The sequence below is a fragment of the Camellia sinensis genome, chromosome 4 (genome assembly GCF_055761805.1).
Source record: "Camellia sinensis isolate YWXY chromosome 4, ASM5576180v1, whole genome shotgun sequence".
Lineage (NCBI taxonomy): Eukaryota > Viridiplantae > Streptophyta > Magnoliopsida > Ericales > Theaceae > Camellia > Camellia sinensis.
Window position 1 is genome coordinate 212,651,944 of NC_138964.1, and position 72,089 is coordinate 212,724,032.

The 72,089-nt window shown below is 37.5% G+C and overlaps 4 protein-coding genes across 9 annotated transcripts; 1 reads left to right on the forward strand and 3 right to left on the reverse strand.

Moving 5' to 3' along the window:
- Positions 1–5,050: 5,050 nt before the first annotated feature.
- LOC114298419 (EID1-like F-box protein 2) lies at positions 5,051–10,968 on the reverse strand. 2 transcript variants are annotated; one of them, XM_082867466.1, is made up of 3 exons: positions 10,830–10,968; positions 10,710–10,745; positions 5,051–5,993 (listed from the first exon to the last, which is right to left on the reverse strand). In XM_082867466.1, the coding sequence occupies exon 3, from the start codon at positions 5,982–5,984 to the stop codon at positions 5,241–5,243; it is 744 nt and encodes a 247-aa protein (XP_082723592.1). In that variant the 5' UTR covers positions 5,985–5,993; positions 10,710–10,745; positions 10,830–10,968; the 3' UTR covers positions 5,051–5,240. The 2 variants fall into 2 exon arrangements, with proteins under 2 accessions (XP_082723592.1, XP_082723593.1); XM_082867467.1 differs by having other exon boundaries at positions 10,822–10,967.
- Positions 10,969–16,021: 5,053 nt separating this feature from the next.
- Positions 16,022–33,878, forward strand: LOC114283951 (uncharacterized). Its single transcript, XM_082924084.1, has 12 exons — positions 16,022–16,079; positions 19,898–19,927; positions 20,016–20,266; positions 20,347–20,553; positions 20,633–20,722; positions 20,818–20,904; positions 21,005–21,358; positions 21,456–21,542; positions 23,744–23,768; positions 23,822–23,889; positions 33,204–33,515; positions 33,609–33,878. The coding sequence occupies exons 1-12, from the start codon at positions 16,022–16,024 to the stop codon at positions 33,876–33,878; spliced, it is 1,839 nt and encodes a 612-aa protein (XP_082780210.1).
- Positions 33,879–38,939: 5,061 nt separating this feature from the next.
- LOC114308209 (uncharacterized) lies at positions 38,940–43,724 on the reverse strand. 5 transcript variants are annotated; one of them, XM_082867468.1, is made up of 3 exons: positions 43,457–43,682; positions 43,153–43,260; positions 38,940–41,658 (listed from the first exon to the last, which is right to left on the reverse strand). In XM_082867468.1, exons 2-3 carry the CDS (start codon positions 43,179–43,181, stop codon positions 39,279–39,281), a joined length of 2,409 nt encoding a protein of 802 aa, XP_082723594.1. In that variant the 5' UTR covers positions 43,182–43,260; positions 43,457–43,682; the 3' UTR covers positions 38,940–39,278. The 5 variants fall into 5 exon arrangements, with proteins under 5 accessions (XP_082723594.1, XP_082723597.1, XP_082723596.1 ...); XM_082867471.1 differs by having other exon boundaries at positions 43,184–43,260; positions 43,457–43,678; XM_082867470.1 differs by lacking the exon at positions 43,153–43,260 and having other exon boundaries at positions 43,457–43,724.
- A 5,946-nt stretch (positions 43,725–49,670) lies between these two features.
- LOC114308172 (uncharacterized) lies at positions 49,671–51,019 on the reverse strand. The gene has a single exon (XM_028253712.2). The coding sequence runs from the start codon at positions 50,885–50,887 to the stop codon at positions 50,081–50,083; it is 807 nt and encodes a 268-aa protein (XP_028109513.1). The 5' UTR covers positions 50,888–51,019; the 3' UTR covers positions 49,671–50,080.
- Between the last annotated feature and the right edge of the window lie 21,070 nt (positions 51,020–72,089).

Consider the following 72,089-nt stretch of genomic DNA (forward strand, 5'->3'; position numbering starts at 1 on the left):
GTTGGCTTCGATTCCGCGGTGGTTGACAATGTAGCCAAGGAATTTGCTGGATCCGATCTCAAATGCACATTTGGTAGCATTCAGCTTCATTTTGTACTTGCATAAAATGTCGAATGTCTTTTCCAGATCGGCTAGATGAGTTCGCTCTTCTTTGGACTTGACCACCATATCGTCAATGCATACTTCCATAATACGGCCGAGTTGCTCCTTGAACATGGCAGTGACTAGTTTTTGGTAAGTTGCCCCCGCATTCTTCAGCCCAAAAGGCATAACCTTATAGTAGTAGGTTCCTCTTGGGGTGAGGAATGCAGTTTTGTCTTGGTCCTCCGGATGCATGGTGATTTGATGATAGCTTCTGTAGGCATCGAAGAAGCTCATACGTTGATGACGTGTCATGGCATCTACGAGTTGGTCTATTCTGGAGCGGGGAAAACAATCCTTGGGACAAGCTTTATTTAAGTCCGTGAAATCCACACAAACACGCCAAGTCCCATTTTTCTTCTTTACAACCACAGTATTCGATAGCCATGTAGGATAGGTCACTTCCCGGATTGCCCCGGCATCAAGCAACCGGTTAACTTCTTCAACAACGACAGCAGTGTGTTTTGCAACTGACCGCCAACTTTTTTGAATAATCGGCTTACATTTGGGGTCAACATTTAAACGGTGTTGAGAAGCAGATGGATCCACCCCCGGCATCTCATACGGTGACCATACAAATACATCAAGGTTGCCGAGTAAGAAGGTAGCTGCTGCCTGTCGACTCTATTTAAGGAGGCGCCGACCATGAAGAACCTGTCAGGATTCCTGTCAATTTCAACTCGAACCAGGGCTTTCGTGGCCTTTTCACTTGGGAGTCGCCCAACATCGTCGAGACTCTTTCGATCCGGCACCTAAATAGAATTCATTTCCAGCTCTCTTAGTGTCTTTGTGGTAAGAAGATAACATGCTTGTGCCGATTTTTGGGAACCATGGATTTGTTTAATGCCGCGTTCAGTCAAGAAGCGGAGCAGTTGATAATAGGTGCTTGGCACAACCTACATGGTATGCAGCCAAGTTCGTCCCATGAGACATCATACGGCGAAGGAAGCTTGACAACCAAAAATTTCACATCCACTAATCGGGAGCCCGCTCGAACTGGAAGTGTGATTTTGCCCAACAGGTATTCTGGATTAGTGTTGAAGCGGAATAACGGATAATGGGTCGGAGACAGGTCCGACTTAGTGAAGCCGAGTTTGATGAAGGTCTTGTAGTACATAATTTCCGAAGTACTCCCTTGGTCAATGAGAAAACATTTAACGGTGAATCGGTTTACGCGTAGTTCGATGACCAAGGGATCAATGTGCGGGAGCGTTACACCGACCAAATCAGAATCATCAAAAGTAATACTCAGAACTTCATGGGGCCGTTTCGTTGGTGTGATTTGCTTCTGGGGGTCAGGATGCGACTGAATTGTATGTACCGCGGATGCCGTTGGCAAGTTGTAAATCATATGGATTACGCCGAGTGGGGGTGAATCTTGTAAAACAACTGTTTTGGTTGAATTGTTTTTTCAGACGTGTTGTTTAAGCCGACCGTCTTGTACCAACTCCTCGAGATGATCTTTCAAGGCATAACAGTTGTCGGTATTATGTCTGTGGTCTTTGTGATATTCGCACCGCCTATCCCGTCTCCTCGTGTCGGGAGGTTCCACCATCTTAGGTGGCCATTTGAAGAACGGAAGATGTTGAATTTTCGACATAACCGTGCTGATGGGCTCGAAAAACTCCGTATATTTCTTGTTCGCGCGCCTGATGCGCCTGCTATCCACTTGAAGTTGTTCACTAGCCCATTGTGGACATTAGTCAATTGATCGGCGTGAATCTCGTCTTCTGTCTCGCTTAGCCCGATTCTGTGGTTCAGGGCTCCGCGAGGGTACAAAATTTATCGACTGAACGATCTCAGATAGGGCCGTCTTGTTGGCCTTGTGCCCGACTTTAACCCGTACTTTGCAGTATTCCTCGACTTTCCTCATTAGCGACCAGACTGTTTTGGGGGGCCTTCTGGTCAAGGAGCTACGGAGAGCACTATTAGGGTGCAACCCCATTTTAAAGGCGGTAATGGCCATGGAGTCATTGCAGGCATCATCTACAAGATTAAAGCATTCCCAATATCGCGCCAAATAAGCACGTAGTGTTTTCCCTGGTTGAATTTGCATTGCCCAGAGAGAATCGGCGTGTTTCGGCTGGACCTCATTGGTGATGAACCTTGCCCTAAAGGATTTTTGGAGTTGATGGAAGTTCTTAATTGATGTCGATTCCAATTTATAATACCATATGACGACCAATGGTCCCAAACTGCTGGGAAATATTCGACACATGAGGGCCTCGTCGTCTGCATGCAGTGTCATGGCTTGCTTGTAATGACGGATATGATTGGTGGGATCTGATTTTCCATCATATAGGGTGAACGATAGAGCTTTGAATTTTTTGGGTAGTACTGCCCTTGTGATCCGTCACACAAAGGGGTCATGTCGATCCTCTTTGTCTAAATCATTTCTTCTTCGTTTAGTCCTTGCAGGCGAACTCCATTCGGAAGAACTGGAGACTGCGACCCGTCCCTTCTTTTTGGATTCTGGGGATGACGAGTCAGAATCGCTACTATTGTCTTGTCTTCGAGTTTGAGGTCGTTGACCATCCTTTCTCAGAGGTCGTCCCGAATCTTGGCGCGTGGCCTGTAGAGATTTTGCCATCTCCAAGGCCAAATCATGTCGAAGGCGTTCGTTCTCTGCCATCATGTGTTTCCAACCTCTGTTCGTTTTGCTTCGCCTGATCCATAATTGCTTGCATTGTCTCATGTGTTGATGTCGAGGGTGAGGTCTGGGCAGCTGAGTCGAAGTTCAAGGCTCTTCGTACGTTAATGTTTTCTGGTCCAAGCAGATTGCTTGGAGTGGTATCAACTCGTGGTGTAAGGTCGTCAGCGACTACCAAAAGATCTTCCGTCACGCCTGCCATGGATGTGCTGGAGTATTCTCACAGATGGCGCCAATTGTGGAGAAGTAGTTTAAAAATACTTTTTGAATCCAATGGGACGCTCGAGATCCTCAGTGAGTCACCTGAAAGAGAATGAACACTCTAGTCGGGGGTGCTAGAATTAGCACTCCGCCGGATTAGTCAGTATATACTCTCTTGGTTGCTTATATCTTAAGTTAAACTTACTTATTTTCACATATCTTTCTTTGGCTGATGCTCCTCTATTTATATTCTTTTTCTTGGGCCTTAGGGTCGGGCCCACCCTTGATCCATTGCACGTCTATCTATTCGGCTCTTGTTCTGCTGGATGGAATGCCGATTATCCTATTCGGCACTGTGGTCGACTACAACCAATGCCGAATAGGAATTCCGTCCTTGACTGATCTCATACCTGTGTTCAGCCTTATTGCCCTCCCGGAATATTCGGCTCCCACAGTAATTATATACAGGCCTAGATGATGGGTGCAGGTACAGACTCACTTCTCTTGCATGGACATCGTCCACTCCCCCATCAGCATATTCTAGTGTTGTGGTACCACGTGTTAACTGTTAGCCTCGTGACGTTGCACGTGGTTCAATGGCATATCTCTAAATATATCTACATCTCTTTCTTAATGTCCAAAATGCCTAAGGCTGGACAAATCCCATGCAAGTAATTGTCAAAAGCCAATCTCCAATTGTTATTGCTACGACTTCTCCAAGATTGTTAACAAGTGAGACCAATTGTATTTTGTGGTTTGATATAGTGATCTCCCGCCAAAGATCCTTCATTTTCGTAACACTCTGAATAAGTGACTAGTTGGAAGCATGGCCTAGGATCTCTGCATGAGGTCATGGGAAGATTGTGACTTGGAGGATAGAGTCAATGGATCATCAAGGTTGCTTGAGTCTTTATCAACCTTAGAGAGAGGGGGTGATGGGAAGATTGTGACTTAGTTTTTAGTCAATGGATCATCAAGGTTGCTTGACTCACCCCTTCAGGGTGGTACCCCCCTTACCAACCTTAGAGAGAGGTGTTAACCAAGACATCTAATATCTCTGACACATTGAGGTAAGAAATCTTGACACTTTGTCGGGAGAAAAGAGGTCCCCATGTCAGGAGATCACAGGATATAGATCTTAGGGCAAGCGATCCCAAGTTGTCGCACCAAGGGGATTAGGCCACATGTCACCCCTAAGTTGACCTCAATAGCAATTTCCCTATAAAAGGATATTCTCCCCATGCATGGGACATAACTGTTCATCATTCCCTCAGAAAAGGGTTGCCCTTGGCCCTCTCCTTCTCTGCCTCTGATGATCCCTTGCCAGTTGAGCATTGCCACATTCCCAGATCATCTTGTTCCGGCCATCCCAGATACCATCCACAATGTGTAGCACACAAACAACATTTGATTAATGAACTGAACTCATCAAATTAATGCTTCGACTTCAATTTTTTTACCTTAAACCACTTGACTTGGAAGTAATGAAAATGACGACTAGGCCACCGAGTTCAGATATTAACTACAACTGTTAATGTGGATAGCATAAAAGTACTTGCCAAACAGTCTGCAGGCTTTTACAACTCATCGTTTTGTTCAAACATGTAAATGTGGTGTTAAGCCAAGCTTCAAGTCAATGATAATTTGACAGGTGACAGGTTCAGTTCTCTCAGCTCGGCTCGTTTACAATAACACTCCCTGATATTTTGACAGGTGACAGGTCAGTACACTGAGCTTGGCTCATTTACAATAAGACTAGCTGAAAAATCTCATAGGCCAAATTTAACAGTCAGACATCACTTTTTTGAGGGGGAAAAAAGGAAGAGGTTGGTTGGGTAGGTAAAACAGTAACGGGACCTCGTATTCGGAATACTTACACTGAATAAGAGAACAATGTAACTTACCAATTAAAAAGATAAAGCAGAGCCACTTCAGTAGTAACCCACGACAGCAAACAGGAAGATCCACTCTCATGGAGAGGGGGTTGTATGATACAAACAAAAAGGAACCTTTAAAATGCATTTTCATTTATGAAAGATATTGTTTATAGCTACTAGATAAATCCTTCAATCAATAGAAGTCATTTGCAACCTTCAGCAGTACATCTCTCATTTTCAAAATGTTGTCAAGTCTAGTCTATTAACCTTATTGATAGTTAAAAAACACATAAAATAAATAAATAAGAGAATAAGAACAAGAAATGAAAGAAAATCTTTGTGTTAGATGTTCCTGGATTCAGTTCCAAGTATTACTCCTCAGATACCTCTTCTGAATCAGACAAGGGCAAAAGAGTACAAATCCCGAGCACATGCCCATTAAGGCAAACGTAATACTCAATGCAATCTTCGTAAGCACCTAACCTGCAGCTAGCACTCTGTGGTATCATTTTCGCTTGCAGCATGTTCCAAAGCTTTGCCTTACAATAGGGACACACCTCAGTTGGATGAAACTGGGCCCCTCTTTTGATCAGCTTCTTCCGAACCTTTGACGTTGCAAATGACCTGAAAACTCCCCGGAAAAATCCCACATCTCCCTCTTCCCCTTGGTCAAGATGTTCACAAGGGTCACACACATACAGAACATCTGTTCTGCATTGCGGTAAAAGAAAGCTCTTCCCTGAAGTCCTAGAGAACCGTGTCCTATGAACAAAGTGGCCAGGAATATGAATAGTATTGAACAAGCCACCCTTCGTACTTCCAGAACAGTAAATAAGCAGCTTCCCAAGTGCCCTCCAGTTCCCATCAACACTGTGACTCCCATTAGATTGCAGATCAAGCATCATCTTTGGAGCTCTCGCCTGGCAAAACTCCTTCCAGAGTACTCTTTTAGCAACATCATCAAACCATTTGCAAGCACAAGAAAAGGCGGCTATCAAGTTAGGATTCCAGTTCAAGTGCTGAAAAATTAGGAAGATCACATTCTCATTTAGATGCCCTTTCGAGCATGAACAGCTTGTTGAGTGTATGCAACGATATTGCTTCGCTACAATCATTGTCTCCACCTAGAAAATATCAGACGAGTTCATAATAAATTCCTTTGTTGCATGATCAGACAAAGGTCACAAGTCAGTGAACATATTAACTGCACAAACATTACATACCCAAATTTCTAACTACACGCACTGTGAATGCTAAAAACTAGGATAAAAAAAAAAGATGATTTTACAATTGAAATATGCAATCAACATTCAGAAGCCATGACAACAGGCTCGGCTGACCTTACTCTTGATGCTTAAAACACCAAAACCTCAACATACATCAACAGAACAATTTTTCCATTATTTTCATTGGACTAACTCAATCAAGTAGTTTTACCAGCTTACATGAGCACCTCATCCAAAGCAGTGGAATTGTGGAAGACTATCAATATGAACCACCAAAGTCAAGCATCATAACTTCATATCATAAAATATAACACAATCTTTTATGTATATATACACACACCTTAGAGCATCTCCAACCCTCCATCGGTTCTTTCATCAAATTCAAATTTCATGAAAAAAATGGCTAAAAGTGGCTCCAATCTGTATCAAATCAAGGGAGAGGCAATTTTTTCACCAAATCAAAGATGCACCAAATTCCCAACAGTTATATTTTCACTCAAGTTTGATGAAATTTAAAAAGAGTAAGGATTAAAGATATATATATATATATATATAAATAAATAAAAAATGGTTACGACATATTTTTAGGATAAGTTGGGAATTTTCCAAAAAGATTTGATGGGGGGATGTTAAGATTAAAATGTATTATTGATGTTGTGTATATATTACAAGATTGATGTGTGTATATTGATTACAACTCCTATATATAGAAGAGAAGGTAGCAGATTGTGGTGGTGCTGGTAGGGGGTGAAGTGGAGGTGGTAGGTAGAGTGGGTTAGGTTTAGTGGAGTTGAGTGGGTGTAGTGGGTTAGGTTAGTGGGTTAGGTTTAGTGTACATTAACAGCCCCCCTCAAACTCAAGGAGGTTAGACACAAACCAACTTGAGTTTGGAGAGAGTTACAAAACAGAAAAATAAACTGATAAATAAAATAAAACAGGATAGGAGACACGGTATGGTCGTGTCAGACCGATGTAGCAGACAGTTTACGGGGTCATGTCGGACCGTTGTAGCAGACAGTTTACGGGGTCATGTCGGACCGTTGTAGCAGACACTGTGTGGTCGTGTCAGACCGTTGTAGAAGACAGTTTATGGGGTCATGTCGGACCGATGTAGCAGGACAGTTTACGGGGTCATGTCGGACCGTTGTAGCAGACACTGTGTGGTCGTGTCAGACCGTTGTAGAAGACAGTTTATGGGGTCATGTCGGACCGATGTAGCAGGACAGTTTACGGGGTCATGTCGGACCGTTGTAGCAGACACTGTGTGGTCGTGTCAGACCGTTGTAGAAGACAGTTTATGGGGTCATGTCGGACCGTTGTAGCAGACAGTTTACGGGGTCATGTCGGACCGTTGTAGCAGACAGTTTACGGGGTCATGTCGGACCGTTGGAGAAGACAGTTTATGGGGTCATGTCGGACCGATGTAGCAGGTTGTGATGATGTACCAAGGGGGCGACTTAGGGAGTGCGCCATGAGTGACTTATACATGATACTGTGTATAACCCCCCCTCAAACTCAAATAGGTTGGAAGAGAGAAACCTATTTGAGGTTGAAACAAAGGGATTGAGAAAGCTGCCCAAAAGAGATACATGGATATATACATCAAACTCTCAAAAGTCGTGCCTCAAAAAGGTGTGTCATCAAAAGGCGTGTCATCAAAAGACGTGCCCGAGTCATGAAAAGGTGTGCCATGAAAAGGCGTGCCAGGTTGTCGGTGTCAAAAGGCGCGCGATGCGCGTGGCTGTCTCTGTGTCATGGTCGTTATAAACCGAAGCGGAGGAGGCAGAAACGGAGACAGAAAAACTGAGAGAAACCTCTGAAAACTTCTTCATTTTGCTGAGAAAGAGAGGTCGTTTTGCTGAGAGAGATAGGCTGTAACACTCTGTTGCTGTTGCCCAGAAAATGGCTTCGTCGTCCCGTGGGCTGCTCACTCTCTTTCCCGATCTCAACGAGTCCACAGGAGAGAGAACTGGTGCGGTGTCCCGTGAACCTCAACCAAACACCGCTGGGTTTGCTCCGCTGAACTTTCCGATGCAGTCGGTGGAGCAAAAAATGGCAGTGCAAACGGATGTGGAGGCGAATCAGTATACTTTGAAGGCATGTGTGGAGTCCATGACGGCGGTCACAAACTTGTCGCACCGGCTGCAGAGTAGGACAAATGAGGTGCAGCAATTAAACTCCCAGTTGGCTCTGCTCCAACGCATGTATAAGGATGCGCGAGCAGAGATGAGCGTGCTAAGGGCAGAAAACAAGGAGCTGAAGCGGAAGGCCACCGTGATGTTCCGATTTGGAGGGCCGCCATATGCTGCAGTGGAGGAGCAGGGAGTAGTGATCGGGCCCAGTGGAGTGGGAAACACGGAGACAACACCGGCAAGGGCCGCCCAGGACAGAGGCAAGAAGAAAAGACCGGCGGCAGAGTAGAGAAGGGAAAATCCCGCCTGTGGATGTGGTGGTTGTGGGTTTGTTTGTTTGTTTGTTTGTTTTTTTGTTTTTTTGTTTTTTTTTTTTTTGTTGTTGTTTGGTGTAAAATGGTGATTGGGGTTGAGCCCGGCATGAAGAAATGACAAGTTTGTGGAATGAAAACGAGTTGGTTGTGAATGGATATTTTTTTTTTTTTTTTTGTGTGTGTATTGGAATAAAAATAAAATAAAATAAAGATTTGTTGAAAAATTATTATATATATATATATTGATGAATCAGTAAATATATAAATGATAATAAAAGATATATAAATGATGAGTGGGTAATATATTATAATAATAAAAGATATATAAATGATGAGTGGAGGATAATACTGTGGGTAGTATATTATAATAATAAGAAGACAGTGGAGACAAGGTTGGCGGCTTGTTGTATCACAATGGTGCTGCCTCTCTCCAAACTTGGCTTGTTGCATCTCGAGCTCGTTGAGCTGTTGCTCGCAGTCCATCTCGATGATGAGAGGAACGATGAGAATGAGGAAGGTGGTTCCGGTGCTCTTCAGGAGGCGCTTCGTCACGTAGGACATGTCCGAAGCCACCTGTTTGCCCCTGTAGACGATCGGAGACAGTGTTGAAAGATTTGGAGCCGTGGATGCAGAACTCCAAGGTTTAGATGGAGATGGAGGCAAAGGTGGCGGCGGAGAAGGCCGGTGAGGAGTCTCCGACGGAGCTCAACACGATCAACACCTACGGCGGTTTCTCGAAGTGTTTCCAGACAAGCTCTGTGGCGGTGATGCGGCGGATCTGACCTCGGCGGATTCATCGAGGCTTTGGCCTACTCATTTGCAACTCAGTAACTCGTCATCACAGCTCGAAGCTTCATCGAAGCAGAACGAGAGAGGGATAGAGAGTCAATCGAAGATTCAGAACGACCATCGAGCGCTTCCTCAGATCGGGGTGTGGAGGAAGATGACGGTGTCGCCAGGGGCGATGGCTAAGGCGCTCTTCGTCGCTGAGTCGACGGCGGAGGAGTCATAGAAGGAGGTCTCGGTGGTGGTCTCGGTGTCGGAGGAGAGAGAAGGGAAGTCGAGGGAGGCGAGGTTGAAGTCGTCGTCGTCAAGGAGAATGTCGTCGGGGAACCGGAGGAAGGTCGCTGACTGGGCTCGGCGGTGGTGTCCGCCATCTGATCGATGTCGGTGAGGCCGGAGTGTACGGCGGCGATGGACTTTCCGGCGAACTTCGTGTCCATCTTTTGTGGTGAGCGAGTGTGTGCGCACTGCAATAATTAATCTGTGGAAGTAAGAGAGATACTAAACAGGTGGATGGAGCCCGGCCTATTCCTCCGGAGGAGATTGCAGATCCAACTACAGTGGTAAAGAGAGGTCCGGCGGGCGGCCAAGGCGAGGCTGCCGCCCGCCGGTGAAGCAGAATGACTAGGTTGTTAACCTAGCTCTGATACCATGTTAAGATTAAAATGTATTATTGATGTTGTGTATATATTACAAGATTGATGTGTGTATATTGATTACAACTCCTATATATAGAAGAGAAGGTAGCAGATTGTGGTGGTGCTGGTAGGGGGTGAAGTGGAGGTGGTAGGTAGAGTGGGTTAGGTTTAGTGGAGTTGAGTGGGTGTAGTGGGTTAGGTTAGTGGGTTAGGTTTAGTGTACATTAACAGGGGAAAAGAAAAAAAAGAAAGAAAGAAAAGAAGGGATTGGTGTCCTATCAGATTAAGCTTTCAACCAAACTTTCACTCAAATTTGATGAAAAAAAGAGAGTAAGGATTGGAGATGCTCTTGGAAGAGACAATACATTTACACATATATATATATATATATATATATAATTCCCTCTCATGCATGCCAGTAACCTCCACAATTCAAGATCCACAAAACCCTTTACTTCAAATTTAAAGTGTTTCCACAAATTTTAATTAAACTTGCGAAAATCAAAACATTACTCTATATAGCTTTCAAAGAACACCAATTTTTTATTATCCAAGCATTGAGTCCCATAAATAATCAGCAGTTCACAAAACCTTAATCAGAACCAAAATCCACAAAAAAATACACTTTCACACAATCAGATTCGCACAAACTCTAAATCAAATCAAAACTATTCATCGCAGCTTGATTTCAAGTTCTCAAGGTGGCATATATCGTAATTAACTTCAAATCCAAGCCCTAATTCTCACATCAGCTCAAGAAGTTCACTCAGCCAAACAAGCCTCCTGCTTCAACAAACACAGACAGCAGATTAGGGTTTTGGAGCGGCAAAATTACAAGGCAAGAAAGTGAGAAAATTACCGAAATACCTGCAAGAGATGGTCGTAAATTTCACTGTTCCATAGGGGTATTTTCGTACATACAACAAAATACTGTGTAGCGAATTTTGCAGAATGAGAGTTGAAGATGGTGAAGAAGTGAAGAGAGTTTGTTAATCACCTTGTTTGATTTGAATTTTCTGAAAAAAAAAAAAAAGTTTAAAAAAATTTATTTTCTTACTTTGTGTAGTTTTTTTTTTTATTGAAATTTTTTAATATTTTAAATAATTTTTAAAATTTTTAAACACACTTAATATAAATATACTTAAAAAATATAATTTTTGTGAAAAAAAATATTTAAAAAATTCATTAAATATTAAAAATAGAAAATAAAAATATAAATTTGATATATTTTTCATATTTTTATATATTTATTAATTTTTTAAAATATTTTTTTATAAATATTTTACTTTTTGAATACATCATAAAGTGTATCTAAAAAAATAAAAAAATATTAAAAATATTTACTAAATATAAAAAGAAATATGAAAAATAAAAAATTCAGTTTTCAAAAAATTAAATTTAAAAAACTGAAATTAAACATACTAAGGCCTTGTTTGGAATGTTCTAAAAAAATCAAAAAGTCAAAAATTACTATCATATTTAAGTCACATCATTTTATTTAAATCATATCACCTCTCTACTCCATCACTTCAAACCCAACTCATATTTTATAAAAAGTCAAAAGTGTACTTATTTAGAACATCCCAAACAATATTTTGCAGAAAGTGTTGAGTTAGTTGGCCGTTACGCATGTAGAGGACTGACCAGTTAGTTTATGGCACTTGGATTTTGGAATGACGTGGCGTTCGGTGGGCAGTGAGACCCATTTTGCTTGTTTTGTCATCCAATCAAGTGGTTATCGTCGGTGCAAAGAGAACCATCACGTCATCGGGCAACATTGAATTGTTATTCTTTGATTTTTAATTTTTTTTTTTAAATTTGTTTTATGCAGTTTTCTGTTTTATTAAAAAATAAAAAAAAATTAAAACACAACCAAACTAGCCTGAAGTTTTTTTTTAGGATAAATTGTGTTAACTTCTCTTGAAATTTAAAAAATAATTATACTAATCTCTTTTTAGTAAGATTAGAGAAATCTAAATAATATGAATAGAATAAAACATAAAGACAAATAAAGTATAATATTATATTTTAGTATCCAAGAAAGGGAAAATTATTTATAAGTCCTATTAGGGAGACTTATGCTACATATGGTCTTACTAAAAAACTTATGTTCCCATAAGTCCTGTGAGAAGTTTGTTGACACATTTACTCTCAATATTAATTGTTAATATCATAAATAATAGTAAAACCATATATAGGAAATTAAATGTTATCATAGATTCACTACAAGAAAACCTGGCTAATAACACGGAGGTTTTTGCGACGGGGTGATTACCATCGCAAAAAACCCTTTTTTGCGACGGGAAATAGTTACCGTCTCCAAAAAAAGAATTTTTTGCGACGATATATATTTTCCGTCGCCAAAAGACGACTTTGCGACGGCGTGTATCTACCGTCGAGAAACATGGACTTTTGTGACGATGAGTATTCCGTCGCTAAAGGTTGAAAAAAGAAATTTGCAGAAATATTGGCGACGCACGGTATACCGTCGCAAAAAACGTCTTATTAGCGACGGTTAAATTTTACTGTCGCAAAAGGGGGACCATTTGCGACGGCAGAAGACCATCGCAAAAAAACTCTGGTAAAACGACGTCGTTTCATATATTAATTACGCTTATTTGCGACGGTTAAAATATACCGTCGCAAATAAATAAAATTTGGTTCCCGCTGCTCTATCCCATTTCGCGGTCCAATTCCTAAATTCCTCATATCTCCAAAATCCCTAAAATCGAAATCCCTCAATTCCATCTCCTAAATTCCTAAATTTCATCTCCTAAATTCCTAAATTCCATCTCATGTGACCGACGACGGTGACCGACGACGGTGAGTGACGGCCTTCGACGGTGAGCGACTGTGAACGACGACCTACGACCGACTGTGAGCGACTGTGAGTGAGGCCATTTTTGAGGCTGTTCCTTCTCTCATAAAGCTTGAATCCTTGTTTTTTTTGACCTGTGCTTTTGATTGGTGGGATGTAGGATTTGGAGGGCGGCGGATCTGTGGCGGAGGACGGTGGTTTGGAGGACGGTGAATGACAAAGTTCCCTTTGGAATCTAAACCATTGGTGAATGACGAAGTTCATGAACGATCTTTACCCAGGTCCTTTTTATTCAATAATTTGTGGTAGCTGCCTAATTTTAGCAAGATTATGATTTTAAAATTAAAATCTTCATTTACTTTGCGGAATGATGAAACTCTCTCTACTTGTGCACAACTATCCCAGGTGTTCTGATTTAAATCTTGCAGATCACTGTTGATTCTGTGCGTGATCCAAATGTGGGTGTAGTTTTTGAACCCAAATCATTAATACAAGCCCTCGGTGACTTGCTAAGTGGATACACAAGCACAAATGCTATACGGGTTTAGTGAATCTTTGACCAAACAAATGACAAGCAAGGTGTAGCGAACGAATATACATCTGATTGAAATATTGGCTTTAACAGGTCATCTTTTTCTGAGGTACAAGTTTTAACATCAATCTTCAATTGCACTGGTATAGATCTTATTCTGTTTTATACTAAAATTTGAATATATTATTTGATACTAAGGTAGATTTGTCTCCCTCCGTTTTGAGGATGAAACCAATTCATAACCTTTTTTTTTTTTGCCCGAACTACATTTTCTCGAGGAAGTATTGGAGGGGGTGATTTCTCTTGCATTGTTGTATGCTGTGAGAAATTTATCATAGGTATTTATTTGTTCATTGAGATGTTTATACCTTCAAACCAGGTGTTGTTGCCATTCTTGAGGATGCAGAATGGGAAAAACATGATTTGTATAGGAAGTTCATAGTCATGTAAACCTTGTATGCTATGTATTTTGACTACACTGTTTATAAGCTTGTGCTTGGAAATTTCTCTTCTTTTAAAGTATTTTGAAAAATGGGTAAAATCTCAAGAATGATTTAGCTCCTCATGTATCTGGTTCTCTTTAACCCTTACTAGTTCTCACTTAGCCCAATTCTATAACTGTTCTTTGACTGCATGAGGTGCCAGAGGGCATGCATTTTAGGGCAACTGGATATTTGTTTGATGACTGCACTTTCTTGAGCCTCCTCATTTTTTTCCGATACGTCTTCATAGCCTCTGATCCTTTGCAATAAGACTGGTGTCTTGTCTTCGAATATGTAAAGCCAACCTCACAGCGAGTGGTGAAAATTGTGTCGTGATAGTCGTATTTGTGTCGTGTCATTTCAGATAATCAAACCTTCAACGTGTTTGTTTTTTTTTTTGTATTCTTGTCGTGTCGTGTCATTTTTTAGGCTGTTCCTTCTCGCCAAAAGATAGAATTCACCTCACATTTCTATGATCAGTTTCTGTATTCCTAGAAATATAATCTAAAGAACATTATTATATAAATGGAGACATATATATATATATATATATATATACCTTTCCAATGGCTTCAAAGAGAGTGATATTGAAAGAAGCCGCAGTGAGAATAACCTGAGGAAAGCTAGTAGCTCCAGGGACTAATTCAGAGAACCTTGTCCCACCATGCCAGCCTGGTGCTACACCATGTAAACCCTCAGACCACCACTTGTACTCTGGAATTCCAAGCCTACTCACACTCCCTCCAATGTCCCTCAAGGACCCAATTTTCTCCTGCAATGTCAGCCTCTTCACCAAGTCCTCAACCCTCTTCTTCACCCCCAACGACCGATCACAGAATCTACTCTCTACTGTCTATGTATTCTATCACTATAATTGATTGTTATGCAAGTCCGTGAAAAAGATTTGATTTTGCATTTGGTGAGATTTTTGTTAAAAGTAAAAAAGATGTTTTATAGAGGATATCACAGCATCCGTGCATCTTGATATCGGAATAATCGATGGACGACTAAATTAGTTTGGTGAATTGATTATTATTATCGGTCCATATCTTCTTTTTAATATTTCCAAATTGAATTAATAACTAGTAGTTTGTTTTTAATTAAGTGGTATGCTTTTGGCCTTTAGTTTGCTTCCTCTGTTGTAAATGGTATCACATCATATATATATTTGAATAAAAATTATGCCAGGGAATAGGGGAGGCGTGCCATGTGTCCTATGCATTTTTTGCTCTGTTAGACACCTAGACAGAAATGGACAGAGTGTCGACATATATATAGTTTATAAAGTGCAGGGTTTTAGTTGAGAAAAATTAAAAATTAAAAGTTTAATTTGTGATTAGACAAAGCCATGGGTTATTTGTGTAATTTCCCCATCAAATATTTATTTTGTGTTTTGTTTGGTTCTTGGATTTGTAAAAGGGAAGAAAAAGAACATGGAGAAGATACGAAAATTAAAATGAAGTGAGCAATCTAAACATATCTGAAGACGAAGTGCCAGTCATATTTGTTTCCATCATATTTGTTATGTATTAATCTTTGTCTGGCCAGTAAATGTGCCATGAGAATGATGCACTTCTTTAGTAGTGTTTACGAGATTGCTAAATCCACAACCGTTATGGTTGCATCCAGATTCCACAGCCTCCTTTCTCATGTCGGGTCCACCTATGTGAGAGGGAACAATGCGGGTAAAGCCTAAAAGTTATGATTTTAGCAGTGGCATTGTTTTGTATTTTATCTGTTTGCATCTTGTCTTATCTTGATATTATGTCTTGTAATTATATTTTTACCCTTTCATCTCACTATGACTCTTACATTTGTTGTAATTATATTTTTTTCTAGGGCATATTTGTTTTGTATGTGAGATGTATATCTCCCAGTAAGTTTGCCTGAAGCAAATTAATAGTGGGAAACACATATAAGAGAAGTACAGATGATGGATAAGAGTTGGATTGATTTGCCAAATAGGATGTCGACGGAATACATTAATGGGATTGATCAATTCCTTGTGTTTGCCTACACCAATAGGGTTGAAGGTTTGATGATTAGTTGTACGTGTAGAAAATGTGAGAATCGATACCATTTTGTGCGAGAGGGTGTACGCAAGCATCTGATTTTGAATGGTTTTTTTAAAAAGTACAAACATTGGATTAATCATGGGGAATCTTACGTATCTCTGCATGCTAATTGAGGGAATGAAACATTGGCTAATTTAGACATTGGCGACGATATGGTTGGAATGATACAAGGGGCTGTGGGAAATCCAGATGTTGGTACAAGTGTTGACGGTAATGAAGCACAGAGCACTGATCCCCATGCATCTGAACCCCAGCTCGGTCCAAATGCAGAGACTGCAAACTATTTCAAACTTCTTCAAGATGCACAAAGTGAATTGTATCCGGGTTGTCAGAAGTTCACATCTTTGTCATTCATTGTTCGGCTTCTACATTTGAAGGTGCTTAATCAGTGGACAGACAAGGCTGTTGACATGTTGCTTGAGTTATTGAATGAGGCATTTCCGTTGGGTGTGAAACTCCCGAACTCATATTATAAAGCTCAAAAGGTCACAACAGATTTGGGCTTCACATATGAGACATGGGATGCATGTCCCAACAGTTGCATGTTGTTTCGAAACGAGGACGTCAATCTTGATAAATGTGTCATATGCAACAGTTCAAGATGGAAATCAAATGGTGATGGTGGTTCAAATGGTCCTCACAACGGTGGCAAACAAGTAGCTGCAAAACAAATGAGGTATTTTCCTTTAAAGCCAAGGTTGCAGAGGCTGTTTATGTCATCCAAGACGGCTAAGTTAATGAGATGGCATGCAGAGGAACGAACTAATGACGGTGTCTTTAGGCATTCTGCAGACTCCCTTGCATGGAAAGATTTTGATCGTCGGAATATTGACTTTAGTAATGATTGCCGAAGTGTAAGGCTTGGCTTAGCATCTGATGGTTTTAACCCATTCGGGACGATGAACATAGTTCATAACACTTGGTCTGTTGTACTCATTCCATACAACTTGCCGCCATGGATGTGCATGAAACAACCATTTCTAATTTTATCTGTGCTTATTGACAGCCCGAAAGGACCTGGTGACAAGATTGATGTGTATATGCAACCGTTGATTGAGGAGTTGAAAGAACTATGGCATGACGGTGTCTCCACATTTAATGCATCAACAAATCAAATGTTTCAAATGCATGCAGCTTTACTGTGGACAATTAGTGATTTTCCTGCATATGCAAACTTGTCAGGATGGAGTACTAAAGACGAATATGCATGTCCTTGTTGCAATAGAGAAACTACATCATGTTGGTTGAAGTATAGTAGGAAACAATCATACTTGGGTCATCGCAGATTTTTACCTAATGGCCATAAATTCCGAAAGGATAAAGTATCATTTGATGGTAGTCGGGAAGTCAAATTCAAACCAAAATTGTTGTCTGGAACTGAGATGCTGCTACAATTAGAATCTGAGGGTATTTTAACCCAATATAAGAGGGATGACCTTAAGGAGAGGCATAGGAGACAAGTAGAGAAGAAGAAAATTGGACATCGCACCCATAGCTGGAAGAAAAAGAGTATCTTCTATGAACTGCCATATTGGGAGCACAATCTAATTAGACACAACCTTGATGTGATGCATATAGAGAAGAATGTTTGTGATAATGTGTTGTGGACAATATTAGGGGTTGCAGGAAAATCGAAGGATGGTGTTAATGCTCGGCGTGATTTACAAGAAATGAATATTAGAAAACCCCTACATTTGCAATTAAGAGGGTCGAATAAAGCTTATTTACCACCGGCACAATTCACGATGACCAAGGATGAGAAAGATTTGTTCTTGAAAGTATTGAAGGAAGTTAGAGTTCCCGACGGGTATTCATCCAATATATCGCGTCGTGTGCGCTTACATGATAGAAGTATTGGGGGTCTTAAGAGCCACGATAGTCATATTCTGATGCAACAACTAATTCCATTGGCCATTCGAAGATCGTTACCGAAGAATGTAATTGAACCTTTGATTGAATTGAGCAATTTCTTTAGACAATTGTGTTCCAAAGTCAATCGTGCGACAGATTTGCAATATATTCAAGATCGTATCGCCGTAACACTTTGTCATCTAGAGAAAATATTTCCTCCTACTTTTTTTGATATAATGGAGCACTTGCCTATACATCTAGTTGACGAAGCATTATTGGGTGGAGCGATTCAATTTCGATGGATGTATCCAATTGAGAGGTATCTTCTTACTTTGAAGCAATATGTGCGTAATAGAGCTCGTCCAGAAGGTTCAATTGCTAAAGGATATCTTATGGAAGAATGCATGAATTTTTGTGCACAATATCTCAATGATGCGGAAACTAAATCTAATCGACCCACGAGGAACTACAGTGGTGATGATAATCTAGGTCGTGCTGTTGGTGAAATCACAAGCTTTTATCTTGATAACATTTCTTGGGTACAAACTCATCGGTATGTCTTATTCAATACAGCCGCGGTTCAACCATTCATAAAGTAAGTTATGTCACTCATTCAATATTTTATTATGTTTCATTGGATTTTGAACCAAATTTTGTTTTTTGATAAAATTTTAATTTACACAGCAAACACCTTGAAGAACTTAAGGTCAAAATGCCTCGTGTTGACGATCATCAGCTTCGGCGTGAACATTTTGAAACTTTTCACATTTGGTTCAAGGAACATGTATGTATTTAAATGTACAGATTCTAATTACCTAAGTCGAACTATATTTTAAATTTTTTAATTTTTATTATTTAAAATAGGTTCAAACGTTGCGAAGGACTAGTGATGTCACATTTTCTGAAGAGATTACTGTATTGGCAAATGGTCCTCATAACCTGGCAAGGAGGTTCAACGGGTATATAATGAATGGGTTTCGGTATTGAGTAAAGGCCATGGATGACCGTCGAGCCACACAAAATTGTGGTGTAGCTTTGAAGGCAGATACTATAAGTTATGCTAGTCGGAAAGACAAGAATCCTCGTGTGGGGTCTGTGTACTATTATGGACAATTGACAGATATTGTTGAGATTCGATATTCCAATGAGAAGAAGCATGTGTTGTTTAAGTGTGATTGGATTGACAACATTCACGGGAAGATACAAGATGTCTTCAATTTCACGTTAGTCAACTTCAATCATTTGTTGTATCGAGATGATAGAATTGCTAATGAACCTTTCATCTTGGCATCCCAAGCAGAGCAAGTTTGGTATGTTGCAGACCCGTTACAACCAGACTGGCAAGTGGCGGTGAAGATGTCTCAAAGAGGTTTATTTGATATGAGTTCGACTGATCCACAAATTGAGCCATATATGAGCCAACAATTGGAAGAAAATATAATGCTTCGTGATGAAGAAGTTGGTTGGGTGAGGGAAGCCGCAGAAGGGGAAACAGTTGATGTTCAAATAGGTTGATATTTAATCAACATCAATAATTCACTTAAGGCCAAGGTTGTAGTTAATCATCAGTTTCTTAATTTACTTTGTCTTTGTAATTGTATTAGTTCAATTAATGTCATATTATAGTTGATGACAAACCATTATCTATGTTTCTAATTAATGTTATATTGCTTGCAGATTATTATGGGAAGGAAGAGGCAACCTGATCATCCCCGGCGCATGATGTCCGACGTGGTACGTAAGAGGACATCAGCGGCACCACCATCAGAGGAGGCATCACAGCGAGCACCATTAGTGCCACCGCATCGACCACCATTAGTGGCACCACAGCAGCTATCATCTACTCAGCCACCATGCCCACCATTGCTGTGTCCACCATCAGTGGCACTACCATTAGAGGAGGCATCACAGCGAGCACCATCAGAGGGGCCATTAGTGCCACCGCATCGACCCCCATCAGTGGCACCACACCAGCTATCAGCTACTCAGCCTCTAGGCCTACCATCGGTGTGTCCACCATCAGTGGCACCGCAACAGCTATCATCCCGACTAGAGTCATCGGCTTATGAGCCATCCGCAGGTATATAAATTTGCTTTGATTTGTATGAAAATTATTTAAATATATATTTATTTGTTCTTATTACATATAACTTGTTTATTTTCATTGTATTTTTCAGATCCTTCGACTTCTTCACAGCCTCACTCAGGTATAAGAAATTGATTTGTATTGACATTATTTAAATTTGCATTTGTTTATTATGATTGCATATTTTTTATTCTTATTGTATCTCACAGGTCATGTTAATTCTTCATCAACCTCGAGTAGGCGTGGTAGAGGATGTGCCAAGGGCATTAGGGAGTGGAGTACCGGTACCAAATTGGACATACAATTTGATGAAAATTACTGTCCAATAGGGGATAACGTGTCTAAGTTAACTACTCAACTTGGCATTATTGTGCGAAATGGTAACATTGTTCCTCTTACTTTTCTTGACTGGAACACTGTGCCTGATGATATTCTTGATGCTATCTGGAAGGATGTGAAGGTAAAAGTATATTTTTGTCCAAAAATTTAAATTCCAAAATTGTGTTATTATTATTTAAACCTTGAAATTGTGTTTTATAGGACAATTTGAATATATGTCCAGAGGAGTACAAGCCAATCTGCATGAAAAACTGTAACAGCATATGGAAGGATTACAAGAATAAGATTAAGTGTAAGTATTTCAAGCCTAGAAGTGAAGATCCTAATCTGAAGGATGATGTTCCTTTGCACATTGTGCCAAGCCAGTGGGAAGAACTTGTGGAGTATTGGCGTACTTCCGATGCTGAGGTATACAAATAAGTTATATGTATGATATGTAAACATACAAATCATATTTATATACTTACAGTTGTTGAACCTATTATAGAAAATTGCAACTAGGAACGCTAAAAATCGGCGAGCTCACGGCATAGCTCATACCACAAGGCGTACTACTTTCGCTCAAATACGGCATGAGGTTTATATTTTACTATTTTATTTTTGTATATAAATAAACATTGTATATTTACAAATTATTTGGATTCTAATTTTCATATTTCTAAAAAAATGTAGATGACCAATAAGGGGGAGTCTACTGATAAGATGAATGTTTGGCTTATGACACGTAGAGCAGATGACCTAGAGGTTATCCAGACCTTGGTAGTTTCCAAAGACCTTTGATTGTATTTAAAGTTTATTTTTTATTTTTTGTGTTAACTATCTTAATTTGGCATATACTTGTATTTCTTATTCAATACAGGATGAGTTTAATGGCCAACTCTCTATGCTACCTGAGGATTGTCGGACTTTGGAGGCTAGGAATGCCATTTTCCATGAGTTGATAGGTCATGACAATCATGGATATTGTCGCACATACGGGAGAACTGTGCCTCGGAGAGCAGTGTATAAAGATGGTGCAGGGCCATCACAGTCAGCACCCCCGCCATCGACTATTGTTCAGATCACCCAGCAGGTTCGTGCGGAGCTAAGGGATGAGTTGAGGGAGGAGCTGAGGGAGGAGATGAGAGCAGAGTTCTCTACACATTTACAGCAGCTGAGAGCTGAGATGATGGCCTTTGTGTCACAGGGGGCAAGTGTGGATCCTAACAGACAGGTTCGATATAAATTAAATTGTTTGATAGTTAAATTGTCACACAACATTATGTATAAAATTCGAATATGATTAACACATTATGCGTTGACTATCATAGGCTCCTGATGCATCGAGTGGCCACCGGGTATTTAGGGAATCTGCAGAAGACGAGAATCCATATACAACACCACCACCAGAAGATCAGGTATAAAATGTAACTTTACATTCTAAGCTAAAATGTATATTTGCATTCTTTGCATTCTAAGCTAATATAGTTGTGAGAGAAGACGGGACTCAAATTGGATTTCCGGATTAGGAGTTAGAGATGGATTTCACTCTAAGCAAAACTATTTCTTTAAAAAAATTGAATTCGAGGTGTTAACGTCCCAAAATCACCAAAAGGGATCGGTTTAGCACGGAACTTGGCACACACGACCGCCTAGGCACAAGAGATTTGTGGGAGAAGACGGGACTCCAATCGGTTTCCCGGTTTGGGAGTTAGAGCCATATTTCGGTTTAGGCAAACTAGTTCCATAAGAAACTTAAATTCGAGGTGTTAACACCCCAAAATCACCAAATGGGGTCGGATTGGTACGAAACTTGGCACACACGACCGCCTAGGCACGAGAGACTTGTGGGAGAAGACGGGACTCCAATCGGTTTCCCGGTTTGGGAGTTAGAGCCATATTTCGGTTTAGGCAAACTAGTTCCTTAAGAAACTTAAATTCGAGGTGTTAACACCCCAAAATCACCAAATGGGGTCGGATTGGCATGAAACTTGGGCACACACGATCACCTAGGCACGAGAGACTTGTGGGAGAAGACAGGACTCTAATCGGTTTCCCGGTTTGGGCGTTAGAGCCATATTTCGGTTTAGGCAAATTAGTTCCTTAAGAAACTTAAATTCGAGGTGTTAACACCCCAAAATCACCAAATGGTATCGGATTGGCACGAAACTTGGCACACACGACCACCTAGGCACGAGAGACTTGTGGGAGAAGACAGGACTCCAATCGGTTTCCCGGTTTGGGAGTTAAAGCCGTATTTCGGTCTAGGCAAACTAGTTCCTTAAGAAACTTAAATTCGAGGTGTTAACACCCCAAAATCACCAAATGGTATCGGATTGGCACGAAACTTGGCACACACGACCACCTAGGCACGAGAGACTTGTGGGAGAAGACGGGACTCCTATCGGTTTCCCGGTTTGGAAGTTAGAGCCGTATTTCGGTCTAGGCAAACTAGTTCCTTAAGAAACTTAAATTCGAGGTGTTGACACCCCAAAATCACCAAATGGGGTCGGATTGGCACGAAACTTGGCACACACGACCACCTAGGCACGAGAGACTTGTGGGAGAGGACGGGACTCCAATCGGTTTCCCGGTTTGGGAGTTAGAGCCGTATTTCGGTTTAGGTAAACTAGTTCCTTAAGAAACTTAAATTCGAGGTGTTAACACCCCAAAATCACCAAATGGGGTCGGATTGGCACGAAACTTGGGCACACACGACCGCCTAGGCACGAGAGACTTGTGGGAGAAGACGGGACTCCAATCGGTTTCCCGGTTTGGGCGTTAGAGCCATATTTCGGTTTAGGCAAACTAGTTCCATAAGAAACTTAAATTCGAGGTGTTGACACCCCAAAATCACCAAATGGGGTCGGATTGGCACGAAACTTGGCACACACGACCGCCTAGGCACGAGAGACTTGTGGGAGAAGGCGGGACTCCAATCGGTTTCCCGGTTTGGGAGTTAGAGCCATATTTCGATTTAGGCAAATTAGTTCCTTAAGAAACTTAAATTCGAGGTGTTAACACCCCAAAATCACCAAATGGGGTCGGATTGGCACGAAACTTGGGCACACACGACCGCCTAGGCACGAGAGACTTGTTGGAGAAGACGGGACTCGAATCGGGTTTCCGATTTGGGAGTTAGGGTCGGATTTCTATCTAGCCAAAATTGTTTACTTAACTATCTTTGTAATTATATAGTAATTAATTTTTTATGTTTTTTTGTAATTAAAATATTAATACATAATTATATTGTCATTAATTATTTTTATTTTTTATTTTCAAATATTTCCTGAGTAGCAGCTTGCTTCTCTTGTGGAATGCAGCCGTGTGAAGATTGCGACAAACTTTTGTTTATGAAGAAAACTTTTATTTTTGATTTACGTTATTTAGATTTGTGAACAACATTATGTATGTATTATGCAAAATTATGTGGTTGGATAATTTTGATGATATGTTGTTATGAATGGAAGAGTACTTTAATTATGGATGAAATTTTATTTATATACAGGAATTTTTATATTATTATATAGTTATCGAATTTTTTTTAGCTATTTTTATTTAATATAGGTAATTTGCATATTTTTAATAAATTTATTGCTGCATTTTTTGTTGGAACCAGGTTTTGCTATTTTTATTTAATACAGGTAATTTGCATATTTTTAATAAATTTATTGTTGCATTTTTTTGTTGGAACCAGGTTTTTGCGACGGTAGCGTAGCCGTCGCCAATGATATTGGCAATATGAACAAAAAGCCTTTAGCGACGGTACTTTCACCGTCGCAAATAATATTTTTAGAGACGGCACAATTTTCTGTCGCAAATAACAGTATTAACGACAGTATTAAACCCGTCGCAAATAACCTTTTTTAGCGACGGTATTTTTGCCGTCTCAAATAAACCCTTTCGCGACGGTATTTTCCCGTCGCAATTACCATTTTTAGTGACGGTATTTTCGTACCGTCTCAAAGTCTGCAGATTTTTACACATTAATTGCGACAGTATTTTGCCGTCGCTAAAGGAATTTTTGCCGTCGCCAATATTTTGCGACGGCGTTTACCGTCGCTAAAGACCTTTAGCAACCCCTTTTTGTGCGACCCCCCTATTACCGTCGCTAAAAGCTATTTACCGTCGCAAAAAAGCTTTTGAGACGGCTTCCTTGGTATTGGCGACGGTATTTTACCGTCGCAAAAAAGTGAATTTTTTGTAGTGACTATATCTATATAAACGTAACGTAACGTGACACCTACATAAATATAACATGACACCTATGATCCATGGTAACATGCAATTTCCTATATATAGGAAATTAGGAAATTGCATGTTACCATAAATCATATCTACATAAACGTAACGTAACGTGACACCTACATAAACGTAACATGACACATATGATCTATGGCAACATTCAATTTCCTTATTTATGTCTATTTAAAAGTTTTCATTATTTATATTTATTTTAGTGCTATTTCATCTTTCCTGCTTCCGTGTCTTTTGGTATCAGAGCCAAGTTATGTTGCTATCTGTTGCTTACTACATTGCTACTTCTGAGTCAACTCTATTTTCCTCATCTTAACTGTTTCCAGTCATCTTAATTTGTCAAAATTATACCTGTGTCTTTCCACGTTGTTATTAGTCACCCACCTTTCGTCCCAAGTATTAGGTAAGTCCTTTGGTTAGGGGGTGTTGGATTTGAGGGGTCCTCCGAATTGGGTATGTATGAATATAACGTATGTGAAAACATGATAAATTTAGACAATGTATTAAGATTCCTGTAAAACAGTTTAGGTAAAAGAAAAATGAGTAGATTATTTAGAAGTAACTCTTCAGTCAGTTCTAGGTCAACAACTTTGCCCTTAATACCTAATCAAGGCTTAGTAATTAATGAAAAAGATGTAGAAATACAAAATAATAAACTTGATTTAAGCTGGAATATACCCCGATTATCAGTCAAAGAAATTTATAAAACTACTTTCTTACAGTCTACTTTTAATGTTAATCTGTATGTTAAAACATTAGAACAAGTTTATGCTTTAGAAAAACCTCGAGAAACCTGTCAGTTATTTGATGCTAATACTATTAAAAGTTATTTAAAAACTGGTCACAATTTTATTCATTTAGGATTAATTCAAGTTTGAATAAAACCATTAACTCCTCAAGGTAAAAATACTTCTGTTTTATTATGTTTAAGAGATGCTCGTTTTATTGATTATAATGATAGTTTAATGGTGTCACGACCCAAACTCGCCTCTATGGGTTTATCACCGTAATCGGCCAGTAATCCGTGATTACCGAAGGCCTGCTTAACAGTAATAACAGTAATACAGAGTACAGGGGCTGGCGGAAGCCAAAACAGTAATAAAAGATGTCCAATAAGCTGTGACATTCTGTATGCAAAAAGACTTTTCACACATATACACATTCAGAACCAAACAGTATATACATATATATACAATCATCCAGGACAGGGACCTAATCCTTATTAGAACAGTGCAGTACAGGTACAGTCAGTCTATACAAAAACAGAGACAGAAAGGATGAATCTAAAACACCCCAAAAAACCCTAACTTGAAGGACTTGGAACCTCTCAGTGAGGCACAGTGGTTGGCTTGACAAAAAGGGAGTTTAACCCAATGCTCCTAGCTCCGATCTGGTGCCTGGACACCTATATATATATATATATAAACAGTAAGCTAAAGTCCAGTGAATAACATATGCGTAAAGAGGTTAAGAATGAATGTCCTTTCAGTATTTAAAACAGTCATTTGAACAGTATATCAGTTATTCGATCATAGCAGTCAAAAGTGATACATCCAATAGCAAACAGTACAGTAGGTCTTAACAGACCAAATAGTCAGTTGATGGCTATCATATCAGTAAACAGTAGTGGTTCCAAACATGGGAACCGACAAAGATCTCTGTGACAGTAACAGTACAGTACAGTAACAGTAAATTGCTATGGATGCCACGAATACAGTTCGCAAATAGGACAAGCATTCATTCAGTACAAAATATCATTTCAGAAAGCAGTACAGTTGATCATTCAGAAATATTCATGATTGAATATATATTTACAATATTGTTACTTACAGAGTTCTGGGCTACAAATAAGCTAGTATGCGTCCTCGGATGCCAACCTTACATGGTTACAGCATGAACACACACTAAGTCACATACTTGGGAATCAAAGACTTAGTCCCTGCTTAGACTCGGTGTGGTTCTACATCAATATCCTCATTAAGATACCTTAAATTAAGCCTAAGAATGCCTAGGATGGAATGATAATGCAAAGATGCATTTTTAAACACTTTTCAAAATTTTGCTGAAACAGGGGTTCCGCTCGAGCGTGGATTTCTCCGCTCGAGCGGACATGCAGACAAAAAGGGCTCCGCTCGAGCGTGGATTTATCCACTCGAGCAGACTGTAAAAGTACTGGATGCACGAAATTCACGCTCGATGGGCGCTCGATACCCGCTCGAGCGTGAGACACAAGTCCTCGCTCGAGCGTGCATTACCCTGCTCGAGCGGACTGTAAACACATGCAAAGTACTAGATACACGCATTTCCCGCTAGAGCGGACTGTAAACACATGCAAAGTACTGGATACACGCATTTCCCGCTCGAGCATCACTTTACCCGCTTGAGTGGACTGCATGAACACAGGTTGTACACTCGAGCGTGAAGTCCCCGTTCGAGCGTGAGTCCAAATTCTGGAAATTCCAGGTTGAACCTTCAAGCTCAAAATCAACATTAAATGTACCAAATTCGATCCTTTTGTGCTAATTTTTTGGAAAACACTTGTAAACTCATAATATGACATGTTTCAAAGATCAATTTGAGAAATCAAAGCCTAAATGTAGTTCTATTTGAACACAATTTCAATAAACTTCAAGAACAAGACTCAAATGTAACATGCATGAGCTTATATGAACTTAAAGCTTCAAACACAAGATCAAATGAGCCAATCATTCCAAAAACATGGTGAATTCATGGATTATAACAATAATATGGACATGCATGCAATAATTTTCATGAAAACAACTCTAAACTTCAAGATAAGCACATGCATGCATGATTTAAGCCTCAATTCAACTCATTAAGCCAATTCTAGACTCAACTCACTAAACTTCCATGAATCATGCATGATATAACTCAAATGCAAGTTCAAGAAGATGGTTCTCCTACCTTAGACCTTGAATTTCAAGTGTAGAAGCTCAATTATGCAAGACTCCTTCAATTTCTCTTAAGTCTCCAAGCAATTTTTGATGAACTCAAGTTTTCTCCTAACTTTCTCTCTCTCTCTAGTTGGTTTAGGCTCAGAAAATAGAGAACAATTGATGCATCAAATATGTAATAGGCTTCAAACATGAATTGATAAGTGGCCCACTATCATGGCACTAAGGTAAATAAGTCCAACTATTGTAATTTATCATTATTCAACCTAATTTAGTCATACCAAATCAATTTTCAATTAAATATACCATAAAATCACATTAATTCTAATTAACACAAAGCATTAATCAATTTCAGATTCGGCCGCCGATAAGGCCTTCAATTTGCAGTTTAAAACATAAAACATGAACAAATCATTTAACGGTCAACAGATAGAAATGCATTTAAACTAATACACTAAATTAATCAGTTCAGAATTTCAGTCAATCAGTCAGTTAACATGCTTAATCATAGATTGGCACTAATCAGTGGTGAGGGTTGTCACAAATGGGTATGATGGAAACTGGTCTCCACAAAGGCCCCGTTCATTTTAATTGTTTTCCTGATTTTACTCTTAGTCTTAGAGATCCACATATATTAGATGCATTAATCTTGAATATTCAATTAAGTGGTTTATTTACAAATATGAAAGACAAAGTTCATAATATTGCTTTAATTTATCATGTTCATTATAAATGTATTAAAACCAATTTAAATGTTCAAACTTTACATAAAAGTCCAAAAGATAAAACTTTACTGATTCAAAGTAGTAGTCATGATACTAATATAAATATTCCTCAAATGATTGAATGGAAATATATTACTCTCCCCGATCAATGGGTTACAGTCAATGAAAACTACAAACATCATAAAAAACAATCTACTAGCCAAGATATCCAAGATATTCAACAATTTACTGATGGTTTAGTTCGTATTAAATTTAATCGTAGTCAATCCTCTAGACAAGGTACTTCTAGTATACCTACTGATACTGAAACTGAAGATGAAATATTTAATACGCCTTTGTTCAGAAAAAATAGTCAAATCAATCTTGGTCAATCTTCCCATAGTAAAATGAAAGGAGTTGACAGCTCCACAACTTCTTAAACTAATAAACCTGTTTGTTCAACTCACACACATCTTCCTGAAGATGACACTGAGTCTCAAGATTCCCCTACTCAAACTGATTTCGAAGTTATACCTCCCATCAATCCTCAATTAATGACAATTAGTAAACCCTTTGCTCCTGATCTTGATAAATTGCATATTGAATTTAAATCTAAAGCTAATAAAACTCAACGTCATGCTTATAGCGTCAAATATGATTCTGCTCAACAATTTAAAATTACTCGAAAATGGTATAATTTTATGATTGAATATAGTATTGAAATTTCTTTCTTTGAATATTTAGAAAATTATTACAAAAAAGTGAATATAATTACAAAATATAAATAGAAAACTTCTCCCAATACTTCTGTCAGTTCTAGTCACCCTCCTTTATCTGATATAATTATTGAACACCAAGGATCTGACGTCCCCGCCTCTCCTTTTAAGTTGCCTGACACTGATCTTGAAATCAAAAAAGTTATTGAACAAAATAATTATACTAATCAATGTCTAAAAACAATTGGTAAACAATTAGATAAAATAGAAACCAATTTAGACGATTATTCGGCTCATAACACATCTACTAAACAATCTTTAGACCAACCATTGCTTAATTTACTCAGTAATTGTTCTAAACGTCATAGTTTAGTCACCCGAGATAATTCTACTGTCAAAGCCATTGAATAATTATTTACTAAATTGACTACCTCTGAACAAGCTTCTCCATCTAATGAAAAAGGTCTTACAGTATTGAATCAACAACTTACTTTAGACACTGTTCCTAATCAATCTGACACTGATTCAACTGATACTGAAATTAATCATTTAGCTCAACAATTTCAATCATCTAATCTTAATAAACTTCATTATTCTAAACCTAATCCTACGTTTCTTACTAAGAATTGGTACTCACGACCTACACCTCCTGATCTCCAATATGAAGAAACTAATCTTAATAATCAATTTTCTATATCGGTTAAAAAATTATACGAATGGAATATTGATAGTCTTAGTGAAGATCAAATACTTCAAAAACTAAATCATTTGTCTACGGTTGCAAATAGTTATCTTAGTAACTACCCTGATTATACTCAACCTGAAATCGTTTCCTTAATTACTTTTGGCTTTATTGGTATGCTCAAATCTTGGTGGGAAAAATATCTTAATGAAGATCACCGCGAATCAATTTTACATGCTAATCAAAAAGATGAAAATGATTTACCTATATTTGATGAAACTATTGATTATTATAAACCTGATGGAATTAACACATTAATCTATACTATAGTTAGACATTTCATAGGAACTCCTACTAATATATATTCTTGCATACATGATCAACTTAGTAATCTTACTTGCCCAACACTAAGTGATTTTCGATGGAATAAAGATGTATTTACCTCTAGAGTTATGCTTAGAGAAGATTGTACTAAATTTTTTTGGAAAGAAAAATTTATTATTGGATTACCTAGTCTTTTTGCTCATAAAATTAGAGATGTCCTTAGTCAACCTACCGATGTTATTGAATATGATAATTTAACTTATGATGATATAATTAGCACTATTCAAAAAGAAGGCTTACGAATGTGTATTGATTTTAAACTTAGTCAAAAAGCTGCTAAAGATAAACATAAAGCTAAATATGAATTAGGTAACTTCTATGAACAATATGGCTTACCTCCTGTAGCACCCTTTCGTCATAAAAAACATAAAAACACCAAACATAAATCATCCTACAAATATTCTACTAGATATAAAAAGCATTATTCACCTTCCAAATCAAATGATAAATTTTATACTAAACCCAAAAAGAAATATTATAAGAAATCACATCCAAGATTTAAATCTAATAAAGATATTACTTGCTACAACTGTGGTAAAAAATATCATTATTCTAATAAATGTAAAGAAAAATAAAAATTAAAAGACAAAGTTAATCAACCCAAATTAATGATGAATCAAAAAATCAATTATATGAAATTTTCCAATTAAATCAATTTGTTAGTAATTCCTCTTCTGCCTCTTCTAATAATCATAATATTTCATCTGATTACCATTCACCAAGTGATTATTCTGATAATAATATTGAATTAGGATGTAATGATATTTGTTGTAAACCAGTTAAACAAATCACTGTTCTTACCAAACAAGATCAAGAAAAATCTGCCCTTATTGACTAAATTAGCCGTTTAGAAGATCCAGAATTAAAACAAAAATATACAAACAAATTAAAATCTTTATTAACCAATCCTGATAAGAAACCTAAGTTTGACAAACCTATTATTAGTTTATCAAAAACTTTAGAAAGATTTAAAAATAAACAAAAAGAAATTACATTACAAGATTTACAACATGAGATTAATCAGATTAAACAAACTATTAAAGATTTACAGAGTAAAGATAGAGTTTTAGAAGATGAAATTGTTACATTAAAACTTAATAAAAGTTTAGATAATTTCCAAGAAAATAATGAAGTTTCCCCAAATGAATCTAAACATGAATCTGATCATACTAATAATGAAAATCTTTTGTTTGATAATCGATCACATCAATCTCCATCTCATAAGCTTGAAGATAAACGATTAAATCTAATCAATAAAATTCATATTCAAAAATGGTATTCAAAAGTTAAATTAGTTATTGATGATTTTGAATTAAATATTATTGCTTTAATTGATACTGGTGCTGATCTTAATTGTATTCAAGAAGGATTACTCCTTACTAAATATTATGAAAAATGTCGTGAAAATTTAACTTCTGCTAATGGTAGTAAAATGCATATTAAATATAAATTACCCAAAGTTCATATATGTCAAAATAATGTTTGCTTTAAAACCTCCTTTGTTTTAGTCAAAAATATGACTGATAAAGTTATTTTAGGCAGACCATTCATTTTTTTACTATATCCATTTACTACTTCTAGTGAAGGAATAACTACCCATGTTTTGGATCAACCTAATACTTTTAAATTCTTATCTCCTCTTGAAATTTTAGAATTAAATCAATTAAAAGATTGTTCTATTTCTCAAACTATTAATCGATTAACTCGTCAGTTACGTTTTTTCAAAGAAGAAGTCAATTATAAAAGAATTAATCAACAATTAACTGATCCTATTATTATTTCTCAAATCGAAGAATTTAAATTAAAATTAGAAAAAACTGTTTGTTTTATTTTACCCACTCCCTTTTGGCATAGGAAAAAACATGTAGTTACATTACCATATATTAAGAATTTTAATGAAAGACAAATTCTTACTAAATCTAGACCTATTCAAATGAATCATGAATTACTTGAAATGTGTAAAAAAGAAATCAATTAATTATTAAAAAATAGAATAATTAGTCCAAGTAAATCACCATGGTTTTGTCCTGCTTTTTATGTTAATAAAAATGCTGAATTAGAACGCGGTGTTCCTCGCTTAGTAATCAATTATAAACCATTAAATAAAGTTTTAGAATGGATTAGATATCCTATTCCTAATAAAAAAGATTTAATCAAGCTTTTATTTTTAGTAAATTTGATTTAAAAGTGATTTTTGGCAAATCCAAATCCATCCTAAAGATAGATATAATGAATGAAATGTCATGCCATTTGGATTAAAAAATGCTCCCAGTGAATTTCAAAATATAATGAATGATATATTCAATCCTTTTAGTCATTTTTCCATCATCTATATTGATGACATTCTTATTTTTTCCAAATCAATTAGTGAACATTGGAAACATCTTACTGCATTCTTTTATATTATTAAAAGTCATGGTCTCGTCATTTCTGCTCCTAAGATTAAATTGTTTCAGACTAAAGTCTGCTTTTTAGGATATGATATTCACCAAAATACTATTTTACCTATTAGTCGTTCCATTGAGTTTGCTTCTAAGTTTCCTAACGAGATCTTAGATAAGACCCAGTTACAACGGTTCTTAGGTTCACTCAATTATATTGCTGAATTCTATAAAGACCTTCGGAAAACTTGTTAACCTTTATTTGATCGGATAAAGGATAATCCTCCTCTTTAGTCTTCTACTCATACTGCTATTGTTAAACAAGTCAAACAATATGTCAAGTCTTTTTCTTGTGTTGGTATTCCTACTGAAATTTTTTTCAAAATTATTCAAATTGATGCTTCTGATATTGGTTATGGTGGCATTCTGCTTCAGAAAGTCACTCCTCAGTCATCTGAACAAATTGTTCGTTATCATTCTGGTGTTTGGAATAAAGCACAAAAAAATTATAGTACTATTAAACAAGAAATTTTATTTACTGTTTTATGTATTAGTAAATTTCAAGATGATATTTTAAATCAAAAGTTTTTACTTCGTGTTAATTGCAAATATGCTAAATATGTTTTAGAAAAAGATGTTTAAAATCTTGCTAGTAAGCAAATTTTTGCTCGTTGGCAATCTATTTTAAGTATTTTTTATTTTGAAATTGAATATATACATGGTTGTCAAAATTCTATTCCTGATTTTCTTCCCCGAGAATTTTTACAGGGGGGATAGAGATGGCCACTCCTTTTATCTCTTACCACAAATCCCAAATTACCCATTACCAAGTTCTTATTCACCAAACTGCTTACTGCATTGCTCGACTAAAATTAGCCCGAAAAACTACTCCACGAGCTCAGTATATTAACTATCATCAAATCCAAGCCCGTCGCCATTTACTCGCTGATTATTACAACTGTTTGGACTATCATTAAAATTATTTAGACTTCTTGAGTGGTTGTTAAGTTTTGTTGCTAATCTTTATTTCTATTAAACAGATGTCTTGTCCACGGCCTCCTTTCAAAGTCTTGGCCCCATCTAGTCAACCTTTTGTTCTGCCTCCATTGGAGTTAGTCACCAAATACCATCCTGCTGAATTGGTTAACCGTTACCAAATTCTTGGTAACATTCCTAAACCTAGTTATACATCTGCTTTGGCTACTGATCCTTTTGCTTCATCTAGTCAAGCAGTTACTCCATACCCTCCTAACCCTATTAAATCAGCTCGATCTGATTATGTTAAATCCACCACTACTAATCTCTTTTTCAAAGAACCTAATCACCCAAAGAGTCATACTGTTCATGATCTGGTTAAATCTTATTTCCCTTCTGGATGACATTTTGTTCCTCTCCATCCAGAAAAAACAATTACTTTCTATAAAGACATCTTGTTCAATCATCAGTCAATTGTGATTAAACCCATTTATGATCGCACTTACACAAGTAAAATTGTGTACCATTCACTCTATATTCATAACTTTGTTTCTCTGGTTGATTGGGGTTCTCCTTATCAACTACGAGATCAGCCTGGTCATTCAATTCAATACAGTTACTATGATTACATTGATGCTTGGTTCAAAGTCCTCTTGTATCAAAATGAGTCAAATAGTCACTCTTGGTTTCTTCAATTTGATCAAAAGTTCAAATCTGAATTACCTACTTGGTTTCTGTGATGGTGGACTCAGTATGGCGCCATCCCATAAATCTTCCCATCCATAATTATGGATCAAGTCAACTATTTCTCTACTGTTTTCTCATTCACTCCACAGCAAAGAAAATTCCCTCCATTGCTTATTTTTATATCCAAATACAAAATCCCTTGGATATTCAAATGGCAATATGGTATTTTTGATGATGTTATTTACCGGCAATACATGGTTAAATGGTGGGATAATTTTAAGATTCCACGCATTGTTGAAATTGTTCAAACTGAGTTTGCAATCAACATTCATGCCCCTACACCTGCCATGATTAAAGCTCAGCAGAACCTAACTACTCCATTAACACAAGGAAGCCAACTTCCTCCAGTCAATCTTGGAAGCCCAACATCCAGTTCTTCCAAGCCCAAGTCATCCAAATCAAAGTTTAAATCCAAGTCAACAAAGCCTAGTACTGACCAGCCCAAGTCAAAGGATAAGTCCAAATCAAAGGCTAAGCCCAAGTCCAAGTCATCTAAAGATGAGCTCCTCCAAATGGCTCGTCTCCTCATGGCCCAAGTCAAGTCAGACTCGGATAATAGCAGTTTAGAAGATGGTTCAGACAGTTCAAACTCTTTTGAAGATTCAACTACTCAAAATCCATATGGACCCGAGTTTCAAGATGCTCAGGACCCATATGCTTAATTCAATCATTGGATTCTATATAGCTATAATTATCAGCTTCAATCAATACTCGTCTTTTGAGAAAAGCTGCTGATATATATATATCTATATTGATTCCCTTAGTCACATGCCTCCAAGCAATGAATAGTGAAAAACGTCAACTTTACTATTCACTATTCATCAAAAAGTCAACATTACTATTCATCATTCAACATGATTCATCCCACCGACAAATTCAACATAGTAAAAGGTAGCCATCAACTTTAGTCACTCACTGAAAGTAGCAGACAGCTCCCATGTGCTCCTGATGCTCCTTTCAAGTCAAGGTTATTCACTCACAAGGCTCATAGTATTCACTCACAAGGCTAACAGTAGTCTCTTTTGATTATAAAAGGGCCTCTTCAGTCAATAATAAGAGAGACTTAGAAAAATTGAGAGTGCTCATTCCTCAAATAGCTAGCTATCTTTGTAATTTTATTTCAAGTTCGTTTTCAAGTTATGTATTTTGAAGAACTATTTGTTTCATTCCAGTAAACAATTGTAAGTTTTATTATTTATGTCTATTTAAAAGTTTTCATTATTTATATTTATTTTAGGGTTGTTTCCTCTTTCCTGCTTCCGTGTCTTTTGGTATCAGAGCCAAGTTATGTTGCTATCTGTTGCTTACTGCATTGCTACTTCTGAGTCAACTCTATTTTCCTCATCTTAACTGTTTTCAGTCATCTTAATTTATGTCTATTTAAAAGTTTTCATTACTTATATTTATTTTAGTGCTGTTTCCTCTTTCCTGCTTCCGTGTCTTTTGAATGTTACCATAGATTATATCTACATAAACGTAACAGAACGTGACACCTACATAAACATAATGTGACACCTATGATCCATGGCAACATTCAATATATAGGAAATTAAATGTTACCATAGATCATATTTATATGAAACGTAACGTGACACCAACATAAACTAGCAACATTTTTACATCAATTTTAAAAAATAAAAACTTATTAAGTTTGCGAAACGTAACGTGACACGTTACGTTACGTTTATGTAGGTGTCACGTTACGTTTATGTAAGTGTCACGTCACGTTATGTTTATGTAGGATCTTGTGGAATACATTCCTATCTAAATAGGACATGAGACTCTATAAGAAATTATACAGGACTTAGCCTACCATAAGTGTCTAAAAAAGGACTTAATAAGTCTCCCTAAAAGAAATGATAATATACCTTTTTATTTATATTACTAATGAAATTTTGATAAAAATAAAATTAAGTATTATACGAATTAAAAGTTTAAGGAAGTCTAATATAATTATTTCAAATTTATAAAATTTATTATATTTTTTTAAAATCTTGAAAAAAGTTAGTGTAATTGACCTTTTTTTTATTTATTATTATGTGAGTTATTATTTTCCTCCACATGAATATCAATGTTTCATGAGCTTTCAAGTCCTTGTCTTGATTGTAATTTGTAGGTAGCTTTGATGTCCTTGTATGTAAGATATATGTCCAATGTATGTAAAAATGATTGTGATATACTTAAGTAAGAGTAATGTTTGAAGTTTGAAGTTTGAAGTTTGAAGTTTGAAGTTTGAAATTTAAAAATATTATTTTAAAAGTAAATTGCACTCTCTGATGTAACAAGTGATTGTGATTCCTAAACAATTCAATTATAAATATGCAATAATTTATTTATTTATTTATTTATTATAATCGGATATTTAGGCCAAGTTTGAGAAGATCCAAAAAAGTCAAAAAGTCAAAAAGTTACTCAAAAAGTTAAAAAGTTAACACTATTCACCAAAAGTCAACAATTACGGCTGCATAACTCCCAATTCAAATTTTTTCCTACAAATCAATTTTTACAATTTTTTATTACACATTTTTCAATAAAAAGTCAAAAAGTTAACCCAAACATCCATATTTTCAACCTCAATTTTTTAGTCCAAAAAGACAAAAAGTGCACTTTTTTAGTCTTCCCAAACTTGGCCTTAGACTTCAAAATCCTAAAATTAACTAATATTATTAAAATAAATTTTAAAATAATATTTTAAATTTAACAATAAGCTTGATGTCGAGGTTGTAGAGGAATGTCCATTCATGATCCCACCCAAAGGGTTGACTCATATGAGGAAGGGTTGAGTTTGGCTTTGGGTTGAATCTCTATTAGACTACATCATAACCAAACTCAATCTTATTTATTAATCTAAAGCAAATGGTTATATTGTCATCAATAAAATGTTATTTTTACATAATTTTTATACGAATTTTCTTTCATCAGAATTATATGATAAATGAAAGTTTTATAATTAAAAATTACGGTAAAGGTTTTTCTATTTTAAAATATTATGTTTGAGTCACCATTTCATTATACATTGATGTATACTCTATTTATTTTTCAATCCTATCTAACAAGAAATGCTGTACCCATTAAGTAAAATAAGAGAGAGCATTAAAAAGGCCATCTTCCATCCACCTTACTTAAGAGGGTGGGGCTATATGATCAAATTATTCAACTTGCATTCAATTAGACTACATGTTTTTCCTTTGCAACATCTCTTACTATTCAGTTAGCTTCTCTCACTTAATGAATTACACGTTTTTATTTTATTTTATAATATTCAATCAATAAATATACATCCTAGATCAACTGCTCCCATATTATGTTAACATGCTCTCTTTTTGGGTAATCAATTTCTAATAATGCTTGTAGGAAGGAAGGTGGTCCCTCATAAAAGTCAAGCAAAAGAAGAACAAAAAAAAGTTAATTTCACTTTTGTCTTCCAAATTATTGTAATTTTTTTTTTCTATTTCATCCATAAATTATCAATTTCATCTATTTAGTACTTGAATATTTTGATTTCAATTTATATGGTCTAATTGAAGATGCATCACATTCACAGGTAATAGGTTCAATAATGGTGGAGACAAAGGGTGGCAGGGGTTCAACTCCATCTGCCACAGTGGGGGTGAGGAAGACCGGGTAAGAGAGGGGGAGTAGAGATGGCAATTTGAAACCGGCCCGATGGGGACCCGACTCCCCGACCTCGAATTGAGCGGGTTTTTCCCGAAAAATACCTCCCGACGGGACGGGGATGGTATTTAAAAATCAATCCCCGAACAGATTCGGGCCGGGGATGGGGATTAGTGTCCCAGCCCCGTACCCAGCCCGGCCTCGTCCCCGTCCCCGATCCCCGGCCCGATTTATCCCCGATGTTAAATTACAATTTTACCCTTATATATATATATATAAACCACGTCTCTTAGTCTTAGATCTCGTGTCTCATGTCTCTCTTCTATCCCGTCTCCGTCTCTCAACTCTCTCTAGCTCACTGACTTCTCTCTCTCTCAGATCCACCACTGCCGCTGTCCAGCTCGTACCACCACCACCACCACCACATCGCGTCTCTCATCCACTCCACCACCGCATCTCATCTACTCCCTCTTCTTGACGTCGCCGACCACCACCGCGTCTCATCCACTCCCTTACAGATCAGATCTTTTTTTTTTTTTTTCAAATCTGTTTCAGATCTGTTTAACAGAGTCAGATCTGTCTCGGATGATGAGTTGTATTTTCTGATGATGAACTTCTTGTTGTTGTTGTTGATGATGAGTTGTATTTTCTGAAACTTTTTTTAGTTGTTGTTGATGATGAAATTTTCCGAAAATTGCTGAAACTTTTCTGAATTTTTTTTTTTGTTTCAGATCTGATTTAGGTGATGAACTTCTTGTTGTTGTTGTTGATGATGAGTTGTATTTTCTGAAACTTTTTTTAGTTGTTGTTGATGATGAAATTTTCTGAAAATTTCTGAAACTTTTCTGATTTTTTTTTTTGTTTCAGATCTGATTTAGATGATGAACTTCTTGTTGTTGTTGTTGATGATGAGTTGTATTTTCTGAATTTTATTTTATTTTTTATCCGAGGAACGCTCGGGGTCGGGGAAACCCGATCCCCGTTGGGGGCGGGGGTGGGGGTAGTGACAGGCTCCCCGTCGGGGATCAGGGCCGGGGCCGGGACCAGAGAAAATTCGAGCATCAGGGATCGGGGATCGGGGACGGGGAGTGTGATCCCCGGCCCCGCCCCGCCCCGTTGCCATTCCTAAGGGGGAGGGGTGGAGAAGATGATCATTGTTTGGTTGTGGGGTGTAGTTTGCTCAAAATAGTGAGGACTCACTTTTTCATGACAACCAAACACACACTCTGAAGGAAAATATATTTTCATTTTTCTTTCCTTCCCTGTAAATCAAACATTACTCCATAAATTTCCAGGGACCACTTTGAATGTGTTCTACTAACAGACTTCAAAATTTAAAAAAAACAACAATTAACAAAATTATAATGTTAAAAGCAGGGGATGTGAAATCTAACTATCCACAAAAACAGTAAATTTCTCACATCATTAAAGAAAGACGATTCAACCCAACCATCCAAATTGCGTTGCTGTTCGATCAAAAATATGTACTAGTTTCAATCAAAATACAATTCAACCAAATTAGTATGAAATTCAGAAAAGATGAAAGAAGCAGCAGCATCCCCTCCAAGAAATGGATACGAAGCATGTCAGGATCAGACTCTGTCATCCGAGCTTTCTAACCTCAACCAAAGTAATCTACTTGTATACTTTTTGCAACTTCACAAGCTTGTAAGATTCGATCCTCTCCTTTACAAGCTTAGCTTATTTTTCTACCATTTCTTTACAAAACCAAGCAATGGAAAAAGAAGAAAATTTTGCTTGCCACTCAATTGACGGTTTTACGATGAAGGTTTACTCTCTTGAAGAGATATAACTGTTTCAAAAGCACCAACCAAGGCCTTAACCTTACTCTTCCTGCTTTCGACCAGCTTACTTGCCGTCTCTTCAATCACATTATTAAACAAACCTTGCGCATCTTTCTTTCCCTGGACATCTTGATGCCTTAAAACAACTTTTTCAGAATCAGGGTCAGTACCATTTGTATCATCCTCTATTCTTCTATTTTTAAAGCTTCTTTTTCTAATGGAATTGCTATCTTGGTTTTCCCCCAAGACTCTTCCCCGCCTGAATCTGAGCCTTCTTGGACCACTATTCTCAGACTGAAGGTCAACCACTTTTCCCCTCCGGAACTTCAATTTCTCTGGTGCACAATCTTTATCATCAGCCTTTCTAGGTGTTCTCTTGTGATTCCCTTTTGAAGTTTCAACTTCATTCAAGTTTGCAGTTTCACTACTCTCTGAGACAGAGTCATCTGCTTCATCCACTTCACTATCAGTGTACTCAGACTCTTCTTGAGCTTCTTCTTCATGAAATGACAAAGCTGGAGATTTGGGGAGGGATGATGACTTTGGCGATGACAATATTAGAGATAGTGGAGAATGAATGGCACTACCATATTGAGCGGATTCCAGAACTTTCTTCTCAGTTTCAACCTCAATATCAGTGGATTCAGACTCTTCTTGCACTTCTCCCTCATGAAATGACAAAGTCGGAGATTTTTGGAGGGTTGAAGATTTTGGTGATGACAATGTTGGAGATAGTGGAGAATGAATGGCACTACCATATTGAGCGGATTCCAGAACTTTCTTCTCAGTTTCAACCTCATTATCAGTGGATTCAGACTCTTCTTGCACTTCTTCCTCATGAAATGACAAAGCCGGTGATTTTTGGAGTGTTGAAGATTTCGGCGACGGCAATGTTGGAGATAGTGGAGGATGAATGGCAGATTCCAGAACTTTCTTCTCAGTTTCAACCTCAATATCAGTGTATTCAGACTCTTCTTGCACTTCTTCTTCCTCGTGAAATGAGAAAGCTGGAGATTCTGGGACGGATAAAGACTTTGGCAATGATAATGTTGGAGATAGTGTAGTGGATTCCAGAACTTTGTTCTCGGTTTCAACCTTGATATCAGTGTATTCAGTCTCTTCTTGTGTTTCTTCTTCATGAAATGACAAAGCCGGAGATTTTGGGAGGGATGAAGACTTTGGCGATGACAATGTTGGAGATAATGGAGAATCAATGGAACTACCATATTCAGAAGGTTCAAGAACTTTGTTCTCGGTTTCAACCTTGATAACATGCAGGATTTTCTCTGGAACAATCTTGCTGTCCGGTTGCTTGGGTTCAGATTTTCTAATCCTGTTCTGGTCCTTCAGAGGAGACACAAGTTTCACGTTTCTGTATTTTTGAACATTTAAGCTCACAACTCTATTAATTGAACGTTTAGGGGACAGTGAAGCCGCTGGGGATTCAAGAATTGTCTTTGCGGCTGCTTTAGATGTCCCTGCCTGTCTGGATACCTTGATTTCACTGCTCCTTCTGCCACTGGAAGGTTTGGGGGACAGTGAAGCCACCGGTGATGCAATTTTTTTCTTCACAGCTGCTTTAGAAGTCCCTGTTTGTTTGGCAACCTTGATCTCACTGTTTTTTCTGCCAATCAAACCTCCTGAAGCGTCGGTGGAAGATGATAGCTTCACTGTCATGGTTTTCAGTTTCACGAGAGTGCTTTTTTCAGACAAATTCTTTTTCTGCTCATTTTGTGCTATTTTTTCCTCATTTGATGAAGCTTGTCTTGAAGAAACATCTACTTTTTTTGAAGGTGATGAAACTTCCTTCTTGGTGACGCTCGGGGAATCAACAGAAAGGGTTTTGGAAACATGAGGAAGCTTCGGCTTGACCTTTGTTGTTGTCTTCCTGACTGCTGGAACTCCAAGTTCTGTGGGAATTTGCTTGTCGGATGGAGGTGTTGTTCGTCTTTTTGGTATAGGACACCTTGGCTTTACTTCAAATTCATGTTTTCTTCCATATTTACAGAAATCATGGCAAGAACCGGTAGAAGCTCTGAGATAATGTGGAGTAACACTTTCCCCACAGTTTGGAGAACTTGGTATACCAGTAGAGTTTCTTCTTAAATTAACTACATCGCGGCAAGAACCAATAGAAGCTCTAATATGATGGGGGAGGACATTTTGTCCGACATTTTGTCCATTGTTTGGAGTAGTCAGTTTTCCGGTGGAGTTTCTTCTGGAATTACTTGGTCTTCCCACAGAGATTCTTCTTAAATCACCTCCATCTATCTCCATCATTTCTGGGGTCACTGATGTATTGAAACTCTCCTCAGCCATTGACCGAAAATGAGGTAAGTGCAGCAACAATATCCTGAAAATCAACAATACATATTTTGATGGCTAAGATGGAATTGATCAATTGAAGAACAACCTTTGCATCACGAACTGATAAATTAGGTGCACATGAGGGAGCATACTAACCAAGATCAACTTTGGTAATGATGGTGAATCAGAAATGATTACAAGCAAAAAATATCCACAATAGCAAACATTAAACATTATGACCTTCAAAACCAAATGCTTCTGACTGCAACTTCCATTTGAATCAAGTGATTTGGTGAGAAATGGTAAGAAATAAAGAGAAAGAGAAACTCTTCTCATATTTGGTTTATAAGTTAGGTGATAAATGATGAAAATAGTGAGAATGGTGAAAAAGAGAACTCTCACATTTTATAGGTTTCATTTCTCACCAAAAGTGGTGAGATGTGGTGAGAAACAAATTGATTGGTTGTGTATTTTTCATAAGATTGCCCATTAAAATACAAAAGAATAAAAAAAAAAAAAAAAAAAAAAAAATACCACCGATATCTCTATATCACATACTTCGCATTCTTACCATCTAAAAACATGATAGTGAGAAAACTCTATATGAGAGACTACAATCATTTCTTTTCTTTTCTTATCTTGAGAGCCAAAGTGCAAGACTTTCAAAACTACAATCATGACAACAACCTTTACAGTTTGTTGCTTTTGTGCATAGTCAATTTTGGATATTGTGCATTCACACCTATTTTAGCAGAAAGGATAGCCAAATTTTCAATAATCGCGGTAATATTGCATCAAAGAATGGAAAAAGTAGATCATATCATGTCTCAAGTATTGAACACGAAAATAAAAAGAAATAATTTAAAAAAAAAAACTTTCTAGTGTTCAGGTTGCAAGGCTGAATGCAATAGTTTTTTCCCCCAAATTTTGAAACTAACCAATTTTTTGCATATCATAATTCATCTTCATCTTTCAAAACATTGCTAATTACAGTAATTTAAATAAATGAAAAAAGAATCGGCATTCTGCACTCTACATCAAGGAGCAAAATGGACCAAAAATAAAACACCATTTCATGTATAAGAAGTAAGAAAATAATATATGATTCTCCCACCTATTCTTTTTTTAGTTGCTTGCAGAAAAAAACAATGCAGTTGAACAATCTTCAATCACATATTAGGTGTAAAGAAAGGAATCCACCATATTCATTTGCTAATAAAATAAGTACAATGGAAAAAAAAAAGACTAAGCCAATGGGAATTCTTTTCCCACACATATGAAAATTTCACTAAAAATTCATCAGCAATTAACAAAAAAAGGAAAAATTCTTTGAGGTTAGAGATTGACTTCATGCTAGTATAATAAACATAACAGAACCACCATAATCTCTATTCAAATAAAACATTTCTACAAATTACTAAGCACCCTTGGAATTCAAATCATAAGACAAATCAATCAAATCCAGGTTAATTCACGAGCGCGCGCGCGCACACACACACATATGCATATCACTTCAATTAGTCAGTAAATTGAATCTAACCTCGCAAAAAAAACCCACATCAAAACCATACCCGTTTTTCCTTTTCGAGAAATCCCAATTCCAAAAACGAAGAACAAGTGATCCTTTGAAGTACAAAGCAAACCAACCCTTCCGAAAATGAAAATCAATCAAAAATCCAAAAATAGACAGATTCCGAATTCAGACAGAGGAAGGACAGAAAATAATAATCAAGCTCCGAATTTTGAACAAACCCATTTGAGAAAACAAAGAAAAGAGAAAAACCCATGTTATAGTTTTGAAGATGAAACGTCAATGCCGCATTCAATGGAAAGAAAAAGGTTACCTACTAAATTCTTTCTCTTTCTCTTTCTCTTTCTCTGTGCTGAACCAGAAAGCGAAGGAAAAGCTAACAGAAAGTGAATGAGGACTCCTCGAGGATAAAGAATCCTAACTTTTTTGGTTCTGGTTTCAGAGATCGTGCAAGCAATGTTGCAGTGTTTATGAGTTTTACAGACTTTTTCTTTGGAATGAGAGAGGAAAAGTAGCAACGAAGAAGACCCACATTAGTTACGTTAATTACTCTCTCACTCTTTATATATCGCGTTTTAATGAAGCAAACATTTTTTACTCTAATAATTTAATAGAATTATTTACTCGGTTTGATTTTGTTATATTTTAATTAACTGTTTTTATTTTTAAAATCATTTAGTAGTGTTTTGAGATGTTGGTAAAAAATTAATTTTTTAAATTTTTTTTGTGACTTTTTTATTTTTTTATGCTAAAAAAATTAGTGTTTTTTGTATTTTTTTTATTAAAAAACTAAAAAATAAAAAAAATTAACTTTTTATGATGTATCCATAATCTAGATGTATTGAAAAATAATTTTTTTTTTACTTTTTTAATATTTGTTACTTTTTTTATTTTTTAAGTGTATTTAAATTAAAAAAATTGATTAAATGTTTTAAAAGTTAAAAGGCACGAAAACCAAAAAAACTCGAAAACTTGTATTTGAAATTTCAAAACCAAACAAAATTATATATTATTATTTTTGTTTTTTTGTCTTGAGATTTTTTTAATTATATTTTCAAAAAATATATGAAAATACTTTAAAAAATATTATTAAAATAGAGTATGGTGTAAATTGAAATTTAATATGTATAACATTGTACCTAAAAAAAATATGGTCCACATATTAATATTATTATTTTTTTTAATTAGTGCACACCAATAAAATGGCCACCCACGTAATTTTTTTTTAATAAAAAATATAGTAATATACACAAAATATTATACAATATAGAAATGATGTTGCTGAATTGAAAAGCTTTTACTTTTGTATTTTGTAAGATAATTATTTTTTGTTTTCAAGAATATTATTTTTATTCTAACTAGAAACTTTTTAAAGAATATCATTTTAGTCTAGGTTAAAAAGAATCATCATTTTTTACATAATTCTATTTTAATTGTTGTTTGTCATATATTAACATAACACAATCAGTCTTCTTTTTCTTTCCTCTCTCTCTTTTTAAGAATGATTTCACCTTGATTAAGTTAATTTTATTTTCTATTTTTCCGTGAGATTTGATGAATTTATTGGTCATATAATTTGCATCAAATACGTAAAATACTCTGAAATAATATCTTCAAGCCCTAAGACTTGTTTCATAGGCTGATTTAATTTTAGGATGTATAATTTTGAGTGGGCATTTTAATATGCTCATCACCTTATGAGACCTAATAGTATAGAGATAATATCTTTTTATTTTTATTTTAATAATCAGCTATATAAATAAATTCGATTAATTTTGACACTCATTCAAGTGACTTCTCCACTCGGGTCAGGTAAATTTGAGGCAACACTCACCCACGTGGCTCTTAAGGGGTTGGAAGTTCGAATATTTCAGAATTAATCTAAAAATTAATTTTGACGAATCAAAAATAAAAAATAAATTATTCTTAAATTAATTAAATCATCCCATAGACTGAGTTGGGTATTGGATGGTGTTCCAAAGTCAATATTTAATTTATTTTTTTTAGGTAATCAATATTTAATTTTTTTAGACGGCCTACTTTGAATAATTCTATACATATTATAGTAATAGTGACCGTGAGCACACGATGCTTGTACAAAACAAAGTCGTGATGTCAAAGATGGAATAGAGAAAATAAAAAATAAATCATTTAATAACATTTATAATTTATTATTTATGTATTATAAGAATGTTAAATATCACAGTTAATCGTGAGATATGATTTTTAGTAAGAGAAAAAATGTGATGAGAGGTGATGGTTGAAAGTGATTGTTACTAGTCAGAGCTATTTATTAGCGGTCAAAGATGATTATCGACCACATAAGATAATACTTGAAGGAAAATGTCTCGTAGCTCAAATTTTGTGGCTCAAAAGTGGCTCAAATGGTCAAAACGACGTCGTTTTGGCCTTTTTTATGTTGTTCTGTACTCAAAACGACGTCGTTTTGGCCATTTGAGCCACTTTTAAGCCACAAAATTTGAGCTACGTAGCATTGTCGATACTTGAATAAGGTCGAGAATAATGATGGTTGGAGGTGGAGGGTGATTGGATGGAAATTTGAACCCTGAAGATTTGAAGAAAGAATAATTAATTGTACAAAAATTTAATATATATATATATATACATATACTATAGCACCAAAAAAATTATAATTTATTAACTAGTTTTTATTTACTCAGGTTTAATAAGAAAGATTTTTCGTTAGTTTAAGTACATTCTATTCTATAACTATAATATCATGCCAAGCTTACATATCTTAATTATTGTCATCTTCTTATTATTATAATATAATATAGCACTAAGCATGCTTAATGATCTGCCCAAGTAATATCATTCCCACAAATTCAGATTATGTCATAACTCAAGCGTTTACTATATTTTTATTTTTAGTTTTTTAACTAAAAATTATTTCAAACACGAGAGACGGTCAATTGAGACGAAAAAAAATTAAATATACACTTTACGAGCAATGATATATAAATAATTTTTTTATATAGAAAGGTATGATAGATTTGATTTCATTTATTTTAAATAAAAAAAACCTATTAAAGTAATTTATTATTTCAAAAGAATAATGTTTGGGACCCCTTTTGGGGTCACCCCCTCACCCCCCCTTTGCCACGTGGCGGGTGATGATTGGAGGAGCAGGAAAAAAAAGAAAAAGAAAAAGAAAAGGTAACCAATGAGAGAGAGAGGGGGTCAAAGGGAGTGGGGGAAAAAGAGGGGATGAATCATTATTGATAAAATTATCATTGTTACTCTAAAACGGTTTTAAAGGATTTTTGAAGTCTCGTACCTGACATTAAACTAAAGTGTATCTTACTGACCTTTTAGCCAATAATGATTCATCCCCTCTTTTCCTCCCACCCCCTTTGACCCTCTCTCTCTCTCATTGGTTACATTTTCTTTTTCTTTTTTTTCTTGCTCCTCCAATCACCACTTACCACGTGACAAAGTGGGTGAGGGGGTGACCCCCAAAAGGGGGTCCCAAGCATTATTCCCTTTTAGCCAATACGGGTCTTTGGCAGTAAGAATCCTTTTGAGATTTTCTTGATGAGTTTTAAATTACGGTAGTGCTACGTAGCTCGAAACCCGTGGCTCGAACCCGGCTCGACACCAAAACGACGTCGTTTTGGTGTCAAATTTTTTTTTTTTTTTTTTTTTTTTTTTTTTTCGTCTTTTTGTTGCAGAAGAAGAAGGAGATGAAGAAGAAGGGAGAAGAAGAGAAGGAGAAGAAGGGAGAAGAGAATGGAGGAGGAGGAGGAGGAGGAGGAGGAGGGAGGGGAGGGGGCCTAAAAATCTGCTGGAGGAGGAGGTGGGGCGAGGCGGTGGCGGAGCTTCCACCTGCGACGATCGGCGAGGAGCAAAGGTGCTGCGACGACGGCGGCGACGGTCTGAAGCTGCGACGATCGGCGGCAAGGCAACGGCGGTGGTGCTGCGCGACCCTCTCCTCTCTCTTTCTCCCTCTCCCCTCCTCTTCCCTCTCTTTCTCCCCTCTTCTTCCATTTTCGAGCCGTTTCGAGCTCGACCCTCTCGAGCTACGGCTCATTTCCGTTTAAATTATGGCTAGGTGATTAATGATTAAGTTGCTGTGTCATAAAATTTTTATTTATAATTTATTAGTTTAATGTTAAAATCTTAACCTAATAATCTTGAGATTATAAGTTTAAGTTTTGAAACAATCACTTTGTACATTATGTCAAAAGTTAAATGTGTACTTAATTTTTTCTCTATTAAACACACATTAAAGTATATTAATTGAACGTTATTTTTTTTTACCATAAACTTGGCTAGAGTTTTAGTAATTTAACTGTAGCCAAGCTGTCAAAGAGACAGGTTGTAAATTTAGACATCTTAAATTTGAATTTTTTTTTTTTTAAAATCTTTCAGACCTAATCGATGCTTATGGTTTATCAATGATTGTAGTTTTTTTTTAAAAAAGCCTATCTCAGGGTTCTTTATAAAAAACAATTAAAAAATAAATAATGTTTGGGACCTCTTTTTGGGGGTCACCCCTCACCCCTCCTTTGCCACGTGGCGGATGGTGATTGGAGGAGCAGAAAAAAAAAGAAAAAAAAAAAGAAAATCTAACCAATGAGAGAGAGAGGGGGTCAAAGGGGGTGGGGGAAAAGGGGATGAATCATTGTTGTTAAAAAATACCAGAGATTTTAAATATTTTATTAAATGTTCTATTAAATATCTCATATAAATGTAGGATCTATACACACCATGTAGATCTCATGTCAATCTTACATCCATATAAAATATTTAATAAAACATTTAAAATTTTTAATATTACTCAAAAAAAAAAAAAAATACCAGAAGAAAAGATTTGAGTAACATAAGAAAAACACACCTTGGATTCTCTCTCTCTTCCTCACAAACTCATCCTTCCATGCTTCAGATCTGGCATCTATCTACTTTAGTGTATAATAATTACAAAATCCAAAAGTCCACTCTTCTATGTAAGTGTCAGGTCAGTCGTTTTGGTTTGATTTGATTTTTAAAATATATTTTTTATAAAATTTTTAAAAATTTTAAAATAAATTTGATAAAAAATTAAAAATATTCATCATTTTCATATAATGTTAATTTTTTTTTGGAGAATATAAATAATTTTTAAAAATATTTATTTAATGTTTATTTCGGTCAAACTAAATAATCAAAAAAATAATTTTGAAAATGAAACCAAATCTTCCTTTATCTACTCTATATTGGTAGATGAGATTAGTTAAGGAGGGTGACCTCCCAACCAAATAAAGTTCATTTGCTCTCATTGGCCTTAGTACCAAAAAAACCACTTTCATTGTAGAATTACCCATAGTAAAAGTGTGGTTTATATTCAAATATAGTGAAATTCATATATGAAATAAATTTACTTTTATATTGATATTTTTAAATGAAATTTTATGTAAAAATTTGAAGTATGTAGATTGTTCTTGAACTTGTATTTTTTTGAGAAACTTGTACACCCTCATGAAATCCTGTCTTTAGAAAAATTGAAATTTTAGTAACTGAGATACTTCCTTATTGCTATGATGTTCACGTTCGCTTTTTGAGTCTCATCGTTGTGTGATACAACTTCATCTCTCCTATTTTCCTCCTACACATTTTTATATTTTTATTTGGATCGAAGTAAGAAAGCTGCATACAAATGCTTTCTAGTTTCTAGCTCTTCATGGTTCAATAATGGTGTTGTTAAGATATGAATATTGGGAATTGCATAGATCTTCCAATGTGTACATGTTTGGTGAAGAAGTAATCCTAGACTTTTTATAGGTGGAGTAATATATATAGATATATATATATATATATATATATATATGTGGGGTGAAGTTGAGGGTCCTCACCAGAAATAACACTTCCATGCTTTGAGGGAACATGTTTTTCTCCTTTTCCTAGTTTCTTTGCTTGGTTGGTAAGAAATGCCAAGAAACCATTATCAACCCCCTTCACCAAACAGCCCTTGGGAAGGGAAAGAAAAGCAGAAATCAAGGTAAAGGTCCACTTGCCAAAAACCATTATATCAATTGTTTCATAAAAAATCCACCTTCACATCATTCCAAAAAACACAAAAAAATAAAAGTAAATAAATAAAATTTGGATAAATAAAGTTTTTCCTAATAATAACAGAGCCTTTCAGTCATAACAGAGTTGCCACAAATTTGCATAATACCAAAATTGACAGAACTTTCTGCCTCCTCTGAAGGCTGTGTCTGCATCTTGAATTTGTGGAGAAAAATGAGGAGAAGAAGAAGAGAATTTTCTATTTTACTCCCTTTTTCTTGTCTTTTCTTTTTCTTTTCAGTCTGTAATTCGAAGATCCAAGCAGGGGCCGCAGAAGATTACTTGGGGAGATGTACAATCAGTGACACATTAACTAACCACTTCAACAAAGATTCTTCAAACCAATGAGAATCACAATCCGGACTTTGTCACTGATGCACCTACCAAGACCTAATTTACACCCATCAACAAAAATAAGCATCAATTTTCAATCACTTTCATCAGATACTCTCCAGGAGGAATCAAGAGACATCTCTAATCATTGCATTCACATAAAACTTGCAATCATATAACATACATTTATAAGTCTTCATACAAGCAAGAAAAGAAGCTTTCCAACCAGAAATCAACCAATTTAGACAATCACTATTCAACTGCAACTTATACACAAAAGCAACTTTGCGTTGGCAGATAGACGATGTTTACTTGCTGGAAAACCAATGCAACCCAAATTAACCAAAGCTAGCATACTTGTACTGACACCAAAACAGGATTGTAGGTTTAACAGTCCTGAATGGGAACTTGGTTTTTGAAAGAAGTGGATTCGTCAAATTACACCACTGATGCGATTTGGATAGAAATACCATTTTGGGGGTGAGAAATACTATCCACAGCGCTCACAAACTAGGAAGCAAAAGGCATTGGCATCTCAAGTGATGATTTCCCTCACCAGCCAATCCAAACTTGGATATGCAAAGTACAGAATGAGAAACGATGGAAAAGCAAATAGAACCGTGATGAGTATGTACAAGGCCAAGATGGCTGCACTAGCGGGTATTGCATACAAGACAATCAGAAGAAATATGAGAACCAGTGGGAACTTTGCAGTCAAATGAACAAAGAAAACCAGAGATTTCCTAAGGGAAGTGTGCAGTCTCTCCACAGTGAGGTGATTATTGACGGGGTTGTGGTCAAGGTTTGAACCCGATGGCTCTGAATAGCGAATGTATTGACCCCTCCTGACAGTAGGGTTGCTTATTTGACTTCCCAATGCTAGCTTGCAATTAGATGGCCATATTGGTGGTTGATCCCCACAGAAGGTGGAATGAAATTTCACTCTATCACCGTTCATGCTCTCAACCATCCAGAGGAGAAAGAAATTCTTGCGAGGGAACTTTAGATTACCCTTGTAAACCAAACGGGGAGACAAGAGATTGCACCAAGGGCAGGAGATAAAAAGCGGAAGTTGAATGGGTAAAGTGGGAAATTTGACAACAGCCCATTGTAACCCCAGGATGCAATTTTTACACATTGTATGGCCACACCATAAAACGTAGGGCACGTTTTCAACTATGTTGAAAGATTCCCAGCATATTGGGCACTCTAGTCCCTCCTCTTTGCTAGAATCTGAAGAAGCATCATCATCTGAGCATTCCAAACAAGCTTCATTTGGTTTTTTAGAATCATTCTTGAGTCCGATGCTGCCGGCTATGCAATTGGATGCGAAGTTCCACATTATGATAGTATAGAGCAAATGACTACAAAAATAACATTGCTTGCTCGCGTCCAGAAACTAAACCACTCAATAAGCAGCTGGCTCCATCGACCATCAACCCAAGCTTGTTCTCTGTTCTGATTGCCAACAGCAGCTGTCCTGTAAGGTCAAGCCTGAAAGGTAAACTAAATTTTATATTTAAAAAATTTTCATCTATGTAATCATAATAAAAGTTGTCAACTCTGGAACAGAGATTTTTTCTACTTTCTTCAAAATGAAATATAACATTACCGAAAGGATCAATCACTATGGACTAAACAAATATACATGATAATAGTCGAAAAGAATTGTACATATTTACATTTGTCTTTGCATAGAATAGCAACAGAATATGACTATCAAAATCCAGGGTCAAAATCTCGGAGGCAGGAATAAGATAACAGCATCAATTGGGTCCCCAAAACTGAGCAAAATTGCCACCATTTGGGATGGAGAAAATGACAAATCTTTTTGCATGTCGTTTCCTTCTAAAACAGCAAGTCCTCGCAATATGGGAATAAATAAATAAATTTGCTCGTAGAAAAGTATGCTTATCAACAATCAGCTTGAGATGACTTGTTTATCTAATATACTGGCTATTTTGTTGTTTGGTTCATAATAAACTTATAAAATCTGTATAAGATAAACTCATACCTTAGAGCATCATTATCATGTAATTTTGTACCAGCTGTATAAACATGAAACGTATAGACTTTCAGGGTTTATGATAGAAGACTATTGAAAGAAAACACACAAAAGGATCCTAAACACAGAAACCAGCAACCAGTTTGACAGTTGTTATACCGAAAAGTAGTTACAAAATTATATGAGAAAAGTTACGCCATCTCATCATCTAGATTTGATGCCCGAATTCATCTCAATCTGAGCATCAACTACTCGATTGATATACACAGATTTTATCTATACTGTAATTGTTTCGGCTTGGAACCACCCAACCAAAACACAAATTTGCAAGCTCTCCTAAACATCAAACATAGGTTGCTTTCTTATATATGCGTATACTGCAAATGCTTCAAATACAATTCAGGCCCACATATTTATTGAATCAATAAAAAGAAGCCACTTATGTGTCCAAAGAAAACTTGGTACATACCTAGCCTCAGCCTTGCTAATTGAGGAGCAACAATGCATTAAAACACATAATCAAACCAGTCCCGTTCAAAAGAGGAACACAACACTAGTTTTCATGACCACACTCATTATATTAAGAGCAACCAAACCAATTCATTGTTGCAAGTTTTGCAACCAATCTCAATAAGCTGAATAGCTCAAGCTTAAAGTCATCCACTTACCAAGCTCAAATGTAGAAAGCTAAGCTAGACCTTGTCAGGGTAACTTAGTGGTTCAGTAAAGCCAGACAAAGCATACAAAATTCCCACCAACCTACGAAAGACCAAAATCAACTTTGCACAACATGCCCTTATTTTCCACAAAACATCCACACCCACTTTCCTAACAAATTATGAGCTAGTGACTAATTCATATAAATGGAGCTAAAGTCAAAACACTCTTGACTCTTAACTTTGCTTGACGACAAGCAAGCAATAACCTTTCGTCTATCACTTGAAATGTTTCTTTATCATAAATCCTTTCAGGACGACAACGGCAACAACAACAAAAAAAAAAAAAAAAAAAGAAGAAGAGAGAGAGAGAGAGAGAGAGAGAGAGAAAAGAAAAACACTTTTGAGGCATGTTTATAAGATTCTGGTTAAATTATATTTAGTATCTACACTTTTATCAAAATCTCACTTTATCCCTTCACTTTCAATAGTAACAGTTAACTCCCTACAACTTAAATCAAATTCCAATCTCACCCTTCTGTCCACCATTAATAAAAGCTTACAGAAATTGAAAGTGTAGGGACCACAGTGTAATTTTGGTGAAAGTGCAAGCCTAAAGTGAAATTTTAATAAAAGTATATTTGTGTTACTAAGACAACAAAAATGTAAGAGTCAGATTGCAACTTGGCAAAAAATGTATGGAGTTACTGATAGTAAAAGGACTAAAATTAAAACTTTGGTAAAAGTATAGGGGTACTAAAGTGTAATTAACCTAAAACTCCCTAAATCAATCTGCAAACGATTGAAATCCAAAGCACTTGTTTTAATCATAGAAAAACCCTAAATTAACACAACAACAATAATAGTAATAGTTAAGAAGCCTAAAAAATCAAAGAAAACCACGATAAGACTATTGATAATCGAGAATCGGAAAACAATTTGCAAGTTGATAGATAAACCCTAAGTCTAAATAAACCCAAAATCAATAATGAATGGTAGTAATTAACATGAAAATTGAGAATAAACACAAAATTGACGATTGAGAGAAGCGATGGGGCTTACCGATTGTTGGGAGAGAATTCTGATGGATTCGATGAGAGGGAAGAGAGATGGAGAGGCGATATGAGAGTCCGACCGACCTTTGTTAACAAGTGGCACTGTTAAGAGGTGATGCGTCCAGACGACGTCGTCTCGTCTCGTCTCGACGAATTAATTTTATTGTTAATCGGACGACGGACAGGGTCCCTTTCCCGAGTTTTTAAAAAAATATATATTCTATAAAAAAAATAATTTAGAAAATTGACAAACTTTTTAAATTATTTAAGAAATTAACTTATTTTTTAAAATTACATTTTGAAAATATAATTTTAAATTAAAATTATATTTTCAACATACAATTTTACCTTAAAATCGCATGTTGAAAATACAATTTATGATGACATGAACTTTACTTTTTAAAATTTCATTTTTAACATGCGATTTCAAAGTGAAATTACATGTTGAAAACGTAATTTCAATTTCAAATTACATTTTTAAAATGTGATTTCAAAAAACAAGTTAGTTTCTTAAATAATTTTAAAAGTGGACCAATTCCCTAAATTGTTTTTTTTAAATATTAAAAAAAAAATCCCCTTTCCCCATGTCGTTTTCCAAAATTAAACAAATATATAATCAAACCAAAATCCAAAATATTTGACAACCTTTTTTTATTACACACAAAAGTATTTTATGAGGATTTTTTTTGAGTAATTTACACTTTTTTTCTCTTTTTGTTTGGTTATTTTTTTATATTGAGCTTTGAAAAAAAAAAAAATCAATTTGTCCCTTCATATTTTAAGTTTCTCCAAATTTACTCTTAAAGTTAAGTTTTCTTCAAAATTAGACAAAAAATTTTACGTTAATTGTTACCTAACATAAAAATATGTTATTTATATTGAGATTTTGATTTGTGTCAAATATATGAATTACATATAATAAAATATTTTTATATCACATAAATATTGATGCGCAATTTTTTATCTAATTTTGGAGATAAGTTAGCTTTTGAAGTAATTGAAAAAAACTTGAAAAAATGAAGGAAAAAAAAAAAAAAAAAAAACTTCAATGGATAAACTAAGAAAATGACAAAACATAAAACAAATGTATTTGTAATTTAACCCTTTTTTATTAGCTAGCAAGAAAGCGTTTGGGTTATTTATTTATTTATTGTGGAGAAGTGGTTTGGAAATATTTTTCTGATCTTGGGGGACGCTCGTGATCCGTTGATAGTCAGCTAAAAAGGAATAAACACTCCGGTCGGGAGTGCCAGAATTAGCACTCCGACGGACAAGTCAGTCTCAATACTCAAGATTACTTATATTCTAAATTAAGCACAACAATTCTCACATACCTTTCTTAGTCTGTTGTTCCTTTATTTATACTTGTTTCCTAGGCCTCGGGGCCAGGTCCACTTTTCACTCATTATTTTTTTATTTACTTGGCTCCATAGTTCGGTATCTACTCGGCTTATCTGTTTTATTCGGCTTCCTGATCGTGCAGGAAAGAGCTGAGTAATATCTGTTTTCTAGAGTACGCTTCTGATTCTTCCAATTATTCGGCCCCCACAATTACCCCCCAAACACCCCTACTAGCATCAGTTAGTCGGCGTGTTTGGTTTCTAGTCTAGGAAGTCAAAAATTCAGCGGTTAATCCTCTCCCCGATGCGTGTCAGAATGCGTACATGCCTTTTGGTCATTGTAACGCTTTCCCGCCTCATTCGTGCTTCTCTCGCATTTATCACGATTTGAAACGTCAGTCCCTTCGAATGCACGCTTTTTCGAATATTTGAGCCTCCTAGATTGCCAGTCGGTATCTCTTCTCTAACTCGCGTTTTCTGCAACTCCTTTCCGTTTCTTCTTGTCGCCTTTGCTTTTTGTAAGTTTTCTTCACTTTTCTTTGTAATCCTACTTTCTGTATTTATTTTTAATTTAGAATATCCTTGGGTCCTTACGAGAATGGCTAAACATTTGAAAGACCTCCTTTCCGAGGGTTGAATTTCTGGGTTCCGACGACATTTCTCTATTCTTGACGATGTCCATCTATCTCTAGTAACGAACAATACCCTTGATATGGAGAGGGAAGACCAAAATACCATCGTTTTTCCTCTCCTTTCCATTGCGGAGGGCGGGGTTCGTTTTCCCCTTCATCCATTTCTTAGGGCCATCCTCCGCAATTGGGGTATGATTCCTTCCCAACCCAATGTGAACTTCTTTCGAATCATAATGGGAATCGTAGCGTTGAACCGGCGCCTAGGATCAACCTTGGCATTTCGGTGATTCGGCACTGCTATGCCTTAGCCAAATCCTCTGGTCGGCTCGGGCGCTATTTTCTCAGGGCCAAGGACACCGACCATCACTTGGTTACCATGCTTGCCAGCTCTGGCAAACGAGTTGACGATGTAATGGTCAATGTCCGTGGCAACTGAGAATTCGGTGAGGGCGAACATCGCCTAGACCCTATTCCTAGAAAGAGGGGCGAACCAGGTTGCCGTGTAACCCCTTGTGTCTATTGATCTTTCTTTTATTCGGCTTTTTCTTCAAGTCTAATTCTTTGTTTTTGCAGGCAGTAAGTTGAAGAGGATTTTGACCTCAGTTGACGACGCAGTCCTTGTGGAAATTAGGACTGCACTAAAATATTTTGGCGGTCCAAACGTACAGAATCAAGGGAGATTCGCCCATATACTCTTGTGGTACAAGTGTACTTATACTACATTCTCAGCTGCGGACAACATTCCGATCCTGACCGGCGAACATCACCTTACGGCTCTAATCTTCCCCAGCTTCAAGACCCTTAGGAAAATTGGTCTCGAAGCTTCCGATTCAGAATAAGAGGTAACGCCGGTGGTCGAGGTAGTTGCCGCACCAACGAGAGAGTTTGCTGCAGAGGCTGAAGAGGTCGACGAAGCTCTAAACTCAACGTTCGAGGCAGCCGGTCTTAACCAGCCTAACTCGCCGTCCACTTCGGGTCGGGTAGAATTTTCCTTCGGAGATATTTTTATAAATTTGGAAGACCTACCCAGCTCTTTTTCTGAAGGTATGGCCTGGGAAAATCTTACGTAGATGGCGCGAAAGAGAAATGCCGAACGAATGGCAGCTCGAAAGAAAGCCGAGGTCGCCCGTTATGAACCTGACCCGATTGAGTCTTCGCAAACCGTTATTGGAGGAGAGACGGCTCAAGTTATGGTGGCCGAGATGGAGAAGGAAGTCAACCAGCAGTTTACAGAAGAACGGCTGATTTCAGAAGGGCGGGGCGAAAAACGTACCGCCAAGGGAAAAGTCGGCTCAGAGGATAGCCCTGCTGGCAAACGGCCTCGATTAGAGGAATCAGACGTGATTCCTTTCGTTGTTCAGCCAAAGATAAAAAACACGCCGATCTCCTCTGACGCATCCGCCATGAAGGATCCAGCCGTAGCGTTGAGCTTGGTCGCCTCAATTTCGCTGTCGGTTGACAAGGCCACCTTTCGAGGAGGGCCGAATTTGGTAGCTATAGCGTTAGCTGCCCAGTCGGCCCTTCTGGTATGTGTCTTTTTCTTGTTTGGTTTGGTTTTCGTACGATATTTCTTGGTATGTGCTGATCCCAACTCCTTGTTTTGCAGACGGTTAGAAGGATAGCCGAACTAGGCCGCCAGCATCACGATGCCATTGAAAGAATTGGCAGCTTGAAGTCTGAAGCTGAAGGTGAGAAAAGTAGGGCAGCTGTAACGCCCTCAAAATAATAACATTGAACCCATCAATATAAACATGCATTTATATATAAAAGATCTACATTCTTCAATTCATCAGAGTATTTCATTACAAAAGTATTACATGTTAACAACAAAAGCAAATGCCCTACGGGCTTACAGCTTTCCAAGTTAACACTTGGTTACAAAAGAGAGTACTAACTCAATTACACATTAAGCCCTTGGCTTGAATTTACATGTAATGCATCAAAAGGAAATAAGACAACAAAAGTCTGTCTGCCTCTAGCCTCTCAAGCTATGTCCTTGGAGGTGGCATGCTACCTGTACCTGAAAATGATGTTCCCATATAGGGTGAGCCACAGCTCAGCAGAAATATACTAAACCAACTATGAACAATGACTAAAAGATTAGCAATTGATAGGTGGCCAACACTGATACATCCACATATATCACATCACAATTTCATAACATACTAGTCTATGTCATTTTTCATTCTCCACCTTTATTTAATAGATAAGCATATTAGTTATATCAACACATCAACAGATAAGCATATTAGCTGTATCCACACTTCACTAGACAAGCATATGAGCTGTATCTACACTTCTCAAAGATAAGCCTATGAGCTATATCTTTACTTCTCTAGACAAGCATATGAGCTGTATCTACGGAGTTCATCCCCCATCTCCTCCCAACACTATCCGGTTTAGAGGTTCATCCCCCATTTTCCCCTAAACCGCGGAGTACATCCCCCATCTCCTCATCTACACACAATGCATATAAACACAAAGGTTCTATACACAATCAATCAATACATAAAATTAATGTATTCTATTCACCGTCATACTTTATAACGCATTCAATCGATTAGTTTTAGTTCGCCTAATCATCATGCATTGTCTACAACAATCAAGACTATCCTCCACCGATAGCCCAAAGCAGTTACTTCTAAACAGAAAATAAATACACAAAATGGATATTAAATCAACATTTCAATTAGGTGAGCGATAAATGATCCAACTACACCCTCTAATCCCTTCCCTTTCCAATTTCCACATTCTCAATTCAATCCCTCATTTCCAACAGTTAATTATACAAATTAATCAATCAATGTAATTAGGGCATTTTCCATAATTAACATTTCAACCCCCACGGTTTCATTTTCATCAACGTTTTAACATTAATTTTATTCCTTCATGCCAAACATGCATTTAGGTTTTATATATTTAAAAACCCTAACTTTTGTAAAATTATACAAAGGCCCAAACTCTCTCAAAATTACCCAACAATCCCCAACACATCGAAATGCTAAAATTTAAAGACAAAGCTCATAAAGAGGAGTAGGATATCCCTACCTCGAAGTTAGAGCTCGGATGGAGAAGAGACCAAAACCAAAGTGCTCCAAAAATCAAGATTTTCGGATCCAAACGACGCCCTCGACGATTAACACAACTTATACAAAGGCCGAAGAGAAGGAGGACACTCTAACTAGATTAAACCCTAGAGAGAAGGGAGTTTCTAGAGAGAGGGGCTCTCAAAAATGGGTTTTAGAAAAAGTAGGAGAGAGAAAGAAAAGTAAAAAGTGATTTAAAATCACCCAGCGGATAACTCATATACGCACGACCCGCTCAAGCGTAGAATAGAACGCTCGAGCGTAAAGCACAAATATCTGGTCCCGCTCGAGCGCATAGATGACCGCTCGAGCGTCAAGAAACAAAAGCAAAACACATCTGCTCGAGCGTGAAAAACCAGTCCGCTCGAGCGCAGATTTTCATCTCCTAGAACTTTTCAGGAAAAGAACTACCCACCCGAGTGCCAACAATCTCGCTCGAGCGCGACCCACTCGAGTGTAGAAAACACACCTGCAGAAGTTTTGCAGGGCCACGAAATACTGGAAGTGTGTAAACCCCGCTCGAGCGCAAAAGACCTGCTCGAGCGGACAACCAAAGACCAAACTCCGCTCGAGCGTAGAATGACCCGCTCGAGCATAACACCAAAAACCTGGACAACTAGGTTTGAGACTAAGGTTCAACCAACTTGCAATCCACTTGCCCAAAATATCCTAAAACTCACACTGGTGGAATCAAAGGATAACAACAAGGTACACAACCACCAACTCCACGGAACCGAGTCCGGAATACAACAGAACAGTAGAGGGACAACCGGGATCGCTATAGCTGAGTTCGAGGCGATGAGGGCCGCAATGGAAAGTGCTCGAGCCGAAGCTGAGAAGGAGAGAGCTCGGACTGCTGACCAACTCAGATTTGAAGCCGAGGGTAGAGCGAACGCGAGCGAGGAATTGCTCAAGTTAGTCAAGGAGGCGCTTGCCAAGGTGGAGGTCGAGTTAGAAAAGTTAAAGAAGGCCAAGGAAAGAGCCGACTCTGAGGCTTCTGCAGCGTTTGTGGCTGGAAAGAGCGCCGCCTTTAAAGATTACGTAGAAGAAGTCCCTAAATTCGAGAATCGGGGATTCAAACATGGGTGGCTCAAGGCTCTTGCTGCCGGTAGAGTTACATTAGCCTTGCCAATTCCATACGAGCAAGTGGACGTTGAGCCACTTGAGTCTGATCCCGAGGATTGATCTGGGAGACACTTTAGTTTTATTAATTATTTTCAATTTCAATGTATGTTTTTGTTTAGTGAATTTTTGTTAGTACAAGGTAATTTTCATGTATAAATTAGTTATTTTTGTGCTCAATTTATTAATAAAAATTTCCTTTCCATTTCACTGTTACTTGTACGCAGTTTTTGATATTAATGAATAGCTTTGCCTTTCATTACTGTGGCGCCGAATAGGATTGGTTCATGGGATTCTATTCGTAAATCGACTCATGGGGCAGCTGGGGCACTCCAGCCGAATAGATTGATGAATCTGCCCTTGCCTCAGTTGGTTCATGAACATTAAACGCCGAATAACATGAGCTTATGAATATTGAGTCGCTTCATGAGGCGGCTGGGGCACTCAGGCCGAATAGATTGATGAATCTGCCCTTGCCCCCGTGAGACAGCGAACTTAAAAACTGATTTAAATTTATGGATCTGATCTATGTAAAATGAATTCATGTGGTACCGAATATTGTACTGATGAATCGATTCGTGGAACGGTTGGGGCACTCAAGCTGAATAGATTAATGAATCTGCCCTTGCCCCAGCTGTTCATGAACATCAAATGCCGAATAACACGAGCTTATGAATATTGAGATGCTTCATGAGGCGGCTGGGGCACTCAAGCCGGATAGATTGATGAATCTGCCCTTGCCCTCGTGAGACGACGAACTTAAAAACCGATTTAAATTTATGGATCTGATCTATTTAAAATGAATTCGTGAGGTACCGAATATTGTACTGATGAATCGATTCGTGGAATGGCTGGGGCACTCAAGCCGAATAGATTAATGAATCTGCCCTTGCCCTAGCTGGTTCATGAACATCAAACGCCGAATAACACGAGCTTATGAATATTGAGTCGCTTTATGAGGCGGCTGGGGCACTTAGGTCGGATAGATTGATGAATCTGCCCTTGCCCCCGTGAGACGGCGAACTTAAAAACCGATTTAAATTTATGGATCTGATCTACTTAAAATGAATTCGTGAGGTGCCGAATATTGAATTGATGAATCGATTCATGGGACGGCTGGGGCACTCAAGCCGAATAGATTGATGAATCTGCCCTTGCCCCAGCTGGTTCATAAACATCAAATGCCGAATAACATGAGCTTATGAATATTGAGATGAATTTGCCCTTGCGGACGTTAAGACTGCCGAATAACAATGTTTGATGGGGGCACGTGACTCGGTCGGCCCCGAGCTGTTGAGGTTTTCAATATTAATGAGATCGCCTTTGAGGTGCTGCCCTCGTGGGGAATAAATGAATGGATGTCCTATTTATGTGCTCAGTGAACAACTCAGTCTAGCTCTTTAAGGAAAATTAAACAAGTGCGAATGTCGAATAGACTCTTTTTTAACAGCAAAGGGGAAACGAGGACGCTAGTTGAGCTGGGAGGAGACATGGATCAAAGGGGCAAACCTCCACGCGCGGGAGGTAAAATTTCGAGGGATCGGGAGAGACACCAATCTCCTCGTTGTCGAAGTAGGTCGCCAAGGAGGGATAAGGAGCCACATGGCAAATCCCCGCAACCCTGTTCTGGAAGGGAGCCCGACGCGAAACCACGCTCATTGAGTTCTGCAGTCTTCGTGGGGAATAGACCCATGACAGAGGCGGACTCGATTATTCGAGATCCAAATGTGGTAGTCGAGTTTGCTCGATAGATTTTTCCACCCAAGGTCCAGCAGTTGATGGTAGGTCGGCAGGACTTCGAAGTGTTTCGTGAAGGCATTCACGGTGCGGTGAAGGGGCTCTATACCGCCTATAAAATCAGCATGCGTCTCCGTGCTGCCCGCCGAGAAATAGAGAAAAAGGATGAATGCATTCGAAGCTTGGAGGCTCGCGCGGAAGCGGCCAAGCGTGAGCTAAGGAAGGTCAAGGCCGTTCAGACAACACCCGCCGGACAGGCTGAACAAATCGTGGACGAAAGGGTTATCCAGCAGCTCATCAGTATCGTGCTTGCCGACCGCGATACGGCGAGCATGTTCGCAATTGAGTCTGCGAAAGGGAAGGCCTATGAAAAAGGCTTTCATGAAGGTCGGAAAATAGGGATACAGAAAACTAAGGAAAAGCTTGCCGAGAAAGTTTGCCGATGTGAAAATCGTGGATTTAAGCACGATTGGATCAAGGCGCTTCGGGCCGATGAAGCTCTCCGAGCAGCGGGCGTCGATTCGGTATTGCCACTCTACTAATGTAACCATTTTTCGTTTTCCACCTTTGAAGTCGAGCAGAGTGAGGATGAGGGCGACGCCGTATAAAAACACATTGTAACGTTCGAACGCAGAGCGCATTCAAAACTATGTAATTATTGCCTGATTGAATAAAATGTTTTATTGTAATTTTCATTCAGCACTCCCGTGTTTGTATGTTTTGTGTTTCATTGCATAAATTTCTGAATAAATGTATAAACATTGAATATTTATTCGGCATACACGTATTTTGTGTTTCATTGTATAAGCATTTCATTCCGAACGTTTACATGCTTTAATGTGTAAACGGGTTTTGCCGGCTTGTCATGAGTTCTTCATCAAACATGGTTCTGAATTTGGGGCATTTTATCAGTTCAAAGTCGTAATGCGCTGACGAGGCTCCGTATAGGGAGACCTTATCGGCTCTAAAGCGTCATGCGCCGATGAGGCTCCGAATAGGGAGGCTTAACCGACCCAAAGGTGTCATGCACCAAAGGGCTCCGAAGGGCGCTCCACGAAGGGCGAAGGGCGTTCCGAATCCGGAGGCTTAATCGGCCAATCGTGATATCCACGAAGGGCGTTCCGAATCCGAAGGCTTTGTTGGCCCAAAGACGTCATGCGCCAATGGGGCTCCGAATCCGGAGACTCGCATCGGCCAATTGTGATATCCACGAAGGGCGCTCTGAATCCGGAGGCTTAATCGGCCAATCGTGATATCCACGAAGGGCGCTCCGAATCCGGAGGTTTTATCGGCCCAAAGAGCTCGTGAACTGAATCGCGTGATTAAGAAATAAGAAACTTCGCATTGCAGAAATGAAATTTGTACAAATATCAAGCCCCACAAGTCGGGTCAATGATAGAATTTACGTAAATGCGTTGAATTCTAGGGCCGTGGGAGATTCCTTCCTGACATATCTTTCAGTCGGTACGCCCCTGCTCCCGCAATAGAATCAATCTAGTAGGGGCCGTCCCAGTTTGGACCCAATTTTCCATCGACCGGTTTTTTGTTGGCTGGAAGCACCTTCTTCAGGACCAACTCTCTTGGTATGTAGCGGCGCAGCTGAATGCATTGATTATACGACTTTGCCAACTGCTGCTGGTACCGTGCCATGGACGCAAGGGTTCGGTCTCTTCGTTCTTCGATTAGAATAAAATCCTAAGCCAGCATCATGTCGTTTCGGCCTGTATCAAAAACTTGTGACTTCAGGGTCGGGTGGCCGATCTCCAAGGGTAAGATCGCCTGGGTTCCAAAGCATAAGGCAAACGGCGTTTCTCCTGTTGATCTTCTCGGCGTAGTTCGATGGGCCCACAATACACACGGTAATTCTTCGACCCATTTGCCTTTGGCTTTCTCCAGCCTTTTCTTGATGCCGTCCAAGATAGATTTGTTAGAGGCTTCGGCTTGACCATTACTTTGGGGGTAAGCCGGCGTAGAGAAGTACGGCCGGATACCATACTTGCTGCACAGCTCTCGGTTCATGCCACAATCAAACTGGGTGCCGTTGTTTGAGATAAGAGCTCTTGGAATGCCGAATCGTGTTATGATGTTCCTCCACACAAAGCGCTTAACATCAGCATCCCAAATGTGTGTTAATGCCTCCGTTTCGACCCATTTCGTGAAATAATCTGTTGTGACAATCAGGTATCGCTTGTTCCCTGGGGCCCTCGGCAATGGTCCTATGATATCAAGCCCCCACTGAGCGAACGACCAGGGACTGGTGATAGGGTTCAATTCTTCAGCAGGCAAATGGTTTAACGGGAAGAACTTCTGGCACTGTTCACACTTTTTTGCGTAACATTCGGCGTCCGCTCTCATTGTCGGCCAATAATACCCCTGCGTTATAGCTCGATGGGCCAAAGAGCGTCTGCTAGAATGGGCACCACAACTACCTTCGTGTGTCTCAGTCAGAAGCTCCTCGACTTTGTCCGGGTGCACACATTCCAAATATGGGCCAGAGAGGGATTTTTTATAAAGCCTTCCTTGCGGATCCAAGTAGTATCGCATGGCTTTGTTTCGCAGCTTGTACGCTTCTTTCTTGTCCTCTAGGAGTTGTTTAGAAGATAGGAATGCAACAATGGGATCCATCCAACTTGGTACAGATTGTATAACATTGATCTGGACTTCCTCCGAAGGGTCGATGCTTGGCTCCGGGATGAAACCTACTTCGATGGTCCGTTTAATCTTTGAGTTGATTGCGGAGGCTAGGCAAGCCAAGGCAACTGCATGGGTGTTCTGATCACGTGTTATTTGGTTCAACTCATGATGGTCAAATTTTGCCAACAAGGAATTGGCCGTTTTCATGTAGGCTGCCATACGGTCGTTTCTTGCCGCGTACTCCCCCTTTAGCTGATTGATCACCAGTTTTGAATCGCAAAACACAAGCAAACGCCGAGCACCCAGGATATGCGCATTCCGCAAATCGGCTAGAAGGGTTTCGTATTCGGCTTCGTTATTTGATGCTTCGAAGCCGAGCTTGACGGCCTGCTTAATTATTGCGCCGTCGGGGGCCATGATTATAACTCCGGCTCCACTGCCCCACTAGTTGGACGATCCATCACAATACAACTGCCAAATGTCCCCAACATAAATCCTCCAGTTCGGCTTTGGTCGAATTTCATCAGACTTGAAGTCGGCAAGGCCCCCAGTGAATTCGGCGACAAAGTCAGCAAGCATCTGTCCCTTGATTGAGGTTTTGGGTAAAAACTGAATATCGTACTGGCCGAGTTCCAGAGCCCACTTTGAAACACGTCCAGATGCTTCCACATTGCCTAGTATGGATCGGAGGGGATAATCTGTTAACACCCCAATGCTATGCCACTGGAAGTAATGCATCAGCTTCCTTGCCGCCATGACTAGGGCTAAGATGAGTTTTTCCAGTGGAAGGTAGTGTGTTTTGGCGTCAACCATTGCCTTGCTCACATAATACACTGGTCGCTACTCTCCCAGCTCTTCCTTTATCAGTACGGCACTGACGGCTCGGTCAGAAATTGCCAGATACAAAATGAGCGGATCGCCAGCAGAGGGTGTTGTCAGGAGTGGTACTGAGCGTAGGTAGGTCTTCAGGCCGTTGAAAGCGGCTTCGTATTCAGCGGACCATTCAAAAGCCTTGCCCTGCCATAGTGTATGAAAGAATAGCCGGCAGCGATCTGTGGATCGACTGATGAACTTGTTGAGTGCGGCGGTCATCTTCATCAACTTTTGAACCTCTTTTACTGAACGAGGGGAGCCGAGCTCCAGGATTGCTGTGATTTGCCTTGGGTTGGCTTCGATTCCCCTGTGGTTGATAATGTAACCCAAGAATTTGCCAGATCTGATACCAAACGCACATTTGAAAGCGTTCAACTTCTTTCCATATTTGCGTAGGATGCCGAATGTCTCTTCCAGATCGGCTATATGATTTTGCTCTTCCTTGGACTTTTCCACCATATCGTCAATGTACACTTCCATAGTGTTGTTGAGTTACTCCTTGAATATGGTGGTGACCAGTCTCTGGTAGGTTTCCCCTGCATTCTTCAACCCAAAAGACATAATCTTATAGCAATAGGTACCTCTTGGGGTGAGGAATACAGTTTTCTCTTGGTCCTCCGGATGCATATCGATTTGATGATAACCTCTGTAGCCATCAAGGAAGCTCATACGCTGATGACGTGCCGTAGCATCTATAAGTTGGTCTATCTTGGGAAGAGGAAAACAGTCTTTGGGGCAAGCTTTGTTTAGATCCATAAAATCGACGCAGACTTGCCAAGTCCCATTTTTCTTCTTCACAACCACAGTATTAGAGAGCCATGTGGGGTAAGTCACTTCCCTGATTGCTCCAGCATCAAGCAACTGGTCTACCTCTTCAACGACGGCGGTAGTGTGCTCTGCGGTTGATCATCGACTTTTCTGAATGATCGGCTTGTACTTAGGGTCAACATTCAAACGATGCTTTGAAACAGATGGGTCTACACTTGGCATTTCATATGGAGTCCACGCGAATACATCAAGATTGCCGAGCAGGAAGAATACTAGCTGCTGTCGGTCGGCTTGACTCAGGGAGGCGCTGACTATGAAGAACCTTTCTGGATTGCCGTCAATCTCAACTTGGTCTAGGTCTTCCGTGGCTTTCTCATTTGGGAGTTGCCTGGCATCGTCGAGGCTGTCTCGATCCGGCACCTCAATGGAATTAACTTGTAACTCCTTTGGCGTCTTTCCGGAAATGAGATAACATGCCTGTGCCGATTGCTGGGAACCACGGATTTGCTCAATGTCGTGTTCTGTCGGGAAGCGCAGCAGCTGATGATAGGTGCTTGGAACGGCGCACATTGTATGCAACCAAGTTTGCCCCATGATGAGATTATACGGCGAAGGAAGCTTGACGACCAAGAATTCCACATCCACTGTTTGGGAGCCCGCTCGAACGGGTAGTGTGATTTTTCCCAACGGATACTCTGGATTTGCGTTGAAGCCGAATAGTGGATAAGGAGCTGGGGATAGGTCTGATTCGTTGAAGCCGAGTTTGATAAAAGGTCTTGCAGTACATAACCTCCGAAATACTCCCCTAGTCTATGAAAACGCGCTCAACGGTAAATTGGTTTACGCGTAGTTCAATGACCAGTGGATTAATGTGGGGGACTGTTATGTCGATAAGATCAGAATCGTCGAAGGTAATACTCGGAGCTTCACGTGGCCTTTTTGCTGGCGTCAGTTGCTTTTGGGGTACTGGGTGTGATTGAATTGCATGCACGGTTGGAGGCGTTGGCAAGCTGTATGTCATATGAATGACGCCGGGCAGGGGCGAATCCTGCCGTAGTGCAACTGTTTTGGTTGGGCTCTTTCGGACATGTTGTTGGAGCCGACCATCTTGCACCAACTCCTCAAGGTGGTCTTTCAAAGCATAGCAACTGTCGGTGTCATGACCGTGATCTTTTTGATATTCACACCGCCTATCACGTTTTCTCGTATCGGGAGGTCCCACTACTTTGGACGGACATTTGAAGGATGGAAGGTGTTGAACTTTAGACATGACTGAGCTGATTGGTTCGCCCCTCTTTCTGGGCTCCGGGGATAATGAGTCGGAGTCGCTATCAGCGTCTTGTTTGCTGGGCTCGAGGTCGTCCACCACCTGCTTTCAGAGGTCGTTCCGGATCTTGGCGCACGACTTGTTTGGACTTTGCCACTTCCAAGGCCAAATCCTGACGGAGACGCTCGTTCTTAGCGATTATGTTCTCCAATCTTTGCTCGTTTTGCTTTTCCTGTTACATGATCGCTTGCATTGCCTCATGCTCTGGAGTCGAAGGTGAGGCGAAGTGCAAAGCGCGTCTTGTAGGGATAATCTCCGGTCCATGTATGTTTGTTGGAGTGAAATCGTCTATCTGCGTGGTTTCAACAGTGACTATTGGAGGGTCCTCCGTCACGCCGGCCATGGATATATTTGAGTATTCTCACAGACGGTGCCAATTGTGGAGAAGTGGTTTGGAAATACTCTTCTGATCTTGGGGGACACTCGTGATCCACTGATAGTCACTTGAAAAGAAATAAACACTCCGGTCGGGGGTGCCGGAATTAGCACTCCGACGGACAAGTCAGTCTTAGCACTCAAGATTACTTATATTTTAAATTAAGCACAACAATTCTCACATACCTTTCTTAGTCTGTTGTTCTTTTATTTATACTCGTTTCCTGGGCCTCGGGGCCAGGTCCACTTTTCACTCATTATCCTTTTATTTACTCGGCTCCATAGTTCGGTATCTACTCGGCTTATCTGTTTTATTCAGCTTCCTGATTATGCAGGAAAGAGCCGAGTAATATCTATCTTCTAGAGTACGCTTCTGATTCTTCCAATTATCCGACCCCCACATTTATATAGTAACTCTTTTATTTTTTAAAACTTTTTAATTTAATTTTTTTTTTCACTTAACGCATTTCAAAGTTCTTAAAAAAGTTTTATTAGTGAAAAAACTGATATGTTATTAAGTTTTTTTAATTCATGAAAAATGATTTGATGATTTTTTAAGTTCTTTAAAAATTACTAGATTTTTAGTCTGTTGACAAAACTCTATTAAGCTTTTATTATAGTTTTATCACTTTAATTTTATTCATTTGTCTATTTTTGCTGTTGATGATACTACTAGTCCCTTATGGATGGGTCGAGCTGATTCACGCCTTCTACAGGATCTTTGTTTGTTTATGTATTTGATTCTTCTCTTAACAAGTGTTTAGATGTCATTAGTTCTTGATGCAACGTTGAGCTCTAATAATGTTAAACTTTAGTGTTTAAATCATGTATTGGGCTCTAAGTAGTGAACAAAAACACCCAATGAGCCGACCTATGTTACTTATAAATTTTGAATTATTAACCTTACTGCTCATGAGTCAATTCGGACATCATTAAAGTAAAGCAAAAAATCGAATTGATCTTGTTTGTCTTTTTTGAACCCAAATTTGTTACTAAGTGTAAAAACAATCTAGCTCAACCCCGCTTAAGATTTGAGTTAATTTGGGTTAGTGCTGGTTTGGCATATCACATCTGAATTAAAATAGTCATAAAAAGATAAAATAAATTAAAAATTAATAAAATAAAATATCACATTTAAATTATAATTATTTTTTTTTTCACAAAAATAAAATAAAAAAAAATTAAAAAATATTCATCACAAACAAGATTTTTTACCTCCAAATTAAAATAACTAAAAAAATCAAAATATGAAGCCACATTCCAAACCAACCATAAGTCAGTGACTACATTGCAAAATAACAAACCATGATTATATATAAGACTGTTCATTAAGACATATAATTAAATTATACTATTTATAAATATTTTTTTAAAAGTATAAAGCGATGGATTTTTATGATTGACTCAGGGGGTAGATTTGTAATTTATCTTTTTTTAAGGATAAATTATCAGTAAGTCTTAATAGTTAGATTTAATTCTTATCAAATCCTATTAAAAATAAGTCTTAATAAAATCGTCGCAAAAATAATTTTTTGTGATATTTTTTGCATGTCTTTAAAAATTGTCAATTATTGACTTTTTTTATCACGATTTTTATAAATTATAGTTAAAAGTTACACTTAGTGACATTTTTCTGTGACAGATTTTTCAAACTGTCATTAAAAGTTAAAAATTAGTGACTTTTTTTATTATATTTTTTTAAACCATCGCTAAAACTTATAATTAGTAAAAAATTTTGTTGCAAAATTTTCAAACTAAAATTAATAATTAGTGCCTTTTTTAACAATTTTTTTTATGAAACATGCCATTAATACTAACAGGATCTATTGAATAATAAATTTGCCCATTGAAATTTACATATAAGTCCTTTCTTTTTATTAGCTAGTAATAAAGCGTTTAGAGCTTTTTTTTTTAGAAACTTTTTATTTTTTTAGAACTTTTTATTATTTTTTTTCAATTAACGTATTTGCAAAGTTCTTAAGAAAGTTATTTATAAGTGAAAAATTGATGTGATATTAATAGTTTGTTTGGCATCTCCTAAATAAATATATTTATATAAACATATTTATTTCGGTCACATTATCTTTTTATTTTTTTGTATATTTTTTTTTATAAAAAATCAAAAAATATGTTTATTTAGATTATTTTAAATAACTCCTAAATTTTTTAATTCATGAAAAATGATTTGATGATTTTTTAGGTTTTTTAGAAAATATTGATTTTTTCAGTCTGTTGCCAAACGCCCATTAATAGGGGTGAGCATGGTCCGGATTGGACCGAATTGGGAAAAAACTAGAACCAATCTGTTATCTACGGTTTTTGAAAAATTGGAACCAATCCAATCCGTTTAAATCATGGAACCAATCCGAACGAATCTATTTAAACACTAATTGGATTGGTTTAGGACCACGGATTTACATAATTAAATAACAAAAAAATATATATAATACTTTAATTTCATAAAAATATAAATATAACACCATATTAGTTTCACAATAGCAATATGTCTTTTCATAATAGCGACATATTGTTCTAGAATTTAAACAATCATAAGAAAACTAGTTCCACCATAAATATTTAGACCATTACAAATTAATGCTAAAAACTAACAAACAAAAGTAATAAAAGAAGATATTATGCGAGTTTAGGTTTGTATTTAAGTTTTATATGAAATAAGAGAAGATACTATGGAGGAGGGTGTATAATAAAAATATAGACTATTTGTATACGGTCCGGATCGGTTCCAATCCGAAACCGTGGGGTTCAATCCAGAACTAATCCGTGAACTACGAATTTTTAATTTTTCAATCTGGAACAGAACCACGAATTCAAAAAACTAATCCAAACCAACTGAATTAAATTAAACTGGATCGAATTACGAATTTTACGGATTCCTTACTCAGCCTTATCCATTAGAGTTTTATCACTTCTTTATTTTTATCTATTTGTCTATTTTTGCTATAAATTTTGAATTGTTAATCTCGGTGCTCATGGGTCAATTTGAACATCATTAAAGTAAAATAAAAAAATCATTGATCTTGTTTGACTGTTTTAAGCCCAAATTTGTACTGAAGTATAAAAACGACCTAAGAGCATATTTGGCATGACTTACTGGAAGATGTATTTTTATTTATTTTGAGTTATATTGTTTTTTTATTTTTTTTATATATTTGTGGAGAAGTATTTTGCGAATGATTCCACGTGGCTAAATACTCTCCGAGATGTCGGTTAAGGTGTTACGTGAGCAAGTCATAGTTACCGAGATGATTACGATATTGTCAAGGTTTGGTGTGGTAATACCGGGATTATGAAATAAAGATAAGGCTCTTGAGTAGTTTATCCCTATCTAACTGAGAGTCCGAGATGAGTATTGTACCTGATTCTTATGAAGTGAGACTTCTAGAGAACTAAGTCACTGTTGGCTATGAAAGTGAGACACCCGTGGGCCTAGGGTATGCTTTAATTTGTGCATTGAGTATTTGTGTGAGATATTTGAGAGATTGTTTGATTGACTTGATCGTTGAAGTGTCCTGAGTAGATGAGTCATTGTAGTATTTTCATTTTCTTGTTGGCAAGTGATTGGCTTAATCTATTCTGTCGCGTGCTCTCTAACTAAGTTCTTTGTTTAGTTGTGAGGTCGGAAATCAACACCCATAATATCTTTTCATAAAAAGTCAAAAAATATATTTATTTAGATTATTCCAAACAATCCTCAACTCAACCCACCAATAGATTTGAGTTAATGAACTATGATTTATATATAAGATTGTTTATGTAAGACATATAATTAAATTATAAAATTTATGAACATTTAAAAAAAAAAAAAAAAGAGAAAAAAGAGGGGGATTTTCATGATTGACTCAAGTTACCTATTCAACAACTTAAGAATTGAACTAATTTGAAATCTTTTATCCCGAAATAAAATTAAATTAACTTGATGCTAGACCCGAATCAACTCAATCCATAAAAGCTCAAGTTAGTATAATTGACAGATTACTCGCTTATTTTGTGGATAATAGTTTGTGAAAACTCTAAATAACTTAAAAAAAAGAAGAAAAGCAAAAAAAAAAAAAAAAAAAAACCCTTAAATGAACTAATTTCTAACATATTAATACAAAGTTTCCAAAATCATATGTCATTAAATGAGGTATGGCCTCAACAGCAATTGCCTCAACCAACTGCACCTTTCAAGCAGTTATAACCATTTTAGTAATTTGCTTTACTTGAATTTGAGGTGAATTATGAATCAAAATAGACACTTGACACCAATCCTTTTTGATGTAGAAGTGACTCCAATGGTTTGAATAAGAAAGGGAAAATTAAATGTCAGAAGTTTATTTAAATTTAAATTATAAATTTATAAAAAAAAGTTGGAATTTTTTTTTAAGGTCCCTGGTATTAAGATTTTATAATATAAATGACACTCAATATTTTTATAATGTCTAAGGTCCCTTAACATCGATCCAGAGAATTTCTCTAGACATATCACAGAGAAAATTCTAAATTTCTTTAGACACATCACCGACACCAAATTTCTCTGGATACATCACAGAGAAAATTTTACACATCACCCACACCAAATTTCTCTGGACACATCACAGAGAAAATTTTACACATCACCAACACGAAATTTCTCAAACTAGAGAAAATTGAAATTTCTCTGAGTTCAAACAAGAGAATTTTTTTTCCTTTGCTTTTTCTTATTTCAACTTCTGTTTATTAACAATACTGTTGTTGTTAACCATTACTCCATATCCAGTTTATGCAACCATTTATGTATAAACTAATATTTCTACAAAACCTTTTGCAGTGACATTAAAATTAAACATTCAAAAAATACAGGGCCAACCAACATTTCAATCCTTAGTGAGCATTTTGTGTTGTATGATTTTCCTACCTAGCTAGATCTGGATAAACTTGGCCGCCTTGATCTT

What these genes read in the sequence shown, in the direction of transcription:
- LOC114298419 (XM_082867466.1), bottom strand. Translation starts at nt 5,984, where the DNA reads ATGATTGTAGCGAAGCAATATCGTTGCATACACTCAACAAGCTGTTCA.
- LOC114283951 (XM_082924084.1), top strand. Translation starts at nt 16,022, where the DNA reads ATGGTTGGAATGATACAAGGGGCTGTGGGAAATCCAGATGTTGGTACA. An exon ending in GTGTGGATCCTAACAGACAG is followed by an intron (nt 21,359 to 21,455) that starts GTTCGATATAAA and finishes TGACTATCATAG; the next exon opens with GCTCCTGATGCATCGAGTGG. An exon ending in CACCACCACCAGAAGATCAG is followed by an intron (nt 21,543 to 23,743) that starts GTATAAAATGTA and finishes TGTTGGAACCAG; the next exon opens with GTTTTGCTATTTTTATTTAA.
- LOC114308209 (XM_082867468.1), bottom strand. Translation starts at nt 43,181, where the DNA reads ATGGTTTTGATGTGGGTTTTTTTTGCGAG. An exon ending in ATGTGGGTTTTTTTTGCGAG is followed by an intron (nt 41,659 to 43,152) that starts GTTAGATTCAAT and finishes GTTGATTTTCAG; the next exon opens with GATATTGTTGCTGCACTTAC.
- LOC114308172 (XM_028253712.2), bottom strand. Translation starts at nt 50,887, where the DNA reads ATGTGGAACTTCGCATCCAATTGCATAGCCGGCAGCATCGGACTCAAG.